General features: G+C 43.6%; 3 protein-coding genes across 3 annotated transcripts; 1 reads left to right on the top strand and 2 right to left on the bottom strand.

Annotated features, from left to right (window-relative positions):
* Nucleotides 1-11,338: 11,338 nt before the first annotated feature.
* On the bottom strand, nt 11,339-15,063 carry LOC116915059 (beta-defensin 39). The gene is made up of 2 exons (XM_032919476.1): nt 14,944-15,063; nt 11,339-11,499 (listed from the first exon to the last, which is right to left on the bottom strand). Exons 1-2 carry the CDS (start codon nt 15,002-15,004, stop codon nt 11,339-11,341), a joined length of 222 nt encoding a protein of 73 aa, XP_032775367.1. The 5' UTR covers nt 15,005-15,063.
* Nucleotides 15,064-26,338: 11,275 nt separating this feature from the next.
* Nucleotides 26,339-55,594, bottom strand: LOC116915041 (beta-defensin 12). Its single transcript, XM_032919445.1, has 3 exons — nt 55,513-55,594; nt 55,115-55,156; nt 26,339-26,463 (listed from the first exon to the last, which is right to left on the bottom strand). The coding sequence occupies exons 1-3, from the start codon at nt 55,580-55,582 to the stop codon at nt 26,339-26,341; spliced, it is 237 nt and encodes a 78-aa protein (XP_032775336.1). The 5' UTR covers nt 55,583-55,594.
* A 2,563-nt stretch (nt 55,595-58,157) lies between these two features.
* On the top strand, nt 58,158-60,799 carry LOC116914229 (beta-defensin 15). Its single transcript, XM_032918424.1, has 2 exons — nt 58,158-58,242; nt 60,609-60,799. The coding sequence occupies exons 1-2, from the start codon at nt 58,158-58,160 to the stop codon at nt 60,797-60,799; spliced, it is 276 nt and encodes a 91-aa protein (XP_032774315.1).
* Nucleotides 60,800-71,647: the final 10,848 nt, after the last annotated feature.

Here is a 71,647-nt window from a genome sequence, read left to right as displayed (position 1 = left end):
ATTGCTACCTATGAGGTCAGAGTCCAGGGTCAGTCCATGTATAGTCTTTAGGCAGTGGCTTAGTCCCTGGAAGCTCTGGTTGCTTGGCATTGTTGTACATATGGGGTCTCGAGCCCCTTCAAGCTCTTCCAGTTCTTTCTCTGATTCCTTCAACGGGGGTCCTATACTCAGTTCAGTGGTTTGCTGCTGGCATTCGCCTCTGTATTTACTATATTCTGGCTGTGTCTCTCAGGAGCGATCTACATCCGGCTCCTGTCGGTCTGCACTTCTTTGCTTCATCCATCTTGTCTAATTGGGTGGCTGTATATGTATGGGCCACATGTGGGGCAGGCTCTGAATGGGTGTTCCTTCTGTGTCTGTTTTAATCTTTGCCTCTCTATTCCCTGCCAAGGGTATTCTTGTTCCCCTTTTAAAGAAGGAGTGAAGCCTTCACATTTTGATCATCCGTCTTGAGTTTCATTTGTTCTAGGCATCTAGGGTAATTCAAGCATTTGGGCTAATAGCCACTTATCAATGAGTACATACCATGTATGTCTTTCTGTGATTAGGTTAGCTCACTCAGGATGATATTTTCCAGTTCCAACCATTTGCCTACTAATTTCATAAAGTCGATGTTTTTGATACCTGAGTAATATTCCATTGTGTAGATGTACCACATTTTCTGTATCCATTCCTCTGTTGAAGGGCATCTGGGTTCTTTCCAGCTTCTGGCTATTATAAATAAGGCTGCAATGAACATAGTGGAGCACGTGTCTTTTTTATATGTTGGGGCATCTTTTGGGTATATGCCCAAGAGAGGTATAGCTGGATCCTCAGGCAGTTCAATGTCCAATTTTCTGAGGATCCTCCAGACTGATTTCCAGAATGGTTGTACCAATCTGCAATCCCACCAACAATGGAGGAGTGTTCCTCTTTCTCCACATCCTCGCCAGCATCTGCTGTCACCTGAGTTTTTGATCTTAGCCATTCTCACTGGTGTGAGGTGAAATCTCAGGGTTGTTTTGATTTGCATTTCCCTGATGACTAAAGATGTTGAACATTTCTTTAGGTGTTTCTCAGCCATTCGGCATTCCTCAGCTGTGAATTCTTTGTTTAGCTCTGAACCCCATTTTTAATAGGGTTATTTGTTTCCCTGCGGTCTAACTTCTTGAGTTCTTTGTATATTTTGGATATAAGGCCTCTATCTGTTGTAGGATTGGTAAAGATCTTTTCCCAATCTGTTGGTTGCCGTTTTGTCCTAACCACAGTGTCCTTTGCCTTACAGAAGCTTTGCAGTTTTATGAGATCCCATTTGTCGATTCTTGATCTTAGAGCGTAAGCCATTGGTGTTTTGTTTAGGAAATTTTTTCCAGTGCCCATGTGTTCCAGATGCTTCCCTAGTTTTTCTTCTATTAGTTTGAGTGTGTTTGGTTTGATGTGGAGGTCCTTGATCCACTTGGACTTAAGCTTTGTACAGGGTGATAAGCATGGATCGATCTGCATTCTTCTACATGTTGACCTCCAGTTGAACCAGCACCATTTGCTGAAAATGCTATCTTTTTTCCATTGGATGGTTTTGGCTCCTTTGTCAAAAATCAAGTGACCATAGGTGTGTGGGTTCATTTCTGGGTCTTCAATTCTATTCCATTGGTCTATCTGTCTGTCTCTGTACCAATACCATGCAGTTTTTATCACTATTGCTCTGTAATACTGCTTGAGTTCAGGGATAGTGATTCCCCCTGAAGTCCTTTTATTGTTGAGGATAGTTTTAGCTATCCTGGGTTTTTTGTTATTCCAGATGAATTTGCAAATTGTTCTGTCTAACTCTTTGAAGAATTGGATTGGTATTTTGATGGGAATTGCATTGAATCTGTAGATTGCTTTTGGTAAAATGGCCATTTTTACTATATTAATCCTGCCAATCCATGAGCATGGGAGATCTTTCCATCGTCTGAGGTCTTCTTCAATTTCTTTCTTCAGTGTCTTGAAGTTCTTATTGTACAGATCTTTTACTTGCTTGGTTAAAGTCACACCGAGGTACTTTATATTATTTGGGTCTATTATGAAGGGTGTCGTTTCCCTAATTTCTTTCTCGGCTTGTTTCTCTTTTGTGTAGAGGAAGGCTACTGATTTATTTGAGTTAATTTTATACCCAGACACTTTGCTGAAGTTGTTTATTAGCTTTAGTAGTTCTCTGGTGGAACTTTTGGGATCACTTAAATATACTATCATATCATCTGCAAATAGTGATATTTTGACTTCTTCTTTTCTGATCTGTATCCCCTTGACCTCCTTTTGTTGTCTGATTGCTCTGGCTAGAACTTCAAGAACTATATTGAATAAGTAGGGAGAGAGTGGGCAGCCTTGTCTAGTCCCTGATTTTAGTGGGATTGCTTCAAGTTTCTCTCCATTTAGTTTAATGTTAGCAACTGGTTTGCTGTATATGGCTTTTACTATGTTTAGGTATGGGCCTTGAATTCCTATTCTTTCCAGGACTTTTATCATGAAGGGGTGTTGAATTTTGTCAAATGCTTTCTCAGCATCTAATGAAATGATCATGTGGTTTTGTTCTTTCAGTTTGTTTATATAATGGATCACGTTGATGGTTTTCCGTATATTAAACCATCCCTGCATGCCTGGGATGAAGCCTACTTGATCATGGTGGATGATTGGTTTGATGTGCTCTTGGATTCGGTTTGCCAGAATTTTATTGAGTATTTTTGCGTTGATATTCATAAGGGAAATTGGTCTGAAGTTCTCTTTCTTTGTTGTGTCTTTGTGTGGTTTAGGTATAAGAGTAATTGTGGCTTCGTAGAAGGTATTCGGTAGTGATCCATCTGTTTCAATTTTGTGGAATAGTTTGGATAATATTGGTATGAGGTCTTCTATGAAGGTCTGATAGAATTCTGCACTAAACCCGTCTGGACCTGGGCTCTTTTTGGTTGGGAGACCTTTAATGACTGCTTCTATTTCGTTAGGAGTTATGGGGTTGTTTAACTGGTTTATCTGTTCCTGATTTAACTTCGGTACCTGGTATCTGTCTAGGAAATTGTCCATTTCCTGAAGATTTTCAAGTTTTGTTGAATATAGGTTTTTATAGTAAGATCTGATGATTTTTTGAATTTCCTCTGAATCTGTAGTTATGTCTCCCTTTTCATTTCTGATTTTGTTAATTTGGACGCACTCTCTGTGTCTTCTCGTTAGTCTGGCTAAGGGTTTATCTATCTTGTTGATTTTCTCAAAGAACCAACTTTTGGTTCTGTTGATTCTTTCTATGGTCCTTTTTGTTTCTACTTGGTTGATTTCAGCTCTGAGTTTGATTATTTCCTGCCTTCTACTCCTCCTGGGTGTATTTGCTTCTTTTTGTTCTAGAGCTTTTAGGTGTGCTGTCAAGCTGCTGACATATGCTCTTTCCTGTTTCTTTCTGCAGGCACTCAGCGCTATGAGTTTTCCTCTTAGCACAGCTTTCATTGTGTCCCATAAGTTTGGGTATGTTGTACCTTCATTTTCATTAAATTCTAAAAAGTTTTTAATTTTTTTCTTTATTTCTTCCTTGACCAGGTTATCATTGAGTAGAGCATTGTTCAATTTCCAAGTATATGTGGGCATTCTTCCTTGATTGTTATTGAAGACCAATTTTAGGCCGTGGTGGTCCGATAGCACGCATGGGATTATTTCTATCATTCTGTACCTGTTGAGGCCCATTTTTTGACCAATTATATGGTCAATTTTGGAGAAAGTACCATGAGGAGCTGAGAAGAAGGTATATCCTTTTGCTTTAGGATAGAATGTTCTATAAATATCTGTTAAGTCCATTTGGCTCATGACTTCTCTTAGTCTGTCTACATCTCTGTTTAATTTCTGTTTCCATGATCTGTCCATTGGTGAGAATGCGGTGTTGAAATCTCCCACTATTATTGTGTGAGGTGCAATGTGTGTTTTGAGCTTTAGTAAGGTTTCTTTTACATATGTAGGTGCCCTTTTATTTGGGGGCATAGATATTTAGGATTGAGAGTTCATCTTGGTGGATTTTTCCTTTGATGAATATGAAGTGTCCTTCCTTATCTTTTTGATGACTTTTAGTTGAAAATTGATTTTATTTGATATTACAATGGCTACTCCAGCTTGCTTCTTCAGACCATTTGCTTGGAAAGTTGTTTTCCAGCCTTTCACTCTGAGGTAGTGTCTGTCTTTGTCTCTGAGGCGTGTTTCCTGTAGGCAGCAGAATGCAGGGTCCTCGTTGCGTATCCAGTTTGTTAATCTATGTCTTTTTATTGGGGAGTTGAAGCCATTGATGTTGAGAGATATTAAGGAATAGTGATTATTGCTTCCCGTTATATTCATATTTGGATGTGAGGTTATGTTTGTGTGCTTTCATTCTCTTTGTTTTGTTGCCAAGATGATTAGTTTCTTGCTTCTTCTAGGGTATAGCTTGCCTCCTTATGTTGGGCTTTACCATTTATTATCCTTTGTAGTGCTGGATTTGTAGAAAGATCTTGTGTAAATTTGGTTTTGTCATGGAATATCTTGGTTTCTCCATCTATGTTAATTGAGAGTTTTGCAGGATACAGTAACCTGGGCTGGCATTTGTGTTCTCTTAGGGTCTGTATGACATCAGTCCAGAATCTTCTGGCCTTCATAGTTTCTGGCGAGAAGTCTGGTGTGATCCTGATAGGTCTGCCTTTATATGTTACTTGATCTTTTTCCCTTACTGCTTTTAATATTCTTTCTTTATTTTGTGCGTTTGGTGTTTTGACTAGTATGTGACGGGAGGTGTTTCTTTTCTGGTCCAATCTATTTGGAGTTCTGTAGGCTTCTTGTATGCCTATGGGTATCTCTTTTTTAGGTTAGGGAAGTTTTCTTCTATGATTTTGTTGAAGATATTTATCGATCCCTTGAGCTGGGAGTCTTCACTCTCTTCTATACCTATTATCCTTAGGTTTGATCTTCTCATTGAGTCCTGGATTTCCTGTATGTTTTGGACCAGTAGCTTTTTCCGCTTTACATTATCTTTGACAGTTGAGTCAATGATTTCTATGGAATCTTCTGCTCCTGAGATTCTCTCTTCCATCTCTTGTATTCTGTTGGTGAAGCTTGTATCTACAGCTCCTTGTCTCTTCTTTTGGTTTTCTATATCCAGGGTTGTTTCCATGTGTTCTTTCTTGATTGCTTCTATTTCCATTTTTAATTCCTTCAACTGTTTGATTGTGTTTTCCTGGAATTCTTTCAGAGATTTTTGTGACTCCTCTCTATGGGCTTCTACTTGTTTATTTATGATTTCCTGATATTCTTTCAGGGATTTTTGTGTCTCCTCTCTATGGGCTTCTACTTGTTTATTTATGTTTTCCTGGAATTCTTTCAGGCATTTTTGCGATTCCTCTCTGTAGGCTTCTACTTGTTTATTAATGTTTTCCTGTGTTTCTCTAAGGGAGTTCTTCACGTCTTTCTTGAAGTCCTCCAGCATCATGATCAAATATGATTTTGAAACTAGATCTTGCTTTTCTGGTGTGTTTGGACATTCCATGTTTGTTTTGGTGGGAGAATTGGGCTCTGATGATGCCATGTAGTCTTGGTTTCTGTTGCTTGGGTTCCTGTGCTTGCCTCTCGCCATCAGATTATCTCTAGTGTTACTTTGTTCTGCTATTTCTGACAGTGGCTAGACTGTCCTATAAGCCTGTGTGTCAGGAGTGCTGTAGACCTGTTTTACTGTTTTCTTTCAGCCAGTTATGGGGACAGAGTGTTCTGCTTTCATGCGTGTAGTTTTTCCTCTCTACAGGTCTTCAGCTGTTCCTGTGGGCCTGTGTCTTGAGTTCACCAGGCAGGTCACTTGCAGCAGACAAGTTGGTCTTACCTGTGGTCCTGAGGCTCAAGTTCGCTCGCGGGGTGCTGCCCACGGGCTCTCTGCGGCGGCAGCAACCAGGAAGATCTGCGCCGCCCCTTCTGGGAGCTTCAGTGCACCAGGGTTCCAGATGGCCTTTGGTGTTTTCCTCTGGCGTCCGAGATGTGTGTGCAGAGAGCAGTCTCTTCTGGTTTCCCAGGCTTGTCTGCCTCTCTGAAGGTTTAGCTCTCCCTCCCATGGGATTTGGGTGCAGAGAACTGTTTATCCGGTCTGTTTCCTTCAGGTTCTGGCGGTGTCTCAGGCAGGGGTCCTGCCGCTCCTGGGCCCTCCCCCACGGGAGCCCAGAGGCCTTATACAGTTTCCTCTTGGGCCAGGGATGTGGGCAGGGGTGGGCAGTGTTGGTGGTCTCTTCTGCTCTGCAGCCTCAGGAGTGCCCACCTGACCAGGCAGTGAGGTCTCTCTCCCACTGTGTCTGGGAGCAGAGAGCTGCTGCAGGCCGGGATCCGCGGGTGTGGGACTCCCGGTAAACACAGGACGTGCCCGGTCCTAGAGGAATTCTGCCTCTGTGTGTCCCGATTTCACCAGGCAGCTTTCTTGTAGCAGAAAAGTTGGTCTTACCTGCGGTCCCGAGGTTCAAGTTCGCTCGAGGGGTGCTGCCCACGGGCTCTCTGCGGCAGCAGCAACCAGGAAGCTCTCCAGTTTCTTTATGAAGGCACTTTGTGGTATAAAATTTCCTCTTAACACTGCCTTCATTGTGTTCCATATGTTTGGCTATGTCGTGTTTTCATTTTCATTGAGTTTGATAAAAATTTTTATTTATTTTCTTATTTCTTCTATGACAAAGGTATCATTGAGTAGAGAGTTATTCAGCTTCCATGAATATGTGGGCTTTCTGTTGTTATTGAAGTCTAGCTTTATTCCATCATGATCTAATAGGATACAGAGGATTTTCCAGTTTTCTTGTATCAGTTGAAGCTTGTCTTATGTCTGTTTACATGGTCATTTTTGGAGAAGGTTCCATGAGGTGCTGAGAAGAAGACAAATTCCCCTGTTTTGGGGTGAAATGTTATGTAGATATGTGTTAAATACATTTGGTTCATAACTTCTGTTCATTTCACTGTGTCTCTGTTTAGTTTCTGTCTCAATTGTCCATTAGTGAGAGGGGGTGTTGAAATCTCCCACTATTATTGTGTGAGGTTCTATGTGTGTTTTGAGCTTTAGTAGTTTATTTTATGATTGTGGGTGGGATACAGATGTTCAGAATTGAGACTTCCTCCTGGTGGATTTTTCCTTCGATGAATATGAAGTGTCCTTCCCCATCTCATTTGATAACTTTTGGTTGAAAGTCTATTTTAATGGATATTAGAATGGCAGATCTAACTTATTTCTTGGGACCATTTGCTTGGAAAACTTTTTTCCAGCCTTTTACTCCGAGATTGTGTCTGTCTTTGTGACTGAGGTGTGTTTATTGTATGTGGCAAAATGTTGGATCCTGTTTATGGATCCAGTCTGTTAGGGTGTGTGTGTGTGTGTGTTTATTGTGGAATTAATTCCATTGATGTCGAGAGATACCGAAGACAAATGATTGTTAGCTCCTGTTATTTTTGTTGCTGGAGGAGGTGTTATGTGTGCATGATTCTCTTCTTTTGGATTTGTTGTGAAATGTTTATTTTCTTATGTTTTCATGGGTATAGTTACCCTCCTTGTGTTGAAAATTTTGTTCCAGTATCTTCTGTAGGGCTGAATTAGTAGTAAGATGCTGTTTAAATTCGTTTTTTTTTTCATGGAATATCTTGATTTCTCTATCTATGATCATGAAGAGTTTTACTGAGTATATTATCCTGGGCTGGCATTTGTGTTCTCTTAGGGTCTGAATGACATCCGTCCAGGATCTTCTGGCTTTTAGAGCCTTTGTTGAGTAGTCTGGTACAATTTTGATCAATTTGACTTCATATGTTACTTGACCTTTTGACCTTACATCTTTAAATATTCTTTGTTCTGGGCATTTAGTGTTTTGATTATTATGTGACAGGAGGATTTTCTTTTCTGGTCCAATCTATTTTTGTGCTCTGTAGGCTTCTTGTACATTTATGGCTATCTCTTCCTTTAGTTTTGAGAAGTTTTCTTCTATGATTTTGTTGGAGATGCTTTCTGGTCCTTTGAACTGGGATTCTTCACCCTCTTCTATTCCTATTATTCTTAGGTTGGATCTTTTCAGTGTGTCCTGAATTCTTGGATATTTTGGGTTAGGAACTTTTTACTCTTTGTATTTTCTTTGGCTGATGTGTCAATATCTTCTATGGTTTCTTCTATGCTTGAGATTCTCTCTTCTATCTCTTTATTCTGTTGGTGATGCTTGTATCTGTAGTTCCTGATCTCTTTCCTAAGTTGTCTGTCTCCAGGGTTGCCCACCTTTGTATTTTCTTTATTGTTTCTAATTCCATTTTTATTTGTTGGACCATTTTAAGAAAGTTCTTTTTATATCCTCCTTAAAGCTCTCTATCATTTTCATGAGATTAGATTTGAGGTCATTATCTTGGTTGTCAAGCATGTTATCCAGAGGTTGCTGTGGTGGGAGAACTGGGTTCTGATGATGCCACTTTGCATTGGTTTCTTTAGCATACAACCTTGTGTTTGCCTCTGCCCATCTAGTTCTGTCTGGTGTTAAGTTGCATGGGCATCTTTGACTTGAACTGGTCTCCACAGAGGCAGGTAAAGCTCTGTGACTTGAATTAGAGTTGGTCTCCTTGGAGGCAGGCAGTGTTGTCTCTGGTTAGAGTGGGCTTCCCATATCTCTAATTAGAGCAGGCCTCCTGTGTCCCTGGTTACTGTGGATGTTCTGTGATCTTGTTTACTGTGGATCTCCTGGGAGGCTTCCAGGCTTGTAGCATTTATGTGGGTATAAGTTTGCTGATCTGACCTGGGTTGGGGAAGTAAGCCAGAAGGAAAGTGGAGCTCAGGAGTTGGGGGTGGAGGTGGGTCCTGAGCCAGCTGGACTTCCTGGTTGTCCCAGATGGCTAAATTCTCACCTATGTCTCTGGTTTCTGTGGAATTCCTGGGAGGCAAGCAGGATCTAGCATTTGATTATCATGTTACTGATCTGGCCCAAGTGGGGAAGTGGGATTACATATTTTGATTATTATGATCTAGTGAATGAGTACAGATATATTTGGGGCATATTTTCTTTCAGTTATTTTGGGTATGTGTTGGTTCAAGGCTACTACAGTAGCATATAGCCCAGTAGTTGTTCTTGAGGATATTTACATGAGAGCTAATCTTTATACAATAGTTGTGTTGATATTCCCTGCCAAGAACAGTGCAGAAATAATCAACTTGTGCATCTTCATCTAGCATCATACTGTTTCTCTGATGTTAGTATTTTTAATAAAAGTGAAGTGGCATCCCATTTGGGTTTTAATATTTATTTCTCTAGTGATTAGTGATGCTGAGCATTGTTTCATTGACAACTGTCATTTGCACATCAGTCTATGAGTAACTATGTCCAGGTGCTTTGGCATTGTTTTAATTGGGTTCCTTTCTGTGTTTCTCTTTATTGTCTTACTTCCTACTGTAAATTGAATATTGCACAGTTATTAGATATATGATATGTTTACATTTTTGATGAGTTCATAGCATTCTTCTTATTCTCTTATCCCCTTTCTTGTGAAAAAGCTTTTTTAGTTTGATTTACCTTCATTTGCTTATTTTTGCTATAAATGTGTATCCTTCTTGGGTTATAGCCATAGAAATGTCTTTCCAAGCAGTGTTTCAGAGATTTTGTACCATATTTGTTCCTTGTTTTATAGTCTGAGTTTTCATATTGACACATGGACAGACACACGGCTCCAGCTGCATATGTAGCAGAGGATGGCCTTGTTGGGCATCAATGGGAGGAGAGGCCCTTAGTCCCATGAAGGCTCGATGCCCTGTGTATGGGAATGTCAGAGTGGGAAGGCAGGAAGGGGTGGGTGGGTGGTTGGGGGAGCATCCTCATAGAAGCAGGGGGAGGGTGAATGGGATAGGGGGTTTATGGACGGGAAACCGGGAAAGGGGACAACATTTGTAAGTAAATAAAAAATATCCAATAATAAAAAGAAGTTGACCTTCATAAAAAGAAAGGAAAAAGACACCTTCAATCCATTGTTTGTTCATTTTCTATATAATATGAGATAAGGAGCTGAAACTGAAACCCGAGGTTTCACCCTGTGCGTGGCTGGGTTAAAGGCTGCATTGAATTGTTGGATCATAATACATACATATATATGACTACAATGAGGATACTAACTAGAAAACAATTAGATTCTAGTGCTAGACTTGAGGTAGGTAGGGTTATTCTGTATCTACCTTATGAAGTCTTTCTGCATTCAAAAAGGTCAGCCTTTACATGGACCATTCTGAAACTGGAAACTTGAAACCCATAAACTCAGGCCTCTAACATCAACCCCTAATCACCTGTGAGAAAAACTTTCTTGGCTAAGTAAGTGGCGATGGTCATGTTGTGGTAAAGGCTTTGCTCATCCTGGGTTTTCTCAGGACCTTTCCAGCTCCTCTGTACTTCAGTCTACATAGTGAGCCTCGATTTCTAACTGGTGGAACAAGATGAGTCACACAGTATTACTCATGAGGATGCACACCGTCTTCCAAAACACTGTTCTCATTTCCCGATTTGTAGAAGATAATTTGAATATAAGGTGTGGGGATGAAATTTAAGAAGGGTGCTGCAGCTGTTCCCCCAAAATTTTAATCAGGTCAGATCAAATAATGTAGTTTTTCCTGGTGGATATTTTTACATTTAATGTTGTGTGTCAGTGACGTAGAAAGGACTCATATTCTATATATAGTTATTGGGACGATATCAAAGCCCAAAGTTATCACCATTAAAAAGGCAGCAGTATCTGGCTTCTCCTTCACGTTAGCCCACAGAATTACTCTTACTCTCTGTTCGCTGACACTGGGAGTCTCCTATGTATAAAGTCTTTTCAGACTCATGTGGGAAACAAGTTAGCGGATTACAGGTTTAAAGCCATCAGCATCTCTAAAGATGTTGCAGGAGTCTTTTTGTTGGTCCCAACTTGGGATAGGAATGGTGGCCAGTGGATTCAGAAACCTAAATACAATGATTATAATTGGATCCAAAGATGGCAGATACCTTGTGGCTGCAGGGAAACTTAAAATATGGAGGAGGTGGCAGGGTGGTTGGGAAGGTTTGATCTGAACAAGCCCTGACTGCATAAACTAATTTTAGGTAGGAGTGTCCCCACGCCCCTGCTTCCTCTTGACAATGAGGTAAATTCCTATTCAGAGGCGTTCAATAGGACATTTCTAGAAAAAGCAAGTGGAACTTTATTTGCTTAATTCCTGGCCATATTTTGACTTTATCAGGCAGGGATTTAGACTGGCCTGTCCTTCACTGTAGGTGCCATAAAATAACCCACATTTTCTTAACTTAATATGGATTTATAGATGGTGCGTGTTAGTGCACAGATGCTAGACTTCAGCACCCCTATATTATAGCAATGGTTACACCCTCTTCTTTGGAACTCGGATAGACAAAAGGCGTTTTTGGCAACATTTGCCTCTTCCGTCATAACACGTGCTGACTTCGTCTTGGAAATATGGGCATCGGACGGTGTGACAGGTGTTGTTCTTTTGAAAACATTTTACCGAATCAATACCAGACACTGCAAGAAAACGAGAAACAACCCTCAGGCCATTTGCTACAGATGCAGTGATTTTTTTTTTTAGCACGTTTGTGGGAGGTAGGAGAATTCTACACAAAGAATATGGAAAACGATTAACATTTTAAGAAAAAATTCTGCAATTGATGTTTAAGACCACTAATGAAATTATATTTGCTCTGAATTCAATCACCAGGGAGAGTCCCATTGCTCAATAGCCATTCGGCTTATGGTTAGAACACTGGAAAGAGCAAACGGAGAATACGTTCTTTTCTATTCTTTTTGAGGGAAGTCTCATTCTATAGGGTTTACTGGCTTGGGATTCATTATTTAGGTCAGGCTGGCTCTGACTCACAGAAGTGCTCCTTCCTCACCCTCTTGGATGCTGAGAGTAAAGGAAGATCCACCATCTCTGGCCGTAGAGCACTCTCATCACCACAAACTCTTCCGTGGGACAGTGGAGCTATGGTGGTGGGAGGACATGGAGCGACACTCTGATGTCCCTGCCCCAGAACTTTCTAAGAGAAGCATCACAACCCAAACCACTCACTTGCTCATACTAAATCCCTCTTCCTGAGCTCCGTCTCATAGCCTTTCTCTACATTCTATGGGTTCTCACTTCTGTGGTGTATGATTGTTGAAAGAGCAATGCTCTAAGTTTAATGTTGGCCTCAAAAATGATCATCCTCAGTCAGACCCTCAAAAGGTGACGCCCTCCAGATTTCTTTTCCTTTTGTGGTGCTGGTGATGCTGGTATCCCTTACGTGTTCTCTGTTCCCTGGTGAAACACTTGCAGCTGATTGTCTAGTTTGTGCTCTCTGTTTTTAATCAGTTTATTTGTTTTATTAAATTGTTACCTTGACAAAATCTAGACAGGAAATGGGCAAATTTTTTGCCTGTAGGAGATTTTCTTGATCGTTTTAATTGATGGGAGATGACCCATTTTTAACTGTGGATGGCAGGCATAATGGAATATATAAAGTGGAGAAACCGAGGAAGGGTGCACTCATCCATTCTACTCTCTATGACAAAACATTCTGAAGAAAAACTTATGAAAAAAAGGGCTTAGTTCATAATTATAAGCTATAGTTCATTATTACAAGTAAATCAAGGTGGCAGGAATTTGAAGTAGTTAGTAGTTTCAGTCACAAACAAAATCAGAGGGAGACAGAGAGAGAGAAAGAGAGAGAGAGAGAGAGAGAGAGAGAGAGAGAGAGAGAGAGAGAGGACAGAGACAGAGACACAGGTATAGAGATGGAGACAGAGAAATAGAGAGACAGAGAGGCAGCTATAGACCCACACACATGATGGACACGTGAGCACACACACACATACACACACACACACACACACACACACACACACACACACACACACGGAGTGGGGGGAGAGAGAGATAGAGAGATAGATAGATAGAGAGAAACTTGTATGCCAGTGCCTAGGCCCTTTACCAGGAAATGATATAACAAGTAATTCTTATCTTAGTTAATGGAATAACTTAGACAATTACCTATGGATAATCTTGACATCTGCCACTGACATTCTCTTCCCTGCCACTCTAGCTTGTGTCAAGTAGACAACAGTATCCATCAGGTGGATACAATGTGACCACCTACTTCAGCTCCCATTGCCCTGACTTCCTGCTACAGTATATCATGTACTGAGCTGGGAGATAAAATAAAGACTTTCTCCCTTTGTTGTTTTTTCAGAATATTATATCACATCAGAAAAAGAAACCAAGGCAATTGTTAAGCAGAAGAGGTTTAATAGAATAGGGCAGTTTCAGAGGGAAGGAGAGACTCAGAACCCAGTCCATTCAGTATCTCCCTGATCTAACAGATGACGAATGTGTCAATTGTCTACACAGAGCAGAAAGGCCGGAAAGACAGAGCCTGGACCAGGATGTCAGGAGCCAGGCTGCTGGAAGGCTTTCTCAGAGACACTGAGTAAAGGGAAAGCTACTACTGCACCTTTGACTGAGGCTAAGTCTGCACTGAGGGATGGGGCCAGGGCTTCAAAGAATCAGTGCTTTGATCAGTCCCAAGGGCACAGTGTGTTCAGTCTGTGACACACTTGAGATATCCTGTGTTCCCTTTGTACCACAATGATTGACTAGCTTCCTGATAACTTTGTCCCATTGTATGATAGCTTTCTGCTTACTCTGTCCCAGTTTTCTCCCTGTAAAACTTAAAAGCTGTGCTACTTAATAAACTCACTTGACATAAAACATCAGCTCATGCAGGGCCTTCTGACCTGAGCTTTTCTTTATTCTTTGTTCTTCTCCAGTCCTTCACTGTCAGAAACCTGTAACTGAAGAGTAGCCTGAGCAGCTGAGAGAGGCAGAACTGAGTCCTTTAGGTCATAGGGGAATTTCTTGTTGAGCCAAACAGCAATAGACATAGCGGCTTGGAATTGGAGCCACAGGATCTTGGAATCCTCATCTTTGCCTCATTTTAAAATCAATAAATGGACCCAGACATATATATATCTCCAGCTTTTAGGGAAGAAAGAGATTCCAGATCTAAAAACGACTCTGACAGAGTCATGTTATACAGTTAACAACATGGGAAGGCCAAAAATTGCTAAATGGGATGCCAAGTGGATCATCTCTTCTATTCTTGGTCCACCCTTATTGGCCTGTATATACATCATATTCTGAATAAAACGTTATCTTCTATTATGTCCCTGTACTATTTGAAAACCTTTAGGGTCGTCTAACGTTACATATGGGTGGCCTGTTGATCCCACCGCAAGGCATTTTTGAGTTAGTTCTTGGGATTCATGGTCCTCCTTGAAACCTCCTTTCAGCACTCAAGGCTCGCTTCATGGCTTGGGTTGGGCTTTCGACCTACTGAACACTGGTCGGATGATTATGGTAAACTATATTCCTAAGAATTAGGTCTTGTTACTCCTTTTTATTCACAGGGACGCTGTGAGGAATAAATAAAAACGAGAGGCCTTGTATTTCATTCTAAGTCTGTACTTCCCACACATCATCTACACTCGTCATCTGTTACTGAGTTACTTAATCTACCACAGCAAGTTTATGCTCCCCATTAGCCAAGTTTACCGCAGTCATGTGTTAAATGGACCTGAGAAAAGTCACAAAGGAGTGGGTGCCTGTCTCCCAATAGACATCTGTCCTCTTGGTGAGTTACGTCTTCCTTGGGGTAAAGAAGAATGGTTTCTATAGAGAATATTTTCTAGAGGTCCGTGACAGGAGTAAAGATCTTGGAAATCCCTATTACTAGCTCTTCATTCTGGTCAGGCTCATTGACTGATACCTAGGACACAGGTTGAAGCCCCTGAGGTCAATTGGCTGCAGCGTGTTGACTTTAGGAATGCTCTCCTGGTGATTGCTCCTTAGACCCCAAACTCACTTTTCACCTGTTCTAGGACGCAGTGTCCCCAGCTGTGACCAGGGGTTCAGCAGTTTTTGGCACTTACCTGAGTTGATCTGGAAGCAGGACAGAGAGAGGACCAGCAGCAGAAAGCAGGAGATCTTCATGCTGCACACCGAGCTGATTAAAGACAAGACCAGAGCTGGAAAGCTTAGCTCAAAGATGAACCCGGAGCACAGAGTGCATCCATAATAATAGAGAGGCAGGAATAAGTAACCTCTGAGATGAGGCATAAGGAGGAGTGGCAATCTAGAGTTACGGTCCAATGGCTAACCTTCACAGGTTATCCTGAGACATCTTAAATCCTGAGGTCATTCTGTCTGTTTTCCTGGTCCTAGATCTTGCTCTCATCCTGGACATGCAATCACCTCTTTTCTAATCAGGATACTTAAATGCTCCATAAAAAACACACATTTCCCTCCGAAAATATAGGTCTCCCAAGGTTTTTAAACTTATAGTAATTCCACATTGGTTAGCTTTACTCATAGTTTGTATATTTGTTGCTTTATAATGCAGGGCAAACATAGGCATCAGAGGGAGATATTTTGCCCAGACTTTCATGTTATTATGATGTAAATGGATCCATTTAAAAAACATTGTAGATACACAACAAACTTTTAGTGTAAATTATCCTGATATTTCCATGTATATCAAGAAGTGGCTACAAATGTAGCATTCTAATCCCTGGTCAGCATCACCGAAAAGGAGGCTGGAAACCAGGAACCTGTCACTCTTTTACTGACACACAGCTGTCTATGTTTTCAACCTTTGGGTACAGCACTGGACAGTCATCCAGACATTTAAGTAAATAGCAAAATAATTATATCAAATATTGAAACTTTTTTTAATTTTTGACGTTTTAAGGATACTTTTTACAAGCTCAGGTGTCAAGCTGCTGTTACGGTCCAGTGTCGTTCGTCATTACAAATGACTAAGGTTTCAATGCTGTTGGTCCCTGAGTGAAATGTTTTAAACTGTAAGACAGAAAGGAGTGGAAACCAGAATGTGGTCATGTTGGGATCCACAGTGGGGAGGCCCCTGCATCTGTAGTCAACGAGGACATTTATACTCAGGTTGGCAGAAAGCAGAAGTTCTGAACCAGGAGAAGGGGGAGATTAGGACTTTATGGGGCCTTCTTTTGCTAGCATAGGGTTTAGGCAAGTTGAGCATGGATAATTTCTGTTTGTTGGGAATTATGGGAGGAGGGGGGAGTCCATAGTTGTTAGACCCTGGTACTTGGATGACTATGGCAGAGGGATGCTGCTTCCTAGGATTTCTGGGCTGAGTTGAAGAAAACTCTTTTTTTGTGAATTAATTATTTTCTTACTTTTTGTTGAGGATTTTATACATGAGCACTTCATTTATGTCCTTTCAATGCCTCCTACACCCTCCAGTTCCTCTGTGCTCTTTTACACACAAGTGAAGATGTAGAACTCTCAGCTCTTCCAGTAGCATGCCTGTCTGGACACCGCCATGCGCCCACCTTGGTGATGATGCACTGAATCTCTGAACCTCTGAATGCTACTACAGATTCACCAGCTTTTCTTCCCTTATTGTTTTACACAGAGATGGTGGGGGGGGGAGGGAGAGGGAGAAGGAGAAGGAGAGAGAGAAAACCACTGAATTCATTTATTTGGTTTACAGGAACCACTTGGGATTCAATAATACTTCAGGGGTCTTGTCTCAGTAGAAGACTGATTTTTGATAGTCTTTTATATGTCATAGGCATGACTGGAGGGGTTGGGTCTTCCTCTAATGAATGGCTGACATGGGGACGAACATAATCTCTCTAGCTAAGGTTTTCTTTTAAAAATGGGATACAACCACACTAATAAATATTTATCTAAAATAACCAATAATACGCATAATTCTGCCTATAAATATGCATATGTATTTTAGAGGGAATTTTAAAACTGGACTGGCGCTGTTCCCTCTAAGAGCCAAAGATCTTTGTTAAGTGTTACTGCTGTGAGCAGACACCATGACCAAGGCAACTCTTTTTTTTTTTTTTTTATTAACTTGAATATTTCTTATATACATTTTAGTGTTATTCCCTTTCTCGGTTTCGGGCAAACATCCCCTCCCCCTCCCCTTCCTTATGGGTGTTTCCCTCCCCACCCTCCCCCCAACAGTCTGGTTCACTGGGGGTTCAGTCTTAGCAGGACCCAGGGCTTCCCCTTCCACTGGTGCTCTTACTAGGATATTCATTGCTACCTATGAGGTCAGAGTCCAGGGTCAGTCCATGTATAGTCTTTAGATAGTGGCTTAGTCCCTGGAAGCTCTGGTTGCTTGGCATTGTTGTACATATGGGGTCTCGAGCCCCTTCAAGCTCTTCCAGTTCTTTCTCTGATTCCTTCAACGGGGGTCCTATTCTCAGTTCAGTGGTTTGCTGCTGACATTCGCCTCTGTATTTGCTGTATTCTGGCTGTGTCTCTCAGGAGCGATCTACACTTCGACCAAGGCAACTCTTATATTGACATTTAATTGGGCCTGGCTTACAGGTTTAGAGGGTCAGTCTGTTATCATCAAGGTGGGAGCATGGCAGTGTCCAGGCAGGCGTGGGATTGGAGGAGCTGAGAGTTCAACATCTTTATCTGAAGGTCACTAGGAGAAGACTGGCTTCCCAGCAGCTAGGAGGAGGGTCTCAGAGCCCACCTCCTCAGTGACACACCTACTCCATCAAGGCCACACCTACTCCAACAAGGCCACACCTACTCCATCAAGTCCACACCTACTCCAACAAGGCCACACCTACTCCAACAAGGCCACACCTACTCCAACAAGGCCACACCTCCTAATAGTGCCACTGTCTCCCTGGGCCAAACATATACAAACCACTCCAATTACCTAATAAAAATTTCACATCGGGCATGAGAAATCCTGTTTTAGATTGTTGATTGGGGCTGTCCAAGTGACTCTCCAAACATATTGCCTATTGCTACTCTCCTCGGCTACGCCCTGAGATGGGAGGTATGCCCCTGTTGCTACTGCCCTTGGGTGCTGCTTAGAGACGGACTGGCAGAAAACAGAAGTAAGCCACAGATCAAAGGTCTGTCTCCAAAGATCCTTTAAGAGTGCCTTGTTTTCCTATTTAAAAACAAACAACCCCCCCCCAACATATTTCATTCCATTTCTAGAAACAGTATCCACAGTGTATCAATGAGGGTTGTAGTTTGTAATCAGTTCTATCTCACTGTTACCAATAGGCAAGATAAAAGCTCTTAAGGGCACACTGTATTGGGGATTCACATAATTGTTAGTATGGTTCTGAGAACTGGGCCTTAGTCCCAGCAGTCCCTCAGGTTTGATTTGATAAGCACTTCTAGCTTTGAGACACCAGCATAGATCTAACAGAAGTTACTTCTTTTTACCACCAGGACAATTATCTGCATCATCATACATCTTGCAGTACCTTCATGGAAAGAGAGAGGAGAGAGAGAGAGAGAGAGAGAGAGAGAGAGAGAGAGAGAGAGAGAGAGAGAGAACTTCAGTGAAAAATGGAAATTTATAGCAAACTTGGGGCTCAATCATCCGGAAATATGTTAAGTACCAAGAATAGTACGTAATGCTAATATTGAAGTCAAATCATAGTGATACTTGGAAACAATAACTTACCTTTTCGCTATATTTTATCAGATTATCAATGCTATGATTTATGGACAAAAAAAGCCAGTAGTTCTGACTTGGAGTCAGAAATCTTGAAAGGATCAAAGACTTCAAAGATAGGGCACACACACTGAGAGCAGGAGTGTCCGTGGCTCCAGGCAGGTGGCAGAGGCAATTTGCAAAGTTCTTTCCTACTAACGTTTTGGTTGGGTCCATCGCTCAGACAAACACTTGGTACCATCACTCTACCAACTTGGCTAATAAGGTTCAACAGCAAAGCATCTTGAATGACCTTCCAATAGTGACATGCCCTGCAGGGGCAGCCACCCAGAGGTCATTATAAAGGACATTTTGTTATCAGCCTGGTCTCCTCACCTCAATAATCCCAGTCAGTTTTGGCAAGTAGGCAAAGCTTTTCAAAGATGCTCCTTCAGTTAAACCAGTTCCACAAAACAGATCTTGGATCTTTCTGATTAATCATAAATATGCAAACAAATGCTACAGTAAGGGGATGGCTTCGGGGCGCACCTGAAGAACAAGGCCACGAGAAGCCAGTACAAACTGCTGCTAACATGGGGCAGTGCAGGACAGTGATGAAATATCCTGGTCAAGATCAGAGACTAGATGGGCTGTAGAGATGGCTCAGTGGTTAGGAGCACCGACTGCTCATCCAGAGGTCCTGAGTTCAATCCCAACAACCACATGGTGGCTCACAACCATCTGTAATGGGATCTGATGCCCTCTTCTGGTGTGTCCGAAGACAGTGACAGTGTACTTATATACATAAAATAAATAAATATTTTTTTAAAAAAGGTCAGAGACTAGAAAGGTACTTGATATTTAGGAATTACTGCTAAATCAGAAAAAATAAATACACGTGAAAAACATTTTGAGTAAGTAGAACAAAGTTTAGAAAGTAGAAGTGTGGCAAAAGATGAAATATATTTTAATAAATTTAGGAAATTCTTTAACAGAAGTAGAGGAAGATCAGAAACAGAAAAATTGATGTCATCAAAGAATTCTGTCAGTTCTCCATATGTAGGGACATAGATCACTAGACCAGCATCTAGACAAATGACACAATAAGCAGAGCCTGGAGGTGTAGCCCAGTTTATAGAACATTTGTATAGGATGCCCATGGATACACAGAATAGTGTGTGTGTGTGTGTGTGTGTGTGTGTGTGTGTGTGTGTACTCAGAATGTAGAGACAGAACCACTACAAGGTCATTCTCAGTTCTCATGGGGATCAGGATCAACTTAGATTACATACTAGCATGCCTGAAGGGAAAGCACAAAATAGCAAACAGACTTTAAGGCAGACCCTATATTTTCTGTCATTTCATAGTAACAGGATCAAGGCACGAAGCAGATGTGCAAAAACTGCACACTTAGAACTCTGGATTAGGGAAAAGTTAATGCTATACAGAAGTTAGTATGAGAACAAAGCCTGACAAATGACTTACGGAAAGCAGCAATGTATTTTCTTTTCCCACCATAGCAACTAGAAGACCATGTAATACAAAGCCTTCTGGAGAAATTGCTCACCCAGTCAAGTCTCCCATTGACCTGTTTACCTACATTCGTCTCCCATATCCTTCACCACACAAGAGTTAATTGTTTTTGACTTTCTGGAATATGTGGCATTGTTTTTGATCCTGCCCCTGTTTTTACCTCACACATCTCCTATGGTTTTATTCTTTTACCCTTACCCCCAAACCTCATAGCAGCTCTGGTCCAGAAAAAACATGAACCTTGGAAGCTCTTACCTCCCAGCTGCTCCCTCAGCTGAAATAACCAGTAACCACGAATCTGTGACACGGTGTTGTTCATCAGGTGAAGATGTCCCTGTCTGTTGGACAATGTAGCCAGCTGCTGCACTGTGTGAAGATTGGCCTCAGCCTGCAATGCAGGGTAGACATCATGGCTCCCCATGAACTGCTCTGACCAACCCCACCTTCCCTCAGTGCTCACTGGAGGTTGTCCCACCGTATACAAGTATATATAGAAATGTACCGTTGGACTCACATGCATCTGTCACAGAAACTGGAAGAGGACACATGCACACTCCTCTTACGTATTGGCTTGTTATATCTGAAACGTGTGGCCATGCATTGCTGGCATGCGCACTTCCTGGTAAAACCACACGATACCTAAGAGGCTCTAACTTAATCCTCTGGAGCAGAGAGACTTTTGTGTGTTCTCCTGTTATCCTAAGCCGATTATGACCACCTCTCATTTCCTGACATCTCTGAAATGGAACTGCCAGACTTACATTGTCCCCAAAGAGTCCTTTAAATAAAGTTTCCCCTTATTGGAGCCATTTTCACCCAGCATTCACAGGGTTTCTGTGACCTAACACTCAGTCGCTCTCCTTCAGGGTCAAACACAAGATTTTCTTCTACTGATCACAGGGACCAGTCTCAGTGTGGGCAGGGCTGACCTGGACCAGCAGGGTGTTCTTCAGTTGACAGGTTCCTGAGGGGAGGTATGGAGGATGAGAGAAAGAAGACAGGAAAGTCGAGGTCAGCCACTTGATACTTCTTCATAGCAAAGGCAAAAGGTAATAGAGGGTAGCGACAGACAAAACAGGAGTAAACTTAAAGCAACTGAACACTACTCAGCCAGTACTGTGGAGAATCTACAATGGCTACACAGTACAAAACACCCAAACCACATAAATGATAATCGAATGACACGAATAGATAGCTGTCAAATGACTAAGTGCAAAGTGGCAATATACAAAAAGTGTTGGTTGTCCAGTGCAGAGTGGCGAGCCCTGAAACCACATACACGCCAACAACACAATCAGACTTAGCAAGTCCTCGCTTGGCCACCAAGGAACGCAAATAAAATCGGTGCTGAGATTCTGTGTTGCTAAATCAAATGGCTGCAATCAAGAAAACAGAAAACCAGGGCTGGAGAGAAGCAGGAGAAGTGCAGCCCCCAAACACCACACACTGGTGTAAGTTCACATAGTCACTGTGGACACAACTGTGCAAGTTACTCATAGATATAAACACAGAGCCATGATGTGACCCTCCTAGGTCACCCTGGCAATGCTCTTGATGGGGTATAGGTCCTGATACTACAGAGATACCTGCATGTACACATTTAAGGCAGCACTATTCCCAGTAGCTGCATTATTGGTAAGTCAGCTAGATGTCCCTCACTCAAAAGGTGAGTGGATACAAATGTAATAAGTTACAAATATTATTACTATATTATATACATTATTACTATATTATATTATTATATTATTACTATATTATATACATAGGCATAATACATTTTTATCCACCCATTAAGAAAGAAATGATATAGTTCAGTTGACAGAATGCTTATATATTGAAAAAGAAATTAGAAGACAGAAAGATCTCCCATGCTCATGGGACAGAAAAATTACACGTTTTAAATGTTTGTTTATTCATTCTCCTCACATATTCTTGTCATCCTGACCCTAGTTTTCCCTCCATCCTCGCCTCCAAGAGCCTACCCCATATCTCCCCTCGTTTTTCTTTTGAAATACTAGCTATTATTTTAATAGAAAAATTTAGTTAAGGGGCATTTTTCTAAACATGCCCACTGTTCACAGTTAGCTCAAAATGCCTTTTACCCCGTGGACCCCAGCACGCTGTCACTTATTCTATGTGTGTAACTCGCCCATTAGGACACATCTGTCCAGACAGCAAAGGACAGAAGCACAGAATGGGCAGTAGTGACTTCAAAATGCTTTGCCAAAGGAGCATCTTGCAAAGGAAGGGTTATTGCGTGACATGGCCACGAGAGGGCGCTATTGACTATCTTCTGATCTTGGCTTTTCCTCACTCAGAATCCTGTTATTCAGAATCCATTTTTCATACGTTTTCTGTTCTCTCAGTAATTTTATATTCGTTGACCCCCCCATGTTGTCTCCTGTCTTTTCCCACTTTTCAGTACTATATTTGGACACGAACCCCAATGTTGAAATATCATTTTCATAATTAAAAAAATTAATTTCTGGAAAATGCAGAGCTGCCAAAAGGATGTGTAAGATCCAATGAAGTCGGGCATGCTTTGGAGAAAAGAAACCGTCTAGGTAAAGAATAAATTTGGTGAGTTACCCGTGATTCTTACTCTGTTAGACTCTTGGCCCTCAGTGCGAGATATGATGGAACTTTTGAAATGTAGGGCTTAGAATGCTGCTGTGGTGACCCATCCCTGTTACAGTCCTCAGGGAGAGAGTTTCAGGCCAACTTGTGCTACACAGTGAGTACCAGCCCAATCCGGTCTCAAACTGATTCTGTCAAAGCAAATCAAAAGTAAATCAAAACAGTATGTGTAGATTAGTGTAAGTTAATTAGGTCACTGGGGCACTGTCCTTAGAAGGAGTGACATGGTTCTCATGGGGACTCGCTATCCCAGAGAGGTTACAATAAAATGCCCCTCCCTGTTCTCCGGCCTCTTGTCTTCCATGCTGCCTTTGGCTCTCATCCGTGCTCCTTTCCAGGACGCCATCACCAAGATTTGACGTGGCCTGGGAGACGCTCTCTGAAGCTGAACACAGATCCACCTGATCACCGACGTAAGCCCGTCAGTGGAATAAACTTTTTAAAATAAAGTACCTAGACTCAGTTGTTGGGTGTTAGCAAAAGAAAAACAGGCAAATACACTCACCTGTACTACCCTCAGGTGAGGACCCTGTTCAACACTTTATCAGAGTCAGAGCCGGAAAAGGGGGTACTTAGAGCTCACATCCCCCCTTAGGCCCAGAAACCCGGAGGAGGATGTGACCTTCCTTTGTGCGCAGGTGTTGCTCTCTTTCCATTTCCTGAGCAAGGCTGGTGCTGTTAGTGACACTAAGTACTTCGCTTTGGAAAAGCAGGAGCGGTGTCCTGAGGATGAGATCCCTTCCCACCGAAGGGCCCGGGGTGGGAATCACAAACACGCCTGAAAGCGTTTCTGTGGCAGGGTTGTCTAGGAAACTCTCCAGGTTCAGTTGTGCAAGCTCTCAGGGATTGCTGCAGCTCCAGGCCAAGGTGGCAGGAGAATTTGCCTGTCTATGCCGTCCTGGTTTTGTTGGCTTGCAGAATGCAAGACCAGTGGGGATGTGGAACCTCTCAGGAAGGTTCCAGAGAATGTGGCCTGGACACAGGGCTGTAGAGCAAGGTCAAACTCCCTGCAAGGAGTCCTGGGAGGGGCTTTGCACAAAGCTCTGGGAGTGAGGTCAACTTTGGCCAAGACCCTAGGGTGTTAGAGATACCTAGAATGTTGGATCTCTGCTAAGGAAAGTCACACTTACCAAATGGGCCAGTCTATAAGAGGCCATATTTGCTGCAGGAGAAAGGGCTATGGTGTAGAGATGGCTAGCTAGATCCCCTGGGGTTCACGTCATGTCACCCCATGCCCCAGAAGCCAGGCTTGGAGCAGAAAGAAGGCTTTCCTGTTTGTCCAGATGGATTTTGGTCTAGGTTTGGGCCTTGCTATCCTCATGATTCTTCTTGGCATGCATGTGTTTTCTCTGTAACATGCATGCTGGAAGCATGTCATTTGGATGTTTTATGTTTGTGTATGTTCACTGCTGAGGTTTCATTGAATTTTGGAAAAGACTGGACAGTAGAGTTTTGATGTATCAGTATTTCCTTCAAGTATTTTAGGGCTTTGCTTTTTGGTGCAATTTTTTAAATCTTGTATCTCCTCTCTTGGATCGATACTTCATTCACAAAACAACCTTGTCTCTTTTTGTTTTTGCCAAAGTCTGTTTTATAAGCTATTGGTCTACCACTTCCTTCCAATGTATCTTTGAATGTAAAGTTTTTAAACTCTACAACTTACATCTTAATATGTCACTCTCTAATTGGGATGGTTAATTGGTTTTCCCTTAATGTAATAATCAGTAAAGTAGAATTTATATCAGTTTTTCCATTTGTCTGTCACAGGTTATGGGATTAACATTTTTTCTCCTTTTTGGTGCAATTTAAATTTCATATATATATACATATATATATATTTGTTATAAGCAATTGCCTTCAAGATTATTATTAATGTTGCAATTCGTACACAATTCTTCAATGGTAACACCAACTCACTTTCAATAGCAAACTGGAACCACACCCTCAGTTCTTCCATTCACTTTTGATGTAAAAGTAAATTGGTGAGGTCTGAAGTGAGAGGCTCTCTTGCCGGTCTTGAAGGGTGAGATTGCCTTGGACAAAGGGAGCTGTGAGCAGGGGATGATCAGTGGTCTGTCGTTGGTAGAACTGCTGAGGTTGGCCCCTGACTGCATGCCTTGGAAGACATTTTCCCTCTGATGGCAAGGCAGCTCGAGTGGATGCTTTATTGTTAGTCTTGTGAAACACTGGGATCTGCACCAGACCCAGACTTCTGACCTGAGATAGTTTGACATAGTGTGTGCTGTGTTAAGCTGCTAACCTCAGTGCATTCTTATGCAGCGATATGAGTAGCAATCACATTTTAAGGTGCGTGCATTCTGTAGCTGAGCATTTGCATGTCCTCACAAGGCGGCTGTGCTCTCCAAAGCAGTGAGCAGTTTCCCAAGTGGTTGAGAGTCTTTGTAATTGTCTTTTTATGAATTCGTCTCACTCCTAGAACTTTATGATAAAACTCCTTTATGCTAAATTCTTTCCCAACATGCTATATCCTTAGCTGTTTTCCCCTAAGGATGCCTTTGAGTCAATGAACCCATGTGATATTTGTGTGACCCATCGAAAACACACATCTTGTTGCCCTCTATCCAGTATCTAGGTTCTGCCTGTCAGAAGTTACACCTGCCATGGGAGAGCCAGGTGAGAGCTGAGGGAAAAGTGGTAGCTTTAATATGGGAAACAAATTCTCTGGTGGGGAAATATCCCTGTTTCTATTCCTGTCTGCCATTTTCCTAGCAGATGGTATTGATTAAACTCAGCCCAAAGTCAGGAACCCTGGTGGATCTGGATTGGATAGACCAGTGCTAAGGTTTCATAGAAGGAAAAGGGTAGGAGAGAGTCCTAGGTTCTAGATCACACTGGGCAGAATCCTGCTCAGGTTCCTGTGTCCCCGTAAAACTGATCAGTGTGAGCCCCACGGCTCTGAGTTTTGACATTTAGTTTGTTAAGCTACAAATTTTATTCCATAAGGTAGAAGTTACAGTTTGGCGTCTGCAGACGCCCTGTGCAAGTGGACATTTTGATTCTTCTCTAACCATTTCCTTTTGCAGGCAAGGACGATGCAGTCTCCGTAGCACAGGCAATAACAGAGCACATGAGGGTTGTTTAAAACATAGACCATAATTGTCATAACCTGTGGATAATAGTACATTACCTCATCGAGAATCAAGTGAATGGATTTTCCTTGTATTCTATAGAACTACAAAGCTGTCGACAGGGTCAACAGTGACACTTTCGTTCACTCCCATGGTCATTAGTATGTTAGAAAGACAGTGATAGTTTCGTTCACTCCCACGGTCATTAGTATGTTAGAGAGACAGGAAGAGGCAGCGATGCACACGCTGCCCCTTGTCTCCCAGCTTTCCCATACCATAGGCAGCAACACAAATCAAATACCCGGATCAAATACAAATCAGAATGATAGTCACACTCTCAGGTGACCCTGAGCCCTATGGGAAACCCTGGAAAGAACACTTCTGAGTTATGAGTGTGCTGGAGATCTGCAGTCCTGTCTGCTCGTGTAGAAGGCATTCATTGCTGTTTTGATTTTTGTCATCTTAACATTGAAATGAAGCACAGAAACAGAATGAGGTGAGATGGGCACTGACTGTGACCCCGTGAAGCCACAGATGTTCTCTCCTTGACCATCCATTCAGCACGGCTTCTTACCCCCAGGCCTTTGGTCCTTGGGTTCAGATCCTCTCCCGACAGCAGAAGAAGTTCAGCTTGCACTTGCCGGCGATCTTCTCACTGTCCATGCACGTCCTCCTGCATTTCCCCCGGCCCAGCCTGCATGTCTCGCACACAGAAAACTCCCCTGTGTCAGGAAAGAGCTGCTGAGAGGTTTGCTGGAACTGTGTGGGAGTGGGAAGAGTATCTAAGGCCCCTCACAGGCAGGGGTTGTGTGTATGGCTAGGAGTGTTTTCTAGAATTAGGCCAGAGGAGTTGGGGATAGCTCAGTTGGCAAAGTTGGGTGAACATGGGACCCTGAGTCTGATCCTCCACGCCCAGATAAAAAGTCAGGCACTTCTGTCCTCAGCTGGGTAAGCAGGGACAGATGAGTCTCTGTGGCTCAGGGGTCAGCTTAGCTGAACTTAGGATAGATTCTGTCTCAGAAAGGGAAGTGGATGGCTCCTGAGGAATGTCGTGTAAGTTTGACCTCTGGCCTCCACATAGGCACAACACACACACACACACACACACACACACACACACACACACACACACACACACACACACACACACACACACACACACACACACACACACACACACACACACTGTAAGAAGAGAACTACCCCACAGCGTCTGCTAACCCCAGTGTGGAGCTGAAAAGAGTTAAGAACAATAGGTAACCATCACCCGCGTCCTCCAGGTGTCTACTGTCTTTCATGGGCCCCATGTAAATGGCAGAGCAACATCTATTCTTCAGAACTATTAAAATGCACGTCTGTACTCCTGAAAATTTACTAGATAGACTTCGGTTTCAAACCCTAGAAGCTGGAATGAATAATTTAATCTCAATAATGTTTGGGCCTAGTACCAGCTGCCTAATTTACCAAGCCTCATTCACCTGATGGACATACTAGAAATACCTGTCCACACTTTTAAATTGCTGAGTGGTGAAGGGAAATGACTGTGATAATGTTTTGCTGTATGGTATATACTAGTAAGGGGGCTTTAATAATTAACCAGTATGATCGATGTTTATTTGTTAAGGGCTGGAGAAATTAGTGCTCCATGAATTCCATTGTTCAATTCTATTCAATTATCATCACCACCACCATCGCCACCACCACCACCACCACCACCACCACCACCACCACCACCACCACCATCATCATCATCATCATCATCATCATCATCATCATATTAGTGTGTGAGAGAGAGAGAAAGAGAGAGAGAGAGGTATACCATGTAGTACACACACATATGTGAGTGCAGGCTCATGTCGCCATATATGTGCACACCAAACATCAAGAAAAAGGCCTTGGGTATCATTTTCTGCCACTCTCAGCTTTGAAGCAGGGCCTCTCTTTGAACCTTAGCTCATTTTTCCTAGCTGCTCTGATCCCAGTGAAACCCCTAGCTCTGCCCTTGAACCTCCTAGCTCTACCCCCACAGCACTGCGGTCCCAGGCTCAAGCAAAACTGTGTGTGCTGAAGTCCAGACTTGGGTGCTCATAGTTGCACAGCAAGTACTCAATCTGTGAGCCACATCTCCAGCCCTCCGAGAATAGTTTAATATTTCTTTTAATTGTGTTTGCCTCGTGATGTCTTCGCATGTAAGAGAACCTCTGGTGCGCATCCAAAGCCTGTGGCTGTTATAAACAGTGCTTTATGATGAGGGTGGCACCTCACCGACCATCTACACCATTCTACGTGATCCTCCTCATCCAGCAGATGCCCTCGAGCAGACCTTGTTCAAGTTAGGTCCTACAGGAAGGAAGCCAGGATCTCTGGGTAATGCTAATTGGTGAGGATGAGGTTGAGCCTAAGCATCACACATTAATGGGAAAGTCACTGGAAAAATACAAATATGACCATGGCCACAAGAGTAATAGAAGATGATGCCAATAGACCAGAACTCAGTCCTTTCACAACTACCTTCCTTCCTTGGCCTCATCAGTCAAATATAGCTAACTGGGCCTCAGTCCCCAAGAGAGAAGGAGAGAGTACAGGTAAAGGATATAATTTACCTCCTGAAATGACTGGGAATACTCAAGTCCTGCCCAGGACCCTAAATTTAAAACAAAATACATTTTAGGACAGAATATTAAAATAAGAAATAACACTTTATAAAATGTCTCCTACATGCTACATGGCTCTTGAGGGACCAGTGATGTTCTGGCTGCTCTCTTTATTGGATTTCTCTAGTTCACTCCTGAAAGCCAGAAAGACCAATGTACGGAACAATAAAATCAAAATTAATGCTCTATCCGGTTGGCTCTTAGGAAACATTAATGCAGATCCAAGAAATCTCTGGGGAAGGAGACTTACTCTCAGTTTCAGGGTGGTTCATGGAAGAGTCTTTGGATTTCATGGTCTGCTCCTCCCCACCCTCAACCCCATCAAATTCCCATCAACTTTGATTTACCTGATGGCAGTTCAACTACAATGAAGAACAAAGCCAGACCAAAATAGAACGTCCCTCTGCTCAGAGCCATGTTTGAGGGGAGATTCTTGAACACAGAGAATCGGGGGTTCTTTGAGGGGACAAGAAAGCATTTATATTGGAAAGTAATGGGCTATGTTCTAGGTCAGTGAAGTGAATCAATAAAGAAAGCAGGACTGCATGCTCCATTTGCCGGGATCAAGAGCTGGTGCAGTGAGTTAGAACCTTGAGTCTGCAAAGCCCTACTTCCCCACGCCTAACCAGCGTGTAGAATGGAGTGGACATTGGTCCAAGGCTGGGAGAATCCAGGGCCATGCACGCCACTGTGGGAATTGAGGGGAGGATGTTGATAGCTTCCATGACTTCTCAAGGATTGGCGCTCATGTTCTTAGCAGCACGTCCTGGGGATCCAGTATGATTTCAGCTCAGGAGAACTTTGAATGCTCATCTTTTTACAGAGCTCTGGTGGGGACTAGAGGCAACCCACAGATGTGCACACTGACCCTCCTCATTCTCACTGCTGTGTCTATGAATTGTTCACCAGAATGTGAGGAGTAACAGACCTTTGCTAAGGTAGCTTTGAATCCCGTGCCTGTCAGACATCTCAAGAGAGAGCCAAGTTGTAAACACAGCAACTTCTAGTAATCAAAGGCATATTCATGTCAAGTCCCCAACCTGGGTCCTGCTTAAGGCACCCAGATGCTTGTAGTTACACAATGTTCTGGTTTTCAGTTTCAGAGGCAGAACAGGCCTCGTGTCTCAGGTTTGTAAGCCAACTACTCCAGGGACTGAGGCAGAAGCACTCACAAGCTACACAGTGAGTTCAGTGAGTTCAAAGCCAGCCTGTGCAACTTGATGATACTGTTATCTAAAATAAGTTAAATGGGGGCCAGGGTGTTTCTCAGTAGCAATGTGTTTCCTGGCATACACAAAGTCTACATTCAATTCTCTGTGCCTTCCTGTCTCACACACACATGAAAAAATGTAGATTTTATAGCTAAACAGACACCTACCAAGTAGACCTTCTTAGATAGGTTAACAATATTTGAAATCTCAGCCTCTTTATCCTTAAATTGGGTTATAATAATTATATCAGTCTCATTGGGCATCTGGAAACATTGTATATAACAAAGAAGTATTTAGAAGAATGTCTGATTATGATATCATCATCATCATCATCATTACATTTATATTTCTATAAAACTATGAACAACCACTCTGCTAAGTAGCGTAGCAATGTGACTCCTAATGACAAATCCTATACTCATAGATCAGAGGATCCATTAGCCCTCACCAGAGAAACTTCCTCTTGCATTATGTGGTAATTAACACAGAGATCCACCACTGAGTGATGTGTAGATTGTGAGAGACTGTGGAGCTCTCACCCCTCAGTGGGATATCTTTATTACACTCCTCCACTCAAAGCTCAGGTATCTGTGTGGAAAAGGAGCTGGAAAGAGTGTCACAGCTAGGAGTAGCAGTCAACCATAAGGGGACTCCTCCAGACACTACAAGGGTGGTGAACACCTGAACTCATAGAGCCTGGCAGTGTGTACAAGACCTGCACAATGTAAGCTAGACAAATAGCAAAGGGGAAGTGGGCACAGAGTTCACGCCTAGACAAGAAGCTATTTATTTGTAATCGATAGCTGCTGGGATAGGGAAATAAGTTTCTATCATTGGAGTAATATTGGGTTTATCAACCACCATTTGGGACAGGCCTTATGCTCAGGGTAGTTGACCAACCCAAATCAAACAACATGAACTTGGGTAGGTATTGGGAGGACCTGGGAGGAATTATGGAGGGGAAAGAATGACCAACATAAACTGTGTGGAGGGGGGTAGAGAGATGGTTCAGCGGTTAAAAGCACCAACTACTCTTCAAGAGGTCCTGAGTTCAATTCCCAGAAAACACATAGTAGTTTGAAACCACTGTAGTGGGATCCAATGCCCTCTTTGGGGATCTGAAGACAATTACAGTGTACTCCTATAAATAAAATAAACAGAACTTTAAAAAAATATAGTGTGTGAAATTCTGAAAAAAAAAACCAAATGAAAGCATAAGCAAAATAAAACAAAACAAGCCTCCGAGATTAAGATGATTTAAGTAACACTTGAAATGGGCTGCACGCAGCAAGTCCAGAATTTAAAAACAAATGATGGGGTACACACTTAGGTCGGCTTCTGCTCCCAGTGTGCACAGCCCACAAAGGTTGACTCTGCAGTTCAGAGTCCACCTGACCCCAGGGCACCAGTTCTTCCCTGGAACAGGGGCTATTGTATACCTTCACGCCTATATCTGTTATCTGAAGCCACTAGGGAAGGAACACAGTCGGAATTAGCAATGCAAAGGACTGGACTCCAGATTCTTCTAGCACAAAACTTGCACCCAGGCCATCCTTCTCTCCACCTCTGCTCTTGGCTCATGCCTGTTTTCCTTCTTGGGAACTTTCCAGAACCAGAAAAAACAGCAACACCCTGTAGGTTGAGCAACACTCACTGAGGTGGGGTGGGCTCCCTGTAGCAGGGCATGGGGTCACTTGTTCTGATGGGTTCACTGATCAAGGCCCTTTTGCTCTGGAGAAGGATAAAGGTAGGTGGGTGTTGGTGCCCTTTACCATGGACACCGTGCTGACCCTCACAGCCCTTCAGGTCATGAAGACATTCTTATTTCTCTTTGCTGTTTTTTCTTTCTTGACCCAGGTAAAAAGAAAAATGGAAATCTTTTACATGGAGGGTGATCTGTGGTGATGTCCCAGACACAGGGTCTGTCCTGCCAATGCCCAGGCGTGATCAACCCTAGGATTTAGGGATGCCTTTGTCTGTTGACTTGAAAGAGAACAGTAATTACAGAAGGTAACTTCCTATGACTTATCAATGAATCACGATTGATACATTGCCTTTTCTATTAATGATGTTGTCACAGGTTTGGAGAGTTAAAGGGCATCATCAGGAATGATGCATTTGATGCCTGGCTTTTAAGCTTATTAGCAAAATAATGGACAAAGTTAAGGGAAGAATAAAAAGTGAAGAAATCAACAGATTTTTAGAAAATATGTTTTAAGTGTAGAATAAAACAGACAACAAAGAGACAGAAAAGGAGATGGAAGAGGAAAGAGGTGGACTTCCATTCCCATATATCCATCCTGGCACAGGCAAAGCACACACTGAGGCAGCCATTTCCTAATTGCTTGTCTAACGATGGGTCTGTGTTGTAGAGTTGTGATGATGAAACATTTACTTCTCCAAAGCCAGTGCCTTGGAGGAAAATCCTGTTGTGCTTTTTAATTTAGAGATATTCAGAGTCGTTTTCTTTTTGGCTTGAAACATATACACATGTATGAAGTATATACCATATGTACATTGTATGCACATGGAGACTGGGACTTGGTTGGGTGTAGCTTCTTTTCAGGGACATACAGGTCAGTCAGCACTGGCACTCTGTGCTGCGCTGTGTGTGGCCTGTATGGGGCATCCTCTCCACATCAGAGCGCTCTGCTCTTTCTCACTCTTCTGAAAGTTTCAAAAGATGCAGCTGCATCTCCAAGATTAAGAGGCAAGACTGGACCTTAGCGAGTTCTGTGGAGTTGAAGAAAGGGGCTCATGGGAGTCCAAGTGAATCTAACTTATTCCAGGTACTAGTGCTGTTGCCAGCCCACATGGGCTAATTTCACATTAGTTGTGTGCAGCCCTGATCTGTGTTGTGGCAAATCTCTCTGAGTGGATGCTGCATCGGGATACAGAGATGTAGGCCTTCAGCAGATCAATGATACGGCATGCATTTGCTGGCATAAATGTGAACGTTCGAGGCTGAAGAGAGATATTAGGAATGCTCAGTAGGACTACATAGTTAATACAATGTAAGATTATCCAGTATAAAAATTATCTGCTGTTCCAAAATAACCACACACGCAGAGACTCCGTCTGGACTTGTTAGAGCGACAGGCAAAAGATGTTCTTTGGTCCAAAAGCTGCTGGTTTATCATTGTGAATTGATATGCTAAAAAGTTCTCATGGCAGAGTAAGGTCTTGAACTCTAGTCTGACACAGTCTTAGTATGTTAAGAGAGCAGAGAAAATATTGAACACTGTAGAGAAAGACAGGGTTTAAAAGGTTTTGAAACCATGGGGGTACTTATACTTGTGAATCAATATCCAGACAGTGGATAATGGCTGGAATTCGAAAGCTACCCTGGGATTTAGGATGCAAACATTTGAGTTAGCAGACTTATGTATTCATGTCAGATGGAATCCATGTACTTTCCGTACCTCCATGGCATGTACTTCAAGTCATCGACTCTTGAGATTTTGATCCTGGTAATATGGATTGTGTGTCTTTGGCATGCAGTAGCAGTTTGCTCTCGTGAGGGCTAATGCAAGAACGGCAGTTTCCTGCAAAATGACAAATTAAAGGCACAGGGAGCTGGCCTCAACTACGCCCCCTTCCCTAAAGTGTCTGACTCTTACAGTGGAATTTCGGTGGAATGTGATGGAGAAGTCAGATATCTTTCTGTACTTTGGTATCCATGATGGCCCATTAGAAACCCATGGACAAAGATTTTCTTTTGTCTTCAACCTTCCTGTTGTCACTGGGAATTGGATTTACTCCTGGCCTCTACTTTCTGTCTTCTCCATTAAGCTTTTGTCCATTGCATACAATTTCACTTTTAATATCAGTCTTGTGTCATCTCCACAGACTTAGATCTTGCTCTCTTCCTGAGTAGCAATTTTTGAAAGTGTGTAAGGGAAGTTCCGGGGTTTGAACATGTTCATGAGTTGAGTTGATAATCTTCTTTCTAATATATTTATACTTGTCTTATAAAGTCCTAATCAAAACTGCTCAGGTGTTAGCTAATTCTTAGTGCTCTTTCACCTTGTGTGACAAAAGATGGGGTTGTCCCACAGAAAATGTTTCTCTAAGCAATTCGTCTACCTGAGTCTAAAGTAACTAAGACACAGCTTTAAAGTGATTGTTGCTGATGGTAGACAACCATCACAGACAGTGATTAGCCACATTTGAAACAGAATTAATCTCGGGGCTTCTTCTTTTTGTGAAGCCAAGAATGCATTTTCGATGAGAAGTGCAGCAGGATTAATGGGAGATGAGAATCTTGTCTGAAGAACGAAGAACTCATTGCTCTCTGCCAGAAGAATCTGAAGTGTTGTGTGACAGTCCAGCCATGTAGGCGGGACAAGGCATTAACTTGGGTGAAAGACTCGAGGCTACAACAGGACCTGGGGATGAGCTTAGTTTTGTGTTTCTGCTGGGAAGCAGATGCTGCAATGAAAATAAATGGCTGCTTTCTTCATCTTGTCAACTGCTTCTTTCAGAAGGCCAAGAGTAGCTATCTAAACTCGATGGTCCTCTGTACTCTTTCCTATAGATTTGGGAGGCAAGCATCCCAAAGTTCCAAGGTATTTATTTCTCCTAAAACAAGGGGTACTAGGATAGCTTAGTTTTGACCAACTTGCTTCCACCAAAGGTAAGAAGAAAGGAATTTGATAATGGAGAAATGAGCATTAGACAGCTCGCTCGTACTCATAAAAATGCATCTTAAAAAGAAAAGCAGTCTTCAGGCAAGATGCTCCCACTGACACAGCAGCATGGTTGTTTGGAAAGGAACTGCCCTCTGATTGGATTCCAGGCCCATGCCATGGGAAGCAATAAAAACATAGCAATGGAAACCTAGGTACAAGCCTAAGACTAAGGAAAGTTGTCAAACCCAGGGAGAAACTTTCTCCCTAGGCCATGCTAAATGGATGTGCTACCAAACTGCATCTAACTATTTATGCTCATGTGGTACCTCAGTGCTGTTCTCAACCTTGGTCAGAGAATCATTTGTGTACAGTGGTTAGTGCCTACTACAGAGCCTCATGAGTGGTCAAATTGCTGAGAGTAATTGACTTATCCGTAAGCAGGAACCTCAGTACTACTCACTGTCAGCCTCAGGAAAAGTCACAGAAAAGGAAAGGATGTAAGAGATGGAGGATGGGCAGGTTTGAGAAGTGCCGTCTTCTCTCCAAGACATAGCAATAACATTACGAATACACAGCTATGGCTACCTACACACATGTCCACAAACAGTAGGACATGAAAACAGAAAGGAGACCTTTTTGGAAGAAGTGTGCAAGAGTGGGAGGCAATGAGGGGACAATACATTACACTCACATGTGTGTACACTGTCAAATTCTTGTGTTAGAGAGAAACCCAGTGATACAACAGTAGGGAAGCATGTAGAAACAGAGAGGATACACAGAGACAGGGAGCACCAGCCCCTTTCTCCAACCAGTCCACATGTGGTGTGGAGGGATGAAACCACAAGGCTTGGGCATTGGTTCACTCTGGGTAAAACAGACTGAGGACCTCTGAGGTGAGCCCAGCCTGCAAAGCCTCTGGGGCCAGCAGTGGTCCAGGTGTGGGAAGATATGAAGCTTCCGCCTCCAGTGCACACTGGCCCAGCACTCAGCCCACACTGGATGGTTCTGGCATAGCAACAGCCCACACTGGCTCCGCTTGCAGCCCACACGCAGTCTTATGTAGAACAGTGGGAAGACTAGAGCTGATAACCTCTACCCCCAGTAGACGAGCCAGAATTAGGGGACACCAGGGATCCAGGCAAGGCTGAAGATTCCTTATATTTACATAACAGAAAAGTCATGACGGCAACTCACTGGCACTTTAGGGATACTACCATGGAATCTGTACCCAGGCAGGAATGAGAAAACAATCACAAGAACTCAGAAAAAAAAAAAAAAACAAAAAACAAAACAGCTCTCATGAAAGAACGGATTAAGATTTGAGACAGGAAAAGAATCAGACAGGATGATAACCCAGCAGATGTCTAATATGGATAACTTAGTAAAACTGTATCAAATGTAAGTAACTCAATATGTAAGCAGGGGCTGGCTCCCAGGTTAAAAGACTGACTGGATTAGAAAGAAATATGAGACAGTTTGCTATCTAAAGGGCAAATTTTACAGAGAAGATTTGACAGAAAATTAGAAGTACCTAAGGAAATAAGCTATACATTAATAATGGGAGCAATCTAGTTATACTGGACACAATCTTGAAGATGTATAATTTATTACATAAATGCATGGACCTTTAATTCACCCACTGTCATAAGATGAGCACTGTGAGTTTAAAGGACAGACAGGTCCCACACAGTACCAGTGGGTGATTTCGACCTTGAACTTTCACCAACAGACGAACCATCCAGGCAAGAAAATTAAAATAGAAACCGCTAGGTTAAATCGTGCCGTGGATCAAGTCGCGTACAGACTGTCCCATCCGGCAACTTCAGAACAAACTCCTCTCAGCAGCCCAACTTTGTCAAAGCCCAAACTTTGTCAAAAGGGATTCTGTTTAGAACATGAAACAATTTGCCACAAACGCAAAATCTCAGAACAATATCCCGTGCCTTATCAACTGAAATACAACTAAAAAGAAATAGCAAGAAATCTACAGAAACTTAGATTAGCCAAGACACACACACACACACACACACACACACACACACACACACACACACACACACACACACACTAAAAACACTGGCATTTTATTGAACATAGTCTTAAAAACAACACCTTTCCTCTAACCCAACAGTCCCTTCCACAATGGCAGGGGATAAAACACAGTACCCCTGCCTGCTAAAGCATGAACCAGTGTACTGTGTTTCAGGGCTTGTTCCCTTCCACAGCCCAGCAGATTCCATTACCTACATGATTTCAAGACCGTTCATTGTGGTGCTTCCCTAATCGACTCCCACGTGTCTACTGTGAAAAGCACACCAGGCAGCTTCCGCCTGACACACATTTGCTGAAGGAAATTCGCTGACACATGGACCGCTCCCAGTTGGCACCCAAGCACAGTTGATTTGAAGCCCCACAGTTTGTGGGCACATCTGCTGATGTGTGCCCCACCTTTCTCTAAGGGTCTCTCTTCTGCAATCCCAAGGCCTTCTTGACCTGGTCCATCTCCCCAACCCTATTCATAAGTATGAACTTGTAGCATGGATTTAAGCCAAGGTCAGTGTTGTTCTCTCTCCTCTCTTATTCTCTGTCGTACCTTAAGGTGGCTTAGAGATCAGTTCCATTTCCTGTCTGGTTCTTACTCTTTGCAGTCTCCAACCAGGTGATTTGGTGATCTGCCCTGTTACTGCATAAGAATTGGTTTATAAACAGTTGTTCCGAGGGACGTGCACCGCTCCCTCCAGCTAAAGTGCGTGGCCAAGTGCTGCTGTCTGCTCTGTGATCCGGGGTGAGAGAGTTTGTTCAAGGATGTCGACTTTCAAGGCCAGGCATTTTATACTTTCTCTGAAATACTCCATTAATTTTTCTAAAGGTAAAATTATCACGAATGATGCCGAGGGCAACCTTACGGAGGCATCAAAGTGTTTTTCACCTTCCTGTGGACAGGGGTGGAGTCAAATCCCAGGGCCTCTGTTCTCCAGGAAAGGCAAGACATATTCAAAGAGTCCTCACTTGTGATCCTCTTGGTCCCCCACACCATAGTCACCTGGGTCAAGCCCAAGCCACAAACTTAGTGTCAACAATTGGTATTCTTACTCTGTTCCTAAAATGCACTGACAACTGCTGCTGGCATTCATGACCTTCACTCGCTACACCTCTGTTCTTTGACATGATGCATTGTTTACTTCTTTATTTTTGATTCAGAGAATGGTTTCTGAATGGTGGTGTTAACCCCAACACTACCCTCTCCTCCTGGCTCCTCCTCAGTAACGTGGTGTAGACAGTGATCTCAGATGAGGAAGAAGAATGGAAAGTTTCTTTCCCTGAGTCACAGAATATTGGATTACCGTCATCTCAGGGATCATCGCGTCTTAGGGATGCGTTAATGTCTTAGGGATCATCTGGTAGCGCACCCAGCTTTGGAGTGAAATTTTGGTGGTGGGGGTTTTCCGCGCCTCCTACCCTCATGCAAGTCATAACTCTAAGTCCCTCACCTTAAATATTCCTTTACCCTGTGTCCTGGTGTTTGCTCCCACCTGAAGATACACTGCTCATAAATCCTTCTCTCCACCACGCTGGGGAGACTCTTCTTCCTCTTTCTCCCCAGCACTGTTGGTCTCTCTGCTTTCAGCTATGTCTCTTACTTCCTCCAGATAAGAAGGGACTCTGGGCTGCAAATACACACAGCTGAAGGGTGATGGAATTTGTGGGACACCTGAAAAACACATCCTGAGGAGGATAAGCAAGCCACTTCAACATCAGCATACCTCATTTCATAGTCACTGAATAACTTCACAGACACTGGGGTCCATAGTCCACCTTTCTACCTCCTGTACTGAACCTTAGATTTAGGGGAAAGCAAAAGGAACAAACAAAGGCAGGGGGTCAGGGTGCTGGACGTCGTCTGCAGGCTCAAGAAACCCTTCTAGGGTTATTTGCTCTTGGTTCTTCTCCACCACTGGCAACCTCTAGGACCTTGTTTAGGGTTAATTGTTCTCAGGCCTTTGGAGATGAGACTCATTATCTGTTCTGCACTGAAGGTACATCAGGTGTAGTTGACCTGTGGAAATGGTGCTCTTTGCCATCTGCCTCCTTCCCAAACGATTTTTCTCTACCCTAGTTTGACCCCTCTCTGTTCCTTCATGTCCAAAATACAGAAACACCTTTTGATTGGAAAAAAGAACTTGTTGTTGATAACAAAAAGTAGTGCCCTGGTTGGACCCACTGGGAGATCTGGCGTTAGAGTCAGATGCACTGTAATCTCTGCCTCCTGTGCTACTGTGTGTGGACCTGGAAGCATGCTGAATTCCTGCTGTGAAAAGCTGCGGATGCTCTCTGGTACACCAGTGGAATGACTCTCTTGGGTCAGTGGTTTGAATCCATTCAGGCCTTGACACTTGGTTTAGTTGGGTTGTTTAAAGAGCTCTGGGGAGGCCTCCTTGCTGGAGGCAGTACCGTGGAAACTGGCTTTGAGAGGGTCATAGCCTGGCCTTTCTTCTAGCTTTCTCTTCTGTTTGTGTTTGGGGCCAGGAATGATCTCTTGGCTTCTGCCTGCTTCCTTGCCCTTCCCTTGATACTCTCTCCCTACTGTCTATCGTGGACTGACCCCTCTGCAATAGTAAACAAGGAGAGCTTTCCTCCTCAAGTTCCTGTCATGGTGCTGTGTCCAACCTTGAAACATCAATACAGAGTTATTCAACAAACCCAGCTGAGCCAAGAACAAACCAGCAATACCAGCCCCATGGGTCTTCCTCCCTGCTCACCCAGGCGGGTTCTCAGAACTCTGAGGGAAGAAAGAAAAGTGTGTCAAGGGCCATGCAGAAGGGAACAACAAACAGCCTTAGAAACTCGTGGAATGCAGACCACTGGTTAGCACAACAAGATGGAGGAAGGCAGTGCCTGAGGACTGGAGTCCCTGAGGCCCTTCATGCTGTTGTAATGTTTTTGTTCTGTTTTGGTCTTCATAACCCTCTTGATCTAAGAATGGTGTGAAAAACTCTACATGGCTTCCCGGCACTCTAAGTAATTATCCGTTACCACCACTTAAAAATATTTTGGAAAAAAAATATTTGTGAAAGCTGGGTGAAGATGTTTTAGTTAATGGGCTTGATGTGGAAAATCTTAGGGGAGCGATATATGAGTTCAGAAGGCACATTCTTATTAGTTACTTTTTTGAGGTCAAGGGACAAAGACACAGCAGCTTGACGACTTCACCACGCCCCTTTCGCTAACTGGGCTGTTCGTCAAGTGATGGTTGATTTCTCATTCCTCTTCTGCACTCAGCTTCCTGATATGGTTTAGTAAATTTGCTGATGCATGATGTTTATTCGAGGATTTAAAGTAAAAAGGACTGGATTTTTAAATATAAAGTTTAGAATTGAAGATTCTTTTAAGTTTATAGGATTGCTTCTAAAGATAGATAATAAAATAATGGACACTTTCTTTGTAGTTGCAAATTTAAGCCTGCAAGTGAGAGGAACTGGCTGAGAAAAGTGCTTTTACACTTACATGCTTTGTTAATCTATAACAAGTTATTAATTCTGAATGGTTCTTGCAAATGTTTGATTTCTTTTCCTATGCTATATAATGTTTTTATGTAAAGGTATTAGGGAAACACTGTTTTTGATAAACCATTCACTAAAATAATGGAATGTAGTCACACTATAATTTTATACTGCTTAAAAAATTTTGCTGGGATATATAAACTGTGGGAGAAAAAACTAACGTTGTTGGAGTCTGCTTGTTGGAGTTTTGCTCCATTTGCCTAATGTATATATGTATATGTGTATATGTGTATATGTGCATATGCGCGCATATGTGTATATGTGTATGTATATGTATATGTATATATGTATATGTATATATGCACATATGATATGTGTGTATGTATGTATATGTATATATATGTATGTGTGTACATGTGTATATGTGCATCGTATATGTGTATATGTGTATATGTATATGCACTATTATATATGTGTATATATGTATGTGTGTATATGTATATATGTATATGTGTATATATATATATATATATGTATGTATATGATGTATGCACATATGTAAGGTTAGTTGAGTTGCTTCATCCACCCAATAGTGTGAATGTGTGTTTATGTATGTATGTATGTATGTATGTATGAATGTATGCATTTTTGTGTATTTATTGCCACTTGTCTTGCTTCATCAGTTCACTGTGTTTGTGTGTGTGTGCGTGTGTGTGTGTGTGTGTGTGTGTGTGTGTGTGTGTGTGTGTATGAGTCTCTCTTTGACTTTTCTCTTGCTAGTCTCCCAAAAGTTCAAAGAGTTCTAGTCGCTCCTCTCTGGTTTCGTGAGTACCAACCAGCCCCAGGGGATCTAGGTTATTTTTACTCTCAGAGAAAAGACTGAGTGATCAGTTGCCACTGCAGGACCCCAGCGCAAACCAGGGAGGATTTCAGTGGCTCCAGTCAGTCGCCAACTCTACATCCTGTCTCAGTTTACCCTGGATGTCGTGCTCAGCCTTGACCACGAGTGCCGGGTAACACTGCGAACCTGTGAGGTGTGGCGCAAGACAATGTGGCCCTCAAAGCCCTCTCAGGCTTAGCTCACTGTACAGGTGTTCACCCTAGCATGGGGTCAGACCTGAGTGAACTAGGTTGGCCCTCTAGCAAGGGTTTATAGCTTTTGGATTTTGTCTTACACTGCTCATGTTCCATATCCCACATATGCAGTGCATTGTTAGCTTACGAACCACTATGAGGTTTTGGCTTAACTGGTGCTGAACACCTGAAAGTCGCTCACCTCCCTTCTCTGAACACCATCTCTCACTGCTCTAGTAGATAATGTAGATAGCCCAGTGCTCTAAAGCTAATGTTCCTTAGTAGTCTGTTCTGTGTCCACCATCATTTGAACCTCTTTTTCCCTCTTTGAGGCCACAGAACTTGGTGAGTGTCATCTCCAACTGCACTGCTTTGCACTGGGTCCTGTGCATAATATATATTATATCTTTCAATCTATTACTTTTATGGGATTCTGATCTGTGAGTGAGAGTGAGTCTTGATTCTTCTACTTACTATAATTATTATAATAATTTTTATTAACCACTCTCCTGGTTTCTTGTTCATAACCCCCTCTTTTCCCATTCATCCTCCTTCTGCTTCTATGAAGGTTCCTCTCAACCCTTCCCACCTCCCGCTTCTGACATTCTCACACTGAGGCATCAAGTTCTTGCTCCTTTTCTTGATGTTATTTTTCTGATGGCTTAGATTGTCCAACTTTGATATGATAGATTTTGTTTTATTTTATTATATTTTATTTTGCTAAAAATTTGAGTCATTCTCTTAAAAGGGCAGACTGACCCCAATGATTACATTATACAAGAAGAAGGAGGAAGAGAAAGAGAAAGAGAGGAGGAGGAAGAGGAGGGGAGCAGGAAGAGGAGGAGAGGAAGAAGAAGAGGAGGAAGCAAATTGAGCCTCAAAGCTTTCCAGATTGAACTTATGTATGGTGGAGTTGGGGTGGGGAGCGAGGAAATGGTGAGAGAAAGAAAACTTGAAGATTTGCAGGGAATGTGGTGATCAGATTCTTTTCCCCAGACTTTCACTGGGAATGCCAGCGCAGAAGGCAAGGTTTCCAGCACGGGCTTTCTTGCTTCTGGGACAGACGTAATGTGTCTGTGCACACAGGCTCATGTGCTCATGTGTTTGGACATTTGTTTTCTACCTGGTGGCAGATGTTTTAGGAGGCAGAGCTGTGCTGGAGGAAGTGGTCACCGAGGGAGGGCCCTTAGATTTGTCCTCCGCCTCCTCTCCTTTGAGATGCTAGAAGGGCCCAGCAGCAAGTGCTCTCCTCAGCCATCATCTTCCTGGGACAGGACAGCTCATATGTGAGCCATGATAATAAACCTCTCCTCCCTCAAGTGCCTTTGCCAGTTATTGGGTCTAAAGCAGCAGCAAGTCGCCATAATACTCCTCCCATTGTTGCATCCTGGAAAAACAGGAATGTGAGGATTAGCCCAGCTGAGGCTCGGGGTTTTATCCTGGGTGGTCCTCAGATGAGTGGAAGCCGTGTCACATAGGGTTTGTTTTTCTTAAGATGTCTGCCAGGCACTCTTTTCAAAGGTTTATTTTTATTAATTTAATATATGAGAGGTGCTCTATCTGCATGTACATCTGCATGTCGTAAGAGGGCATCAGACCTCATCACAGATGGTTGTGGAGTCACATGCTTGAACTCAGCACCTCCGGAAGAGCAGGTGCTCTGTAACCTCTGAGCCATCTCTCCAGCCCTCATCATAGGATTTTTTAAACCTTTTCAGCTTTTGTTTGTGAGGTTCTAACACAGCCACAAGGTGTCATGGGTTTTATTTTGCATGGCATATTTCTAGGATAAAACAAGTGAGATCTGGTTTTCCCAACACGCTAAAACCAAAGACACAGAGAGCCAGAAACTGAGGTGCTGAGTGAGCGGAGCTACTTTCATGAGCAGGCTTAAGGAAAGCATCCATTGCTGAGAGTGGCAAAGGTCAGCACAGTTTTCTGCTGCAAGAGATTCCTTCAAAGGAACTGGGAAGCCTACAAGGGGACGGCACCATTCCCATGGATAACTATGGACCTTGCTGTTGTGGCTCCCTAATCAATGCTCCTTAAAAATCAGGCAGACACTGGGGTGATATTGGGGAGAAGCCTGCTTCTCTGGAAGGCAGTGGGTCTTGGTAGAGGGAAGACTCAGGATGGGCAGGGGAGGAGAGAAGGAGGAGGTTGCAGCTGGGATGTAGAGTATGAAGAAGAATATAAATTCTAAAAAGCGTATAAGTTGTATATATATATTGTCAACGAGTGAGGGCACTATTTTTTGGAGTCAGGTATATAATGTATTGCCAATGCGTGAGGGTGCTGGTTCTTCTTTCCCTTTTCAACATTAACTTTTCTGAGAGATTGGGAATCTGAGATTCCTCTTCTAGCTCGTCAGGAAAACACACAGTTGAGCTTTGTAAACTCAGTCACACTGCTTGTACTGTCAAGCAGCAGAACCCATCTCCAGGTATCTGGCCAGTGTTTGGCCCTGTTATCCTGGTGGCCTCTGTCGCTCCCTCTTCCCAGCCTGCCTTAGCTTTGTCTGTCTCTGACCTTGAATCCTGCACCTTTCAATAGATTCCCCTCTCCCTTTAACCTTGCCTTGTCCCTGAGCTCTCCTTGTGTGTGTCCAAGTAGCTGGCTCCAGTCTTCAGTGTGTGGTTCACACTCATGAACACGCCACTTCCCCATTGCTCTCTGTCTGCTCTTTGTAAACTAAATGGCTGAGGCAGGTCCTTCATGTACTATAGAATCTAAATTTTTAAAAGATTTATTTATTTTATACATGTGGTGCACTGTCACTGTCTTCAGACACACCAGAGGAGGGCACCGGATCCTGTTACAGATGGTTGTGAGCCACTATGTGGTTGCTGGGAATTGAACTCAGGACAGCAGGTGAGGTGCCTAACATCACCAACCATCTCTCTCCAGCTGCTTGTAAATAAATTTATTTATTTTCTACTTATTCACTTTTACATCCCACTCACTGCCCCCTTCCAGTCTCTCTTTCCCACAATCCTTCCCTTCCTTCTCCTCTGAGTCTGGTGGGGCCTCCTGAGCATCCGCTGACCCTAGCAGTTCAAGTATCTTCGAGGCTAGGTGCTTCCTTTCCCACTCGAGGGCCAGACAAGACAGCCCAGCTAGAACATATCCCACAGACAGGCAACAGCTTTTTGGGATAGCCCTGCTCCAGTTGTTCAGGACCCACATGAGAGCGCCAAGCTGCACACCTGCTGCATATGTGCTGGAGACCTAGGTCTGGCTCATGTATGTGTTTTGGTTGGTGGCTCAGACTCTGGGAGTCCCAAGAGTCCAGTTTACTTGACTGTTGGCCTTCCTGTGAGTTCCTGTCCCTTCAGGGCCCACAATCCTTTCTTCTCGTCTTCCATAAGAGTCCCCAAGCTCCATCCACTGTTTGGCATGGGGTGTCTGCATCTGTCTGAGTCAGATGCCGGGTGAGCTCCTCAGAGACAACATGCTCCTGTCTATATGACTAGGGGTCTGATGGAGGTGGAGGAGAGCGACTGAGGGCTGACATGCCCTGGGAGAGAGGCTGCTCAGGCAGCTTCTCCTGCTTGTACTATAATGGGAGACAGAAATTGAGTGGACTGGATGGAGGGAGGTGGGGGGAGAAACTGGGAGGAGTAGAAAGAGGGAAATGATAGTCAGGATACAGTACACGAGGAAGAAAACTATCTTCAATAAATGGGGAAAAAGAAAGAAAAGAAGAAAAGCAGTGTGAGAAATTGAACTCAGTTTCCAGGTCTAAAATTCTGTGAAAAATTTCAGTAGAATTGGCAGCTTAATAGGGCTCGTTAAGATCCTACAAGGACTGCGAGGTTTTTAGTCCTTCTAAGGAGTTTTTAATTCCTTAGAATTCTTATAAGACGTTTTATTCTGTCCCTTTGTGTGTTATTTTGAGCAGGGCTCATAGGAAGGCTAAACATCATTTTCAGATCAAAACTGATATTGAAAACTGGTACATTCTGTGACTCCTTGCATGCTTGAAAATAGAAGATTCTAAACCCCCATTTCACTGTGGGTGACCACAAGCTACAGCACGTCGACTTTTTGTCTCGCTCTGCATCCATCCCATTTACTGCCGTCCTAAGGATTCCCTGTTGACTTCCCTTTCCAAAGAGGCTTCTACTGTCTGTTCTGTCTTCCCCGTGCAGGAAGTTCTCTTTTTCTTTCGGGGTGTTCTACATATCCTCACAGCCCCTAATTGTGGATAATCAGCTATGTCCTCCCCAGCAGCCCTCCATGGTTCTGTTAGCAAATTGAAAATTTAAATCTCAAAACAAGGAAACGCAGCTGTCAAGGCTCACCGCACTCATCCCTGAGTCTCCTCTGGGCACCTCTTAAAGGTCGAACTTGATTCACAAAAGCTGCTGAGACCAAACTGGCTACTCTAGATTTTTCCCTGCCCACATTTCCATTTCCAGGATTGATTGAGATGCCACCCAGGAGGTAATAAAGAGATGACGATATTGAAGATCTTCTCATGTGCATAGCTACATTGTAATCAAATACAAGGATATGCAACATGTAACATCTGCTTTGGCCCTGAAGTCTCGTGTTTTTACTTCCACCATCTAATGGATTCAGGGGACGAGATGTCATGGACAAAGCAGCACTGTAGTGTTGAGTACATCCAGGCCTCGTTTACTGTGTAACATCTGCTGTGCCCTGTTCCCAGAGGGCCAGTCTCCTGCATGCTCTTTTTGCTTCCCCCAATCCCCATGATTGCTGCTCTGTTCTCAACTCACTCATGGTCTCTCTCCACACTGAGATGAGTATTTTCAATTACACACATAGCTCTAAGATGTTTCTATGTTCAAACAAAAATGTATGTGCAAAATGAGAACATCTCACAGTGTTACCATAGCTTACTCTTTCCTGGATCTGACTGATGTTCCTTGGAGGTCCTTCATGTAAATCTAGTTTAAGTCTTTTCCCTCTATCAGTGCCATCAATCAATCTGGACAGCATCGTTGCTGCGTCAGCCATTTTGAACACTGACCACTTTTCAATTTACATTTGCTTTGCATTACCTGCTCGCTAGTCCATAATTGTAAGTGACTGCTCTAAAACAAGCTTTTGTGTCACGCGTGAGCTAAACTGGACTCTGCCCAGTATTCACCGACCTGAACCAGGAGTGGACTCACTTTTCCAACAGATTATGAAGTTTTATATGAACCTCAGTGCTTTCGGTCACCCTCCCTACCCCAGAGCAAGTCCTCAAAAGCAGAACAGAAGGACCCTTCAGAACAGGGACCTCAGGGCAGTCTCCCCAGGGACGCTCTGCTTTGGGACTCTCTGGTCACACCCTCCAGGTGAATGCTTTGGAGGCTGGGGCTACCTCAGGCAGTGTTTTCATGGGATGGTGTACAAGTGTCTACTCCAATGTTGTATTGTTCTTCTCTTGCTTATTTTCTCCTTTTATTGTTGGTTGCTTGTATGCAATAACCTCAGACATTCAAGTCTGAGAGTGCTGGTATCATGGATTATTCCCTGAGCAAAATACATAAGGTATTTCATGATTAATAGCTCTGAACCAAGGCCTATGTGTCTTGGCTTGGTCTGAATTATACTCTGGGATGTGCATGCTTGACAGAAGGCAGTGAGACAAAACACCCACCTGGGGAGAAGATGAAGGAGAGCGAAAGGGCTTTGGTGTGTGGTTACTACTACAAGGGAAAAACCTGGCTCAACTCTAGGACGTTTCTGCAGAATTGAATGGATGTACCCGGCATCACCAGGAGGGCCAGCAGGCCGAGGAAGAGAAAGGAAAATGAAGATAACTCAGATAACTTAAAATGAAAAGAAAGAGGGTCAAAGGAGATGAAGGAGAAAGGGAAGGAGGGAGGGAGGGAGGGAGAGAAGGAAGGAGGGAGGGAGGGAGGAGGGGTGAGCAAACACGGGAGACTGGAAGAAGAAGGAGCAGTGAGGAATATTTTAAATCTACCTGACTCCATGGGAGCCCCTGCCTAGCTGGTGTGTCGATGCTCTCATGTACGACAGTGTTCCCACTGAGACAACGTGTTCTGCAGACAGCACAGAGTCAGCATTGCAGCCTTCCGTGCAAGCTACTGAAAAGTAACCATGGAAGCTGCTGCTGTGCCGGTAACATTTACTTTGCCTTCCACGCCTCCATCTTGATTTACCTTCATGACTCCTCTTGTCTAGCAGGCCACCCAAAGTCTTCAGGCATGTCCTGACTTCCTGACCAAACCCACGGAACTCAAGCTTGTTCTGGGAACAGGAGGGAAGAGGCATCTTCTAGTGACCTTGTGGCTGTGCACATTTCTGTCTGGTGGCTCCCCAGCCCCACACTCCCAGCTCAGCTATAGAGAGCCTGCAGCAGCTGCCCACTCCACCCGGGTGCCCTTCTAGTTTGCTGCAGTCCTCTCACAGCCATGAAACTGAGACTTTCCTTCCTTTGTCAGGCCTCCTCCTTGCAGCCCCTGCTCTTTCCAGGTAAAGCAGAAACAGGCTTGCCCTGGACCCAGGCTCTTTCAGCAGTTGTCACTTTTAGGTATGGAAGTCTAGGGCAGCCACAGACATCAGTGTGCCCTGCAGTTTGATGGACACTTCCCTAATGGGGCTTTTGGGGAGAAGTCAGTGAGATGGGTTCTCAGATGGGTTCGTGGCATTAGTTTTCCAAGAGGAAGGATTCCTCCTCATTCTTCTATAAAGCTATACGAGAGGACACTGAGGCTTAGATTTAGGGATCCTGGCAATGCCTCTGTGATGTCCATGATGGAGGGCTGGGTTTTGTTGTTGAGATGCCCATTGGTCCTGAGCGTGTTTCCTCGCATGTACTCTTTCCATTTTCACATAAGCACACGTGCATGCATGGGATGAATACATACAAAGAGTTTGTGTGAACCCTCGCAGTTCATCCCAGTCTCTTGTCAACCCCCACTCACTGTTGAAACCACCCCATCCTCCTTGAGTTGCTGAATGAGAGTTTCTAAATATCCTCATTTCAGCAGGCTGTCCAGTGCCTCATCCATTAACCACTTAGTCACCTGAACCTAGTTTACCCCAGGATGAATTTCCTGCCCAGGAGGAAAATGGGTCTGAGTTGTTGCATCCTGAGTGAAATGCTGCCTCCTACAAGCCTCACTACCACGGTAAGTCACATCCAAGTCAAAGTAAGTTCATCCACTTGGGAAATATGGAGTCCGCACGGACGGAGGTGACAGTGTGGATGGGATGAGGTGAGCGTCACTGTTTGTGGCACACAGTGCAGATGATTCAGTCTCCCTAGATGCCAGGAATGTCAGGAGGTCCTGCAGCCTCTGCTGAAAGTGGATCCCAAGGGCTCAAAAGTCATGGAACTCTTGAGGGGCCAAGAGGTGAGTTGTCTCAGTTCACTATGTAGGTGTCCTGCTTGATGAAGCAGTGACCAAGAGGAGGCGATTCTCCTCACTTTGTGCGTTCCTTTTCCCTCAGCCTTGGAGGTCTTGCTTTCTCAATTGGAATTTGTGGAATGCTTGATAAGTTGTGAGCAGGTTTCATAGCGAGGCATGAGGACAGAGGCTGAGCTGTTTGCCACCTCCTGTGGGGATGCGAGATCTGAGGGAGTGGCAAAGCACCACGAGCCCAAACATTCTTCTGAACTCTTCTGGTCACATCCAGGCGTCCTGTCTGTTCCCATGCCCTACCCCAGAGTCAGTTCCAAAGCCACAGAGCCTGGAGGAGTTGGTAGTTTCCAAAATGCCCTTAATCTCAAAGTCATTTCTGAGTCAGAGACAGGGGTCAGCGGACATGGAAGCATTCTCAATCGCTGGCACATACTGATGACATTCATTAGATACAGTCCCACCGCCTCTAACTGCTTCCTTACCCTATGTATCATAATCTCTACCTCCTGGGAATTCACCTCCTCTGTCAAAGGACTTAGTTCACTAAGGGAAGAGAAAAAGGAAATGCAGTTGTCACACCACAAATGTAGGCAATTGGGGGCATATGTTCTTTCTGACAGTGTGCTGTGAGGCAATATTACAACATTATTTTGTTAATATAGGAACTTGTGAGACTTTGATGGAGCAGAGTGCTATCTGGACTTGTGTTCATCAATTGGAATTTGAAATTATGAACACTACAAGCTCTTTCATATTGTTATCCCCTGCATCATAGCCTTACTTTAGAAATAACCTGTGACTAATTCTTGGCATAATTTAAATGATATTAATTTGGACATTCCTTTTTACAGAGCCTGGACCAAATTACCAAATTGTCAACTGCAAGAAAAATGAGGGATTCTGTCAAAAGTACTGTAATTTTATGGAAACACAAGTGGAGCTACTGTTCAGAAAGAAGCCTGCTGCTTACATCCTTCTGAGCGGTGCTGATCACACTGTAGAGTTGAAGTGACCTGCACCTGCTGGAGATCTTCTGGACTCAGCGGCGATGTGTTCTGGAGTGTGGCAAAGTGTAGCTAGAGGAACCTATAAAGAGAGAGAGATCTCTGTCCATGTCCAGCAACTTGTAAGCATTTTATTATGACAAGAGCTGGCAACCAAGGCTGTCTACACACACTACCTTTCACAAAGGCTTGCTGCACCTTCAGACACATCTCAGTGTCATCATCAATTCATGCTGGAGAAGACGTGACAATGATAAATCTTCATAGGAAAGCATTCAATCAATGTGTTCATTCATTTAAGACATCATTTTAATTACCTTCTCTTTGTCATGGATACCAAGAAGAAAATGTGAGAGAGAAACAACATGCAGATACACATGAAATACGTATCTGAATGGGCAAGAAAAAGTGAACATGGTATCTTCTTTAATGTGGAATTGTGTCTTAGACGCAGTAGTTGTTGGAGTAAGAAGTGACTCCTTAGGGAGAAGGTGAAAGGTATGTTGGATGATCAGAAGTTTGTTAAGTTGAGAGAGGGGGCAAAAATTTCCAAGCATAGAGTACAGTTGGTACAAAGGTAAAGGGGCATAGAAGCATAATTAGGCCATTAAATGGGAAGAGTTCAATTAGATCTGCAAAGGAGGTCACATCGCAGAAGCAGGTGTTCTCCATGTGGAATGGGTACAATGCCACTGAGGCCAACAGAGCACAAAACTAATCAAGAGGGAGTTATATCAGGTGCTCTAGGATGACAACAGCCTGTCTGTGCTGATTCTAACAAAAGATTTTAGAATGTACTAAATACTCCACCTGTACTACCCACAGGTGAGGTGTTCAACACTTTATCAGAGTCAGAGCCAAGAGGTGCTCAGGAGCCTCACATCCCCTTAGGCAGGAAAACCGGAGGAGGATGTGACCTCCTTTGTGCGCAGGTGTTGCTCTCTTTCCATTTTCCTGAAGCAAGGCTGGTGCCAGTCACTGATACTAAGTGCTCTCGGCTGGAAAAGCAGGATGCGTGTCCTGAGGATGAGATCGCGCTTCCCACCGAAGGCCCGGGTGGGAATCACAAACACGCCTGAAAGTGTTTCTGGTGGCAGGGTTGTCTAGGAAACTTCCAGGTTCAGTTGTGCAAGCTCTCTGTGGATTGCTGCAGCTCCAGGCCAAGGTGGCAGGAGAATTTGCCTGTTCATGCCGTCTGAGCTTTGTTGGCTTGCAGAATGCAAGACCAGGGGATGTGGAACCCCAGGAAAGCTCCCAGAGAATGCGTGCCTGGACACAGGGTTGTAGAGCAAGGTCAAACTCCCCTGCAAGGAGTCCTGGGAGGGGCTTTGCACAAAGCTCTGGGAGGAGGTCAACTTTGGCCAAGACCCCTAGGGTGTTAGAGAGATACCTAGAATGTTGGATCTCATATGAAAGTCACATTACTAAAATGGGCCAGCTCCATAAGAGGCCATATTTTGCAGGAGAAAGGGCTATGGTGTAGAGATGGCTAGCTAGATCCCCTGGGGGTTCACATTATGTCACCCCATGCCCCAGAAGCCAGGCTTGGCAGAAAGAAGGCTTTCTGTTTGTCCAGATGGATTTTGGTCTAGGTTTGGGCCTTGCTATCCCCATGATTCTTCTTGGCATGCATGTGTTTTCTCTGTAACATGCATGCTGGAAGCATGCCATTTGGATGTTTTATGTTTGTGTATGTTCACTGTTGAGGTTTCATTGAATTTTTGGAAAAGATGACAGTAGAGTTTCGATGTATCAGTATTTCCTTCAAGCATTTTTAGGGCTTTGCTTTTGGTGCAATTTTTTAAATCTTGCATTCCTCTTTGATCGATACTTCATCTACTAAACAACTTGTTCTTTTTGTTTTTGCCAAAGTCTGTTTTATAAGCTATTGGTCTACCACTTCCTTCCAATGTATCTTTTGAATGTAAAGTTTTTAAACTCTACAACTTACATCTTTATGTCACTTCTTAATTGGGATGGTTAATTGTTTTCCTTAATGTAATAATCAGTAAAGTAGAATTTATATCAGTTTTTCCATTGGTCATGTCAGGTTATGGATTAACATTTTTCTCCTTTTTTGGTGTAATTTAAATTTATATATATATACATATATATATATTTGTTATAAGCAATTGCCTTCAAGATTATTATTAATGTTGCAATTTGTACACATTCTTTAATGGTAACACCAACTCACTTTCAATAGCAACTGAACCACACTCCCCTCAGTTCTTCCATTCCACTTTGATGTAAAAGTAAATTGGTGAGGTCTGAAGTGAGAGGCTTTCTGTCGGTCTTGAAGGGTGAGATTGCCTTGGACAAAGGGAGCTGTGAGCAGGGATGATCAGTGGTCTGTCGCAGAACTGCATGAGGTTGGCCCCTGACTGCATGCATGCCTGGAAGACATTTTCCTCTGATGGCAAGGCAGCCTGAGGGATGCTTTTATTGTTAGTTCAGGAAACACTGGGATCTGCACCAGACCCAGACTTCTGACCTGAGATAGTTTTGACATAGTGTGTGCTGTGTTGTTGCTAACCTCAGTGCATTCTTATGCAGCGATATGAGTAGCAATCACATTTTAAGGTGCGTAAGTATTCTGTAGCTGAGCATTTGCATGTCCTCACAAGGCGGCTGTGCTTCCAAAGAAAAGGAGCAGTTTCCCAAGTGGTTGAGAGTCTTGTAATTGTCTTTTTATGAATTGCCTCTAATTCCTAGAACTTTATGATAAAGTTCCTTATGCTAAATTTTTCCCAACATGCTGGTATCCTTAGCTGCTTTCCCCAAGGATGCCTTTTGAGTCAATGAACCCATGTGATATTTTGTGACCTCCATCGTAAAACATACATCTTGCTGCCCTCATCCAGTATCTAGGTTCTGCTCTGTCAGAAGTTACACCTGCCATGGGAGAGCCAGGTGAGAGCTGAGGAAAAGTAGCTTTAATATGGGGAAACAAATTCCTCTGGTGGGGGAACATCCCTGTTTCTATTCCTGTCTGCCATTTTCCTAGCAGATGGTATTGATTAAAACTCAGCCCAAAGTCAGAACCCTGGTGGATCTGGATTGACAGAGATATGCCAAGGTTTCACAGAAGGAAAGGTGGTGGAGAGAGTCCCAGGTTCTAGATCACACTGGGCAGAATCCTGCTCAGGTTCCTGTGTCCCCGGGAAATTGATCAGTGTGAGCCCCATCGGCTCTGAGTTTTGACATTTAGTTTGTTAAGCTACAAATTTATTCCATAAGGTAGAAGTTATAGCTTGCGTCTGCAGACGCCCTGTGCAAGTGGACATTTTGATTCTTCTCTAACCATTTCCTTTTGCAGGCAAGGATTTATGCAGTCTCCGTAGCACAGGTAACAGGCAATAACAGAGCATATGAGGGTTGTTGAAAAAACATAGACCATAATTGTCACAATCTGTGGATAATAGTACATTACCTCATCAGAGAATCAAGTGAATGGATTTTTCCTGTATTCTATAGAATTACAAAGCTGTCGACAGGGTCAACAGTGACAGGGGCTCAATTCTACGGTCATTATGTTAGAAAGACAGTGATAGTTTCGCTCACCCCACGGTCATTAGTATGTTAGAGAGACAGGAAGAGGCAGCATGCACACGCTTGCCCTTGTCTCCCAGCTTTCCCATACCATATAGGCAGCAACACAAATCAAATACCCGGATCAAATACAAATCAGAATGATATCACACCTCAGGTGACCCTTGCCCTATGGGAAACCCTGAAAGAACACTTTGAGTTATGAGTGCTGAGATCTGCAGTCCTGTCTGCTCGTGGTAGAAGGCATTCATTGCTGTTTGATTTTTGTCATCTTAACATTGGAAAATGAAGTGCCAGAAAAGAATGAGGGTGAGATGGGCACTGACAGACCCCTTGAAGCCACAGATGTTTCTCTCCTGACCATCCATTCAGCACGGCTTACCCCCAGGCCTTTGGTCCTGGGTTCAGATCCTCCCCGACAGCAGAAGAAGTTCAGCTTGCACCTGCCGGGCGATCTTCTCACTCACTGTCCATAACGCCCCTCCTGCATTTCCTGCCCAAGCCTGGCTGTCTCAAGACACACAGAAAACTCCCCTGTGTCAGGAAAGAGCTGCTGAGAGGTTTGGAACTGTGTGGGAGCAGGGAAGAGTATCTAAGGCCCCTCACAGGCAGTGTGTATGGCTAGGGAGATGTTTTCTAGAATTAGGGCCAGAGGAGTTGGGGATAGCTCAGTTATGTTGGGTGAACATGGGACCCTTGAGTCTGATCCTCCACGCCCAGATAAAAGTCAGGCAGCACCCTGTCCTCAGCTGGGGGTGGGTGACAGAGCGAGCCCTGTGGTTCAGGGGCCAGCTGAAACTTAGGACAGACTCTGTCCCAGAAAGGGAAGTGGATGGCCTTGAGGAATGTCGTGTAAGTTTGACCCTCTGGCTCCACATAGGCACAACACACACACACACACACACACACACACACACACACACACACACACACACACACACACACACACACACACACACACACACACACACACACACACACACACTGTAAGAAGAGAATAGAACTACCCCACAGCCTGCTAACCCCAGTGTGGAGTTGAAAAGAGTTAAGAACAATAGGTAACCATCACCCACAGGCCCTCCAGGTGTCTACTGTCTTTCATGGCCCCATGTAAATGGCAGAGCAACATCTATTCTTCAGAACTATTAAAATGCAAGTCTGTACTCCTGAAAATTTACTAGATAGAATTCGGTTTCAAACCCTAGAAGCTGGAATGAATAATTTAATCTCAATAATGTTTGGGCCTAGTACCAGCTGCCTAATTTACCAAGCCTCATTCACCTGATGGACATACTAGAAATACCTGTCCACACTTTTAAATTGCTGAGTGGTGAAGGGAAATGACTGTGATAATGTTTTGCTGTATGGTATATACTAGTAAGGGGGCTTTAATAATTAACCAGTATGATCGATGTTTATTTGTTAAGGGCTGGAGAAATTAGTACTCCATGAATTCCATTGTTCAATTCTATTCAATTATCATCACCACCACCATCGCCACCACCACCACCACCACCACCACCACCACCACCACCACCACCACCATCATCATCATCATCATCATCATCATCATCATCATATTAGTGTGTGAGAGAGAGAAAGAGAGAGAGAGAGGTATACCATGTAGTACACACACATATGTGAGTGCAGGCTCATGTCGCCATATATGTACACACAAACATCAAGAAAAAGGCCTTGGGTATCATTTTCTGCCACTCTCAGCTTTGAAGCAGGGCCTCTCTTTGAACCTTAGCTCATTTTTCCAGCTGCTCTGATCCCAGTGAAACCCCTAGCTCTGCCTTGAACCTCTAGCTCTGCCCCCACAGCACTGCAGTCCCAGGCTCAAAGCAAACTGTGTGTGCTGAAGTCCAGACTTGGGTGCTCATAGTTGCACAGAAGTACTCCAATCTGTGAGCCACATCTCAGCCCTCCTAGAATAGTTTAATATTTCTTTTAATTGTGTTTGCCTGTGATGTCTTCGCATGTAAGAGAACCTCTGGTGCGCATCAAAGCCTGTGGCTGTTATAAACAGTGCTTTATGATGAGGGTGGCACCTCACCGACCATCTACACCATTCTCGTGATCCTCCTCATCCAGCAGATGCCTCCGAGCAGACCTTGTTCAGAGTTAGGTCCTACAGGAAGGAAGCCAGGATCTCTGGGTAATGCTAATTGGTGAGGATGAGGTTGAGCCTAAGCATCACACATTAATGGGAAAGTCACTGGAAAAATACAAATATGACCATGGCCACAAGAGTAATAGAAGATGATGCCAATAGACCAGAACTCAGTCCTTTCACAACTACCTTCCTTCCTTGGCCTCATCAGTCAAATATAGCTAACTGGGCCTCAGTCCCCAAGAGAGAAGGAGAGAGTACAGGTAAAGGATATAATTTACCTCCTGGAAATGACTGGGAATACTCAAGTCCTGCCCAGGACCCTAAATTTAAAACAAAATACATTTTAGGACAGAATATTAAAATAAGAAATAACACTTTATAAAATGTCTCCTACATGCTACATGGCTCTTGAGGGACCAGTGATGTTCTGGCTGCTCTCTTTATTGGATTTCTCTAGTTCACTCCTGAAAGCCAGAAAGACCAATGTACGGAACAATAAAATCAAAATTAATGCTCTATCCGGTTGGCTCTTAGGAAACATTAATGCAGATCCAAGAAATCTCTGGGGAAGGAGACTTACTCTCAGTTTCAGGGTGGTTCATGGAAGAGTCTTTGGATTTCATGGTCTGCTCCTCCCCACCCTCAACCCCATCAAATTCCCATCAACTTTGATTACCTGATGGCAGTTCAACTACAATGAAGAACAAAGCCAGACCAAAATAGAACGTCCCTCTGCTCAGAGCCATGTTTGAGGGGAGATTCTTGAACACAGAGAATCGGGGGTTCTTTGAGGGGACAAGAAAGCATTTATATTGGAAAGTAATGGGCTATGTTCTAGGTCAGTGAAGTGAATCAATAAAGAAAGCAGGACTGCATGCTCCATTTGCCGGGATCAAGAGCTGGTGCAGTGAGTTAGAACCTTGAGTCTGCAAAGCCCTACTTCCCCACGCCTAACCAGCGTGTAGAATGGAGTGGACATTGGTCCAAGGCTGGGAGAATCCAGGGCCATGCACGCTCTACTGTGGGAATTGAGGGAGAGGATGCTGATAGCTTTCCATGACTTCTCAAGGATTGGCGCTCATGTTCTTAGCAGCACGTCCTGGGGATCCAGTATGATTTCAGCTCAGGAGAACTTTGAATGCTCATCTTTTTACAGAGCTCTGGTGGGGACTAGAGGCAACCCACAGATGTGCACACTGACCCTCCTCATTCTCACTGCTGTGTCTATGAATTGTTCACCAGAATGTGAGGAGTAACAGACCTTTGCTAAGGTAGCTTTGAATCCCGTGCCTGTCAGACATCTCAAGAGAGAGCCAAGTTGTAAACACAGCAACTTCTAGTAATCAAAGGCATATTCATGTCAAGTCCCCACCCTGGGTCCTGCTTAAGGCACCGAGATGCTTGTAGTTACACAATGTTCTGGTTTTCAGTTTCAGAGGCAGAACAGGCCTCGTGTCTCAGGTTTGTAAGCCAACTACTCCAGGGACTGAGGCAGAAGCACTCACAAGCTACACAGTGAGTTCAGTGAGTTCAAAGCCAGCCTGTGCAACTTGATGATACTGTTATCTAAAATAAGTTAAATGGGGGCCAGGGTGTTTCTCAGTAGCAATGTGTTTCCCTGGCATACACAAAGTCTACATTCAATTCTCTGTGCCTTCCTGTCTCACACACACATGAAAAAATGTAGATTTTATAGCTAAACAGACACCTACCAAGTAGACCTTCTTAGATAGGTTAACAATATTTGAAATCTCAGCCTCTTTATCCTTAAATTGGGTTATAATAATTATATCAGTCTCATTGGGCATCTGGAAACATTGTATATAACAAAGAAGTATTTAGAAGAATGTCTGATTATGATATCATCATCATCATCATCATTACATTTATATTTCTATAAAACTATGAACAACCACTCTGCTAAGTAGCGTAGGAATGTGACTCCTAATGACAAATCCTATACTCATAGATCAGAGGATCCATTAGCCCTCACCAGAGAAACTTCCTCTTGCATTATGTGGTAATTAACACAGAGATCCACCACTGAGTGATGTGTAGATTGTGAGAGACTGTGGAGCTCTCACCCCTCAGTGGGATATCTTTATTACACTCCTCCACTCAAAGCTCAGGTATCTGTGTGGAAAAGGAGCTGGAAAGAGTGTCACAGCTAGGAGTAGCAGTCAACCATAAGGGGACTCCTCCAGACACTACAAGGGTGGTGAACACCTGAACTCATAGAGCCTGGCAGTGTGTACAAGACCTGCACAATGTAAGCTAGACAAATAGCAAAGGGGAAGTGGGCACAGAGTTCACGCCTAGACAAGAAGCTATTTATTTGTAATCGATAGCTGCTGGGATAGGGAAATAAGTTTCTATCATTGGAGTAATATTGGGTTTATCAACCACCATTTGGGACAGGCCTTATGCTCAGGGTAGTTGACCAACCCAAATCAAACAACATGAACTTGGGTAGGTATTGGGGAGGACCTGGGAGGAATTATGGGAGGGGAAAGAATGTGACCAACATAAACTGTGTGAGGGGGTAGAGAGATGGTTCAGCGGTTAAAAGCACCAACTACTCTTCAAGAGGTCCTGAGTTCAATTCCCAGAAAACACATAGTAGTTTGAAACCACTGTAGTGGGATCCAATGCCCTCTTTGGGGATCTGAAGACAATTACAGTGTACTCCTATAAATAAAATAAACAGAACTTTAAAAAAATATAGTGTGTGAAATTCTGAAAAAAAAAACCAAATGAAAGCATAAGCAAAAATAAAACAAAACAAGCCTCCTAGATTAAGATGATTTAAGTAACACTTGAAATGGCTGCACGCAGCAAGTCCAGAATTTAAAACAAATGATGGGGTACACACTTAGGTCGGTTTCTGCTCCCAGTGTGCACAGCCCACAAAGGTTGACTCTGCAGTTCAGAGTCCACCTGACCCCAGGGCACCAGTTCTTCCCTGGAACAGGGGCTATTGTATACCTTCACGCCTATATCTGTTATCTGAAGCCACTAGGGAAGGAACACAGTCGGAATTAGCAATGCAAAGGACTGGACTCCAGATTCTTCTAGCACAAAACTTGCACCCAGGCCATCCTTCTCTCCACCTCTGCTCTTGGCTCATGCCTGTTTTCCTTCTTGGGAACTTTCCAGAACCAGAAAAAACAGCAACACCCTGTAGGTTGAGCAACACTCACTGAGGTGGGTGGGCTCCCTGTAGCAGGGCATGGGGTCACTTGTTCTGATGGGTTCACTGATCAAGGCCCTTTTTGCTCTGGAGAAGCGTATAAAGGTAGGTGGGTGTTGGTGCCCTTTACCATGGACACCGTGCTGACCCTCACAGCCCTTCAGGTCATGAAGACATTCTTATTTCTCTTTGCTGTTTTCTTCTTTCTTGACCCAGGTAAAGAAAATGGAAATCTTTACATGGAGGGTGATCTGTGGTGATGTCCCAGACACAGGGTCTGTCCTGCCAATGCCCAGGCGTGATCAACCCTAGGATTTAGGATGCCTTTTGTCTGTTGGACTTGAAAGAGAACAGTAATTACAGAAGGTAACTTCCCTATGACTTATCAATGAATCACGTATTGATACATTGCCTTTTCTATTAATGATGTTGTCACAGGTTTGGAGAAGTTAAAGGGCATCATCAGGAATGATGCATTTGATGCCTGGCTTTAAGCTTATTAGCAAAATAATGGACAAAGTTAAGGGAAGAATTAAAGTGAAGAAATCAACAGATTTTTAGAAAATATGTTTTAAGTGTAGAATAAAACAGACAACAAAGAGACAGAAAAGGAGATGGAAGAGGAAAGAGGTGGACTTCCATTCCCATATCCATCCTGGCACAGGCAAAGCACACACTGGAGGCAGCCATTTCCTAATTGCTTGTCTAACGATGGGTCTGTGTTGTAGAGTTGTGATGATGAACACATTTACTTCTCCAAAGCCAGTGCCTTGGAGGAAAATCCTGTTGTGCTTTTAATTTAGAGATATTCAGAGTCGTTTTTCTTTTTGGCTTGAAACATATACACATGTATGAAGTATATACCATATGTACATTGTATGCACATGGAGACTGGGACTTGGTTGGGTGTAGCTTCTTTTCAGGGACATACAGGTCAGTCAGCACTGGCACTCTGTGCTGCGCGGTGTGGCCTGTATGGGGCATCCTCTCCACATCAGAGCGCTCTGCTCTTTCTCACTCTTCTGGAAAGTTTCAAAAGATGCAGCTGCATCCTCTCCAAGATTAAGAGGCAAGACTGGACCTTAGCGAGTTCTGTGGAGTTGAAGAAAGGGGCTCATGGGAGTCCAAGTGAATCTAACTTATTCCAGGTACTAGTGCTGTTGCCAGCCCACATGGGCTAATTTCACATTAGTTGTGTGCAGCCCTGATCTGTGTTGTGGCAAATCTCTCTGAGTGGATGCTGCATCGGGATACAGAGATGTAGGCCTTCAGCAGATCAATGATACGGCATGCATTTGCTGGCATAAATGTGAACGTTCGAGGCTGAAGAGAGATATTAGGAATGCTCAGTAGGACTACATAGTTAACACAATGTAAGATTATCCAGTATAAAATTATCTGCTGTTCCAAATACACCACACACGCAGAGACTCCGTCTGGACTTGTTAGAAAGCGACAGGCAAAGATGTTCTTTTGGTCCAAAAGCTGCTGGTTTATCATTGTGAATTGGATATGCTAAAAAGTTCTCATGGCAGAGTAAGGTCTTGAACCTCTAGTCTGACACAGTCTTAGTATGTTAAGAGAGCAGAGAAAATATTGAACACTGTAGAGAAAGACAGGGTTTAAAGGGCTTTGAAACCATGGGGGTACTTATACTTGTGAATCAATATCCAGACAGTGGATAATGGCTGGAATTCGAGAGTAGCTACCCCCTGGGATTTAGGATGTGCAAACATTTGAGTTAGCAGACTTATGTATTCATGTCAGATGGAATCCATGTACTTTCCGTACCTCCATGGCATGTACTTCAAGTCATCGACTCTTGAGATTTTGATCCTGGTAATATGGATTGTGTGTCTTTGGCATGCAGTAGCAGTTTGCTCTCGTGAGGGCTAATGCAAGAACGGCAGTTTCCTGCAAAATGACAAATTAAAGGCACAGGGAGCTGGCCTCAACTACGCCCCCTTCCCTAAAGTGTCTGACTCTTACAGTGGAATTTCGGTGGAATGTGATGGAGAAGTCAGATATCTTTCTGTACTTTGGTATCCATGATGGCCCATTAGAAACCCATGGACAAAGATTTTCTTTGTCTTCAACCTTCCTGGGTTGTCACTGGGAATTGGATTTACTCCTGGCCTCTACTTTCTGTCTTCTCCATTAAGCTTTTGTCCATTGCATACAATTTCACTTTTAATATCAGTCTTGTGTCATCTCCACAGACTTAGATCTTGCTCTCTTCCTGAGTAGCAATTTTTGAAAGTGTGTAAGGGAAGTTCCGGGGTTTGAACATGTTCATGAGTTGAGTTGATAATCTTCTTTCTAATATATTTATACTTGTCTTATAAAGTCCTAATCAAAACTGCTCAGGTGTTAGCTAATTCTTAGTGCTCTTTCACCTTGTGTGACAAAAGATGGGGTTGTCCCACAGAAAATGTTTCTCTAAGCAATTCGTCTACCTGAGTCTAAAGTAACTAAGACACAGCTTTAAAGTGATTGTTGCTGATGGTAGACAACCATCACAGACAGTGATTAGCCACATTTGAAACAGAATTAATCTGGGCGGGGCTTCTTCTTTTGTGAAGCCAAGAATGCATTTTTCGATGAGAAGTGCAGCAGGATTAATGGGAGATGCGCAGAATCTTGTCTGAAGAACGAAGAACTCATTGCTCTCTGCCAGAAGAATCTGAAGTGTTGTGTGACAGTCCAGCCATGTGGGCGGGACAAGAGCGACAACTTGGGTGAAGACTCGGGCTACAACAGGACTCGGGGATGAGCTAGTTTTGTGTTTCTGCTGGAAGCAGATGCTGCAATGAAAATAAATGGCTGCTTTCTTCATCTTGTCAACTGCTTCTTTCAGAAGGCCAAGAGTAGCTATCTAAACTCGATGGTCACTCTGTACTCTTTCCCTATAGATTTGGGAGGCAAGCATCCCAAAGTTCCAAGGTATTTATTTCTCCTAAAACAAGGGTACTAGGATAGCTTAGTTTTGACCAACTTGCTTCCACCAAAGGGAAGAAGAAAGGAATTTGATAATGGAGAAATGAGCATTAGACAGCTCGCTCGTACTCATAAAAATGCATCTTAAAAAGAAAAGCAGTCTTCAGGCAAGATGCTCCCACTGACACAGCAGCATGGTTGTTTGGAAAGGAACTGCCCTCTGATTGGATTCCAGGCCCATGCCATGGGAAGCAATAAAAACATAGCAATGGAAACCTAGGTACAAGCCTAAGACTAAGGAAAGTTGTCAAACCCAGGGAGAAACTTTCTCCCTAGGCCATGCTAAATGGATGTGCTACCAAACTGCATCTAACTATTTATGCTCATGTGGTACCTCAGTGCTGTTCTCAACCTTGGTCAGAGAATCATTTGTGTACAGTGGTTAGTGCCTACTACAGAGCCTCATGAGTGGTCAAATTGCTGAGAGTAATTGACTTATCCGTAAGCAGGAACCTCAGTACTACTCACTGTCAGCCTCAGGAAAAGTCACAGAAAAGGAAAGGATGTAAGAGATGGAGGATGGGCAGGTTTGAGAAGTGCCGTCTTCTCTCCAAGACATAGCAATAACATTACGAATACACAGCTATGGCTACCTACACACATGTCCACAAACAGTAGGACATGAAAACAGAAAGGAGACCTTTTGGAAGAAGTGTGCAAGAGTGGGAGGCAATGAGGGGGACAATACATTACACTCACATGTGTGTACACTGTCAAATTCTTGTGTTAGAGAGAAACCCAGGTGATACAACAGCCGAGAAGCATGTAGAAACAGAGAGGATACACAGAGACAGGGAGCACCAGCCCCCTTCTCCAACCAGTCCACATGTGGTGTGGAGGGGATGAAACCACAAGGCTTGGGCATTGGTTCACTCTGGGTAAACAGACTGAGGACCTCTGAGGTGAGCCCAGCCTGCAAAGCTCTCTGGGGCCAGCAGTGGTCCAGGTGTGGGAAGATATGAAGCTTCCGCCTCAGTGCACACTGGCCCAGCACTCAGCCCACACTGGATGGTTCTGGCATAGCAAACAGCCCACACTGGCTCCGCTTGCAGCCCACACGCAGTCTTATGTAGAACAGTGGGGAAGACTAGAGTCAGATAACCTCTACCCCAGTAGACGAGCCAGAGAATTAGAGGACACCAGGGATCCAGGCAAGGCTGAAGATTCCTTATATTTACATAACAGAAAAGTCATGACGGCAACTCACTGGCACTTTAGGAGATACTACCATGGAATCTGTACCCAGGCAGGAATGAGAAAAACAATCACAAGAACTCAGAAAAAAAAACAAAAACAAAAAAACAAAACAGCTCTCATGAAAGAACGGATTAAGATTTGAGACAGGAAAGAATCAGACAGGATGATAATAACCCAGCAGATGTCTAATATGGATAACTTAGTAAAACTGTATCAAATGTAAGTAACTCTGTGTGTAAGCAGGGCTGGCTCCCAGGTTAAAAGACTGACTGGATTAGAAAGAAATATGAGACAGTTTGCTATCTAAAGGGCAAATTTTACAGAGAAGATTTGACAGAAAATTAGAAGGCCTAAGGAAACTCGCTATACATTAATAATGGGAGCAATCTAGTTATACGGACACAATCTTGAAGATGTATAATGACTGTACATAAATGCATGGACCTTTAATTCACCCACTGTCATAAGATGAGCACTGTGAGTTTAAAGGACAGACAGGTCCCACACAGTACCAGTGGGTGATTTCGACGCTGAACTTTCACCAACAGACGAACCATCCAGGCAAGAAAATTAAAATAGAAACCGCTAGGTTAAATCGTGCCGTGGATCAAGTCGCGTACAGACTGTCCCATCCGGCAACTTCAGAACAAACTCCTCTCAGCAGCCCAACTTTGTCAAAGCCCAAACTTTGTCAAAAGGGATTCTGTTTAGAACATGAAACAATTTGCCACAAACGCAAAATCTCAGAACAATATCCCGTGCCTTATCAACTGAAATACAACTAAAAAGAAATAGCAAGAAATCTACAGAAACTTAGATTAGCAAGGCACACAGCACACACACACACACACACACACACACACACACACACACACACACACACACACACACACACTAAAACACTGGCATTTTATTGAACATAGTCTTAAAAAACAACACCTTTCCTCTAACCCAACAGTCCCTTCCACAATGGCAGGGGATAAAACACAGTACCCCTGCCTGCTAAAGCATGAACCAGTGTACTGTGTTTCCAGGGCTTGTTCCCTTCCACAGCCCAGCAGATTCCATTACCTACATGATTTCAAGACCGTTCATTGTGGTGCTTCCTAACGACTCCCACGTGTCTACTGTGAAAAGCACACCAGGCAGCTCCCACCTGACACACATCTGCTGAAGGAAATTCGCTGACACATGGACAGCTCCCAGTTGGCACCCAAGCACAGTTTGGAAGCCCACAGTTTGTGGGCACATCTGCTGATGTGTGCCCACCTTTCTCTGGGGTCTCTCTTCTGCAATCCCAAGGCCTTCTTGACCTGGTCCCATCTCCCCAACCTATTCATAAGTATGAACTTGTAGCATGGATTTAAGCCAAAGGTCAGTGTTGTTCTCTCTCCCTCTTATTCTCTGTCGTACCTTAAAGGTAGCTTAGAGATCAGTTCCATTTCCTGTCTGGTTCTTACTCTTTGCAGTCTCCAACCAGGTGATTTGGTGATCTGCCCTGTTACTGCATAAGGGGAGTGGTTATAAACAGTTGTTCCGAGGACGTGCACACGCTCCCTCCAGCTAAGGTGCGTGACCAAAGTGCTGCTGTCTGCTCTGTGATCCGGGGTGAGGAGAGTTTGTTCAAGGATGTCGACTTTCAAGGCCAGGCATTTATACTTTCTCTGAAATACTCCATTAATTTTTCTAAAGGTAAAATTATCACGAATGATGCCCGAGGGCAAACACAGGCATCAAAGTGTTTTTCACCTTTCCTGTGGACAGGGGTGGGAGTCAAATCCCAGGGCCTCTGTTCTCAGGAAAGGCAAAGACTATTTCAAAGAGTCCTCACTTGTGATCACTCTTGGTCCCCACACCATGGTCACCTGGGTCAAGCCCAAGCCTAGGCTTAGTGTCAGCAATTGGTATTCTTACTCTGTTCCTAAAATGCACTGACAACTGCTGCTGGCATTCATGACCTTCACTCGCTACACCTCTGTTCTTTGACATGATGCATTGTTTACTTCTTTATTTTTGATTCAGAGAATGGTTTCTACAGAATGGTGGTGTTAACCCCATTTACCTGCCCACTCTCCTCTACAAGCTCCTCCTCAGTAACGTGGTGTGGAGCCATTAGATGTCAGTTGAGGGAAGAAGAATGGAAAGTTCCTTTCCTGAGTCACAGAATATTGGATTGCAAATGCATCTCAGGGATCATCAGCGTCTTAGGGATCGTTAATGTCTTAGGGATCATCTGGTCTGGCTTTTGTTTTAGGTGAAGAAATGTTTGAGTGGTAGGGGGTTTCCATGCATAACACTCCCTACCCTACACTCTTAGGTCATAACTCTAAAGTCCTCTTGTAAATATTCCTTTACCCTGTGTCCTGGTGTTTGCTCCCACCTGAAGATACACTGCTCATAAATCCTTCTCTCCACCACGCTGGGGGAGACTCTTCTGCTTCTCTTTTCTCTACCAACCCCAGCACTGTTGGTCTCTGCTGTTCTCAGCTATGTCTCTTACTTCCTCCAGATAAGAAGGGACTCTGGGCTGCAAATACACACAGCTGAAGGTGATGGAATTTGTGGGACACCTGAAGAAAACACATCCTGAGAGGATAAGCAAGCCACTTCAACATCAGCATACCTCATTGTCGTCACTGAATAACTTACGGAACACTGGGGTCCATAGTCCACCTTTCTACCTCCTGTACTGAACCTTAGATTTAGGGAGAAAGCAAAAGGAACCAAACAAGGCAGGGGTCAGGGGTGCTGGACGTCGTCTGCAGGCTCAAGAAACCCTTCTAGGTGTTGCTCTTGGTTCTTCTCCACCACTGGCAACCTCTAGGACCTTGTTTAGGTGTTAATTGTTCTCAGGCCTTTGGGAGATGAGACTCATTATCTGTTCTGCACTGAAGAGTACATCAGGTGTAGTTGACCTGTGGAAATGAGGTGCTCTTTGCCATCTGCCTCCTTCTGAGCAGTTTTTCTCTCTACCCTAAGTTTGACCCTCTCTGTTCCTTCATGTCAAAATACAGAGAAACACCTTGTGTTGATTGGAAAAAAGAACTATTTGTTGATAACAAAAATGGTAGGCCCTGGTTGGACCCACTGAGGAGATCCTGACGTTAGAGTCAGATGCTAGCAATCTCTGCCTCCTGTGCTACTGTGTGGACCTGGAAGCATTGCTAATTCCTGCTGTAGAAAAGCTGCCCGGATGCTCTCTAGTACACCGAACGGAATGACTCTCTTGGAGTCAGTGGTTTGAATCCATTCAGGCCTTTTGACACTTGGTTCCCAGTTGGAGTTGTTTAAAGAGCTCTGGGGAGAGCCTCCTTGCTGGAGGCAGTACACGTGGAAGCTGGCTTTGAGAGGTCATAGCCTGGCCTTTCTTCTAGCTTTCTCCTTCTGTTTGTGTTTGGGGCCAAGGAATGATCTCTTGGCTTCCTGCCTGCTTCCTTGCCTTCCCCTTGATGCTCTACTCCCTGCTGTCTATCGTGGACTGACCCCTCTGCAATAGTAAACAAGGAGAGCTTTCCTCCTCAAGTTCCCTGTGTCATGGTGCTGTGTCCCAGCAACAGAAACATCAATACAGAGTTATTCAACAAACCCAGCTGAGCCAAGAACAAACCAGCAATGCCAACCCCATAGGTCTTTCCTCCCTGCTCACCCAGCGGGGTTCTCAGGCTCTGAGGAAGAAGAGTGTGTCAAGGGCCATGCAGAAGGAACAACAAACAGCCTTAGAAACTCGTGGAATGCAGACCACTGGTTAGCACAACAAGATGGAGGAGAGGCAGTGCCTGAGGACTAGGAGTCCTGAGGCCTTCATGCTGTTGTAATGTTTTGTTCTGTTTGTGGTCTTCATAACCCTCTTGATCTAAGAATGGTGTGAAAACTCTACATGGCTTCCCCGGCACTCATAGTAATTATCCATGACCACCACCACTTAAAAATATTTGGAAAAAAATGTTAGTGAAGCTAGGTGAAGATGTTTTAGTTAATGGGCTTGATGTGGAAAATCTTAGGGAGCGATATGAAGTTCAGAAAGGCACATTCTTATTAGTTACTTTTTGAGGTCAAGGGACAAGAACCACAGCAGCTTGACCGGCACTAACTGCCACGCCCCTTTCGCTAACGCTGGGCTGTTCGTCAAGTGATGGTTGATTTCTCATTCCCTCTTCTGCACTCAGCTTCCTGATATGGTTTAGTAAAATTTGCTGATGCATAGATGTTTATTCCGAGGATTTAAAGTAAAAAGGACTGGATTTTTTAAATATAAAAGTTTAGAATTGAGATTCTTTTAAGTTTTATAGGATTGCTTCTAAAGATAGATAATAAAATAATGGACACTTTCTTTGTAGTTGCAAATTGCAGCCTGCAAGTGAGAGGAACTGGCTGAGAAAATTACTTTGCTTGCCCATACTTTGTTAATCTATAACAAGTTATTAGTTACGAATATGGATTCTTGCAAATAATTTGATTTCTTTACCTGTACTATATAATGTTTTTTTATGTAAAGGTATTAGGGAAACACTGTTTTTTGATAACCATTCACTAAAATAATGGAATGTAGTCACACTATAATTTTTATACTGCTTAAAAAATTTTGCTGGGATATATAAACTGTGGGAGAAAAAACTAACGTTGTTGGAGTCTGCTTGTTGGAGTTTGCTCCATTTGCCTAATATGTATATATGTATATGTGTATATGTGTATATGTGCATACGCGCATATGTGTATATGTGTATGTGTATATGTGTATATGTATATATGTATATGTATATATGCACATATGATATGTGTATGTATATATGTATGTATATGTATATATATGTATATGTGTACATGTGTATATGTGCATACGTGCATATGTGTATATGTGTATATGTATATATGCACTATTATATGTGTATGTATATATGTATGTATATGTATATATATGTATATGTGTATATATGTATATATGTATATATGTATATATGATGTATGCACATATGTAAGGTTGGTTGGAGCTTTGCTTCATCCACCCAATGTGTGAATGTGTGTTTATGTATGTATGTATGTATGTATGTATGAATGTATGCATTTTTGTGTATTTATTGCCACTTGTCTTGCTTCATCAGTTCACTGTGTTTGTGTGTGTGTTTGTGCGTGTGTGTGTGTGTGTGTGTGTGTGTGTGTGTGTGTGTGTGTATGAGTCTTTCCTCTCTTTTGACTTTTTTCCTTGCCAGTTCCCAAAAGTTCAAAGAGTTCAGTGTCTCCTCTCTGGTTTCGGTGAGTACCAACCAGCCCCAGGGGATCTAGGTTATTTTTACTCTCAGAGAAAAGACTGAGTGATCAGTTGCCCACTGTAAGGACCCCAGCCAAACCAGGGAGGATTTCAGTGGCTCCAGTCAGTCGCCAACTCTACATCCTGTCTCAGTTTACCCTGGATGTCAAAGCCAGTCTTTGACCAGAGTGCCGGGTAACACTGGGAACCTGTGAGTGTGGCGTGCTAAGAAAATGTGGCCCTCGAAACCCCTCAGGGCTTAGCTCACTGTACAGGTGTTCACCCTGGTGCATGGGGTCAGACCTGGTGAACTGGGTTGGCCCTAGCAAGGGTTTATAGCTTTGGATTTGTTTACCGTTCATGTTCCATATCCTACATATGCAGTGCATTGTTAGCTTACGAACCACTATGAGGTTTTGGCTTAACTGGTGCTGAACACCTGAAAGTCGCTCACCTCCCTTCTCTGAACACCATTCTCACTGTCGAGTAGATAATGTAGATAGCCCAGTGTTCTAAAGCTAATGTTCCTTGTGTAGTCTGTTCTGTGTCCACCATCATTTGAACCTTCTTTTTCCCCTCTTTGAGGCCACAGAACTTCTTGGTCAGTGTCATCTCCAACTGCACTGCTTTGCACTGGGTCCTGTGCATAATATATATTATATCTTTCAATTTATTACTTTTATGGGATTCCTGATCTGTGAGTGAGTGAGTCTTTGATTCTTTCTATTACTATAATTATTATAATAATTTTTATTAACCACTCTCCTGGTTTCTTGTTCATAACCCCCCTTTCCCATTCATCCTCCTTCTGCTTCTATGAAGGTTCCCCCCCAACCCTTCCCACCTCCCCGCCCTGACATTCCCCTACACTGAGGCATCAAGTTCTTGCTCCTTTTCTTGATGTTATTTTTCTGATGGCTTAGATTGTCCAACTTTGATATGATAGATTTTGTTTTATTTTATTATATTTTATTTTGCTAAAAATTTAAGTCATTCTCTAAAAGGGCAGACTGACCCCAATGATTACATTATACAAGAAGAAGGAGGAAGAGAAAGAGAAAGAGAGGAGGAGGAAGAGGAGGGGAGCAGGAAGAGGAGGAGAGGAAGAAGAAGAGGAGGAAGCAAATTGAGCCTGTATGCTTTCCAGATTGAAATTTATGTATGGTGGGGAGTTGGGGGGTGGGAGCGAGGAAATGGTGAGAAAGAAAAACTTGAAGATTGGCAGGGAATGTGGGTGATCAGATTCTTTCCCCAGACTTTCACTGGGAAATGCCAGCGTGCAGAAGGCAAGGTTTCCAGCACGGGCTTTCTTGCTTCTGGGACAGACGTAATGTGTCTGTGCACACAGGCTCATGTGCTCATGTGTTTGGACATTTGTTTTCTACCTGGTGGCAGATGTTTTAGGAGGCAGAGCTGTGCTGGAGGAAGTGGTCACCGAGGGAGGGCCCTTAGATTTGTCCTCCGCTCCTTCTCCTTTGAGATGCTAGAAGGCCCAGCAGCAAGCCTCCTCCGCCATCATCTTCCTGGGACAGGACAGCTCATATGTGAGCCATGATAATAAACCTCTCCTCCCTCAAGTGCCTTTGCCAGTTATTGGGTTAAAGCACAGAAATGTCACAAATACTCCTCCCATTGTTGCATCCTGGAAAACAGGAATGTGAGGATTAGCCTAGCTTGGGCTCAGGGGTTTATCCTGGGTGAGTCTCAGATGAGGGAAGCCGGTGTTCACATAGGGTTTGTTTTTCTTAAGATGTCTGCCAGGCATTTCTTTTCAAAGGTTTATTTTTATTAATTTAATATATATGAGTGCTCTATCTGCATGTACATCTGCATGTCGTAAGAGGGCATCAGACCTCATCACAGATGGTTGTGAGCCACCATGTGCTTGAACTCAGCACCTCCGGAAGAGCAGGCAGTGCTCTTAACCTCTGAGCCATCTCTCCAGCCCCCACATAGGATTTTTTTTTAAACCTTTCAGCTTTGTTTGTAGGGTTCTAACATAGCCACAAGGTGTCATGGGTTTTATTTGCATGGCATATTTCTCTAGGATAAAACAAGGGAGGCTCTGGTTTTCCCAACACGCTAAAACCAAAGACACAGAGAGCCAGAAACTGAGGTGCTGGGCGGGAGCGGAGCTGCTTCATGAGCAGGCTTAAGGGAAAGCATCCACTGTTGAGAGTGGCAAAGGTCAGCACAGTTTTCTGCTGCAAGAGATTCCTTCAAAGGAACCAAGCCCACAAGGGGAACGGCACCATTCCCACGACAACTATGACCTTGCTGTTGTGGCTCCCTAATCAATGCTCCTTAAAAATCAGCAGACATGGGGTGATATTGGGGAGAAGCCTGCTCTTTTCTGAAGGCAGTGGGTCTTGGTGAGAGGGAATATTCAGGGATGGGGCAGGGGAGGAGAGAAGGGAGGGAGGTTGCAGCTGGGATGTAGAGTATGAAGAAGAATAAAAAATAAATTTAAAAAAAGCGTACAAGTTGTATATATTTTTGTCAACGCAGGGCACTATTTTGAGTCAGGTATATAATGTATTGTGTGCGAGTTAGGGTGCTTAGTTCTTCTTTCCCTTTCAACATTAACTTTCTGAGAGATTGGGAATCTGAGAACATTCCTCTTCTAGCTCTTCGTAAAACACACAGTTGAGCTTTGTAAACCTCAGTCACACCGCTGTACTGTCAAGCAGCAGAACTCATTCCAGGCATCTGGCTAGTGTTTGGGTTCTGTTATCCTGGTGGCCTCTGTCGCCTCCTCTTCCCAGCCTGCCTTAGCTTTGTCTGTCTCTGACCTTGAATCCTGCACCTTTCTCAATGATTCCCCTCTTCCCTTTAACCTTGCCTTGTCCCTGAGCTCTCTTGTGTGTCCAAGTAGCTGGCTCCAGTCTTCAGTGTGTGGTTCACACTCATGAACACGCCACTTCCCCATTGCTCTCTGTCTGCTCTTTGTAAACCAATGGCTGAGGCAGGTCCTTCATGTACATAGAATCCTGCTTAAATTTTTAAAAGATTTATTTATTTTATGTATGTGTGTGCACTGTCACTGTCTTCAGACACACCAGAGGAGGGCACCGGATCCTGTTACAGATGGTTGTGAGCCACTATGTGGTTGCTGGGAATTGAACTCAGGACAGCAGTCAGTGCTCTTAACCACCGAACCATCTCTCCAGCCCCCCTGCTTGTTTTTTTTTTAAATTTAAATTTATTTATTTTTACTTATTCACTTTACATCCCACTCACTGCCCCCTTCCAGTCTCTCTTTCCCACAATCCTTCCCTTCCTTCTCTTCTGAGTTGGTGGGGCCCCCTGAGCATCCGCTGACCCTAGCAGTTCAAGTATCTTCGAGGCTAGGTGCTTCCTTTCCCACTGAGGCCAGACAAGACAGCCCAGCTAGAACAACCTATCCCACAGACAGGCAACAGCTTTTGGGATAGCCCCGTTCCAGTTGTTCAGGACCCACATGAAGGCCAAGCTGCACACCTGCTGCATATGTGCTGGAGACCTAGGTCTGGCTCATGTATGTGTTTTGGTTGGTGGCTCAGACTCTGGGAGTCCAAGAGTCCAGTTTACTTGACTGTTGGCCTTCCTGTGGAGTTCCTGTCCCCTTCAGGGCCCACAATCCTTTCTTCTCGTCTTCCATAAGAGTCCCCAAGCTCCATCCACTGTTTGGCTGTGGGTGTCTGCATCTGTCTGAGTCAGATGCCGGGTGGAGCCCCTCAGAGGACAACATGCTCCTGTCTATATGACTAGGGGGTCTGATGGAGGTGGAGGAGAGGCGACCGGAGGGTTGACATGCCCTGGGAGAGGAGGCTGCTCAGGGCAGCTTCTCCTGCTTGTACTATAATGGGAGACAGAAATTGAGTGGACTGGATGGAGGGGAGGTGGGGAGAAACTGGGAGGAGTAGAAAGAGGGAAATGATAGTCAGGATACAGTACACGAGGAAGAAAACTATCTTCAATAAATGGGGGAAAAGAAAAGAAAAGAAGAAACAGTGTGTGAGAAATTGAACTCAGTTTCCAGGTCTAAAATTCTGTGAAAATTTCATTAGAATTGGCAGCTTCAATAGGCTTGTTAAGATCTACAAGGATGCGAGGTTTTTAGTCCTTCTAAGGAGTTTTTAATTCCTTAGAATTCTTATAAGACGTTTTATTCTGTCCCTTTGTGTGTTATTTGAGCAGGGT

Source organism: Rattus rattus, chromosome 13 (genome assembly GCF_011064425.1).
Source record: "Rattus rattus isolate New Zealand chromosome 13, Rrattus_CSIRO_v1, whole genome shotgun sequence".
NCBI classification, from domain to species: domain Eukaryota; kingdom Metazoa; phylum Chordata; class Mammalia; order Rodentia; family Muridae; genus Rattus; species Rattus rattus.
The sequence above is the reverse complement of the archived record's forward strand: the minus strand, read 5'-3'. Positions and strand labels throughout refer to the sequence as shown.

Excerpts from the sequence above, each read along its gene's own strand:
- LOC116915059 (XM_032919476.1), bottom strand. The coding sequence starts at position 15,004 with ATGAAGATCTCCTGCTTTCTGCTGCTGGTCCTCTCTCTGTCCTGCTTC. Across the intron at positions 11,500-14,943 it reads CTGCTTCCAGATCAACTCAG|TGTCTGGTATTGATTCGGTA; the intron begins GTAAGTGCCAAA and ends GTTTTCTTGCAG.
- LOC116915041 (XM_032919445.1), bottom strand. The coding sequence starts at position 55,582 with ATGGCTCTGAGCAGAGGGACGTTCTATTTTGGTCTGGCTTTGTTCTTC. Across the intron at positions 55,157-55,512 it reads TGTAGTTGAACTGCCATCAG|GGTCCTGGGCAGGACTTGAG; the intron begins GTAATCAAAGTT and ends TTTTAAATTTAG. Across the intron at positions 26,464-55,114 it reads TTCCCAGTCATTTCCAGGAG|GGGAGTTTTCTGTGTGCGAG; the intron begins GTAAATTATATC and ends TTCCTGACACAG.
- LOC116914229 (XM_032918424.1), top strand. The coding sequence starts at position 58,158 with ATGGACACCGTGCTGACCCTCACAGCCCTTCAGGTCATGAAGACATTC. Across the intron at positions 58,243-60,608 it reads TTTCTTCTTTCTTGACCCAG|CCAAGAATGCATTTTTCGAT; the intron begins GTAAAGAAAATG and ends TCTTTTGTGAAG.